Source organism: Onychostruthus taczanowskii, unplaced genomic scaffold (assembly GCF_017590055.1).
Source record: "Onychostruthus taczanowskii isolate IOZ18803 unplaced genomic scaffold, ASM1759005v1 scaffold324, whole genome shotgun sequence".
NCBI lineage: Eukaryota > Metazoa > Chordata > Aves > Passeriformes > Passeridae > Onychostruthus > Onychostruthus taczanowskii.
Window position 1 is genome coordinate 383 of NW_024500617.1, and position 65,551 is coordinate 65,933.

Here is a 65,551-nt window from a genome sequence, read left to right on the forward strand (position 1 = left end):
AGTTCCTGGGGAGATTTGGGGGGTCCACGGGGGAGACCGGGGGTCTCTGTCAGCGGGATCCCAGCTCTCTGCCACTTTACCCACCCCGAGGGCCTCCCAAACCATTTGGGGGCCCCCTGACCCTCCCGGACCGCCAAGTCCCTTCCAGGACGCCCAGAACCACACCAGCCTCCCTCCACCCCAAACCTTTCCCTGGGCATCCCAAATAACCTCTCTGAGACCCTCAAAACCATCCCAGTGACCCCCAGAAATCCTGAGGCATCTCTCAGTGCCCCCTGAGCCCCAAACCCCTCCAGGGACCCCCAATGCTATAAAACAACAAAATAGTCCTTTTTTTTGCCCCAAAACAGGTTAAAAAGAGTGGGTATCTTCTCCTAATACAAAGGGGAAAAAAAAAAAAGAATTCTTGAGATTGTCGGGGGAAAAAGCAGGAAAATGAGATAAAAATGGATTGAAACTCAGTGTGTATATTAAAGACCATCATAAGGGGTTTTTTAAATTTAAAAAATAGGGAATATGCGATGATGGATAAAAAAAATAATTCTGGTGATTTTTTCCTGGAAAAATGGAATTTGAGTGTTGTGGGGGAAAAATAGGGAATAATGAGGTTTGACTGTGAATAAAAAAATAGGATTAAAGGGGGCTGTCTGAAATAATGCATGAAAAAGAGTTGCTTTTTTAAAAAAGTGAGATCTTGAAGAAAAATCAAGAGGGAAATGAGCATTTGGGATTTTACGCATTAGAACAAAGGTTCTTTTCTTTAAAAATACCTGAAACTTAAAACAGAGTTCAAGAGGGCTTTTTTCCTTAATGAATAAATGTTTAAAATAAAATTAAACAACAACAAAAATAAAGAATAAACAAGAAAATATTAAGGGAATAAAAAGGGATTTTTTTATTTAAAACAATACCTGAAAATTGGGTTCATAAAAGTTTTTAATTAAAAATAGAAAAAAGACAGAAAAATAAGGAATAAAAGGTTTGGGGTTTTTTTTCCTTAAGAAGCAACTGCTTTTATTTAAAAAGAGCAAATAAAAGGACTTTTTTTTTCCATTTAAAAAAACCCTTTTAAAAACAGATCTTTTTCCCCTGGAAAAAAAAATACAATTCCAGCATATACATCTTGAGGTTTTGTCCTGGAAAAAACACTAAAACACATCATTAGAATCTTAGCTGAAAAAAAAAAAAACCCAAAAAAAAAAAAACCAAAAAAAAAAACCAGACCCCCAAATGCCGCCCCTGGCCCCTGAGTGTCTGCTAATTCCCTCCCTTGCCCCACTGTTCCCCAGGAGGACCTCGGGGACCCCCAGCTATCCCACCCGATCCCGGCTGGTGACGTCCCGGACCCCCCATTCTGCCCATAAGTGCGTCCCGCAGCCCCTCAAATTCCTCCGAAAACCACCAGCCCCGCGGGGTCAGTGCAGGGTCAGCATTTCGGGGGTCCTCGCCCCTCCCCAACCCTCTCCTTCCCCCACCAGCCAGGCCCTGCTCAGGCCCCGCCCCCGCGCGCCGGAGAGGGCGAAGCCTCTGCTTGGCTCCGCCCCCTGCAGCTCCACCCTCGATGACCCCCTCGTCCAATGGCGCTTGAGGCGGTGCCGAGGGGAGGAGCCAGCGCTGGACACGCCCCCGGTGGGCAGGGCCCTGGGGGGCGCTGCTGCTCCCCGGGGTTCCCTGCAGGGACTGCCATCGGGGAGGTCATGTGATTTCACCGGGGCCCTGCAGGAGGCAGCGCCCTGTGAGTCACGTGACCCGCCTGAGGCCCTATGGCCAATCGGGAGACGCTTCTGCAGGCACCAGGGGGCGCCTTCACCCCAGGCTGTCTCCCAGGAACCCTCGTGGCGGGATCCATGTTGGAGGCCACATGACTCCCACACGACCCTCCGGCCAATGAGGAGCAGCTCTCTGGAAACCCTGCAGGAGGCGCTGTACTCACAGTCACGTGACTCCCGCCACGCCCCTAGGCAAATCAGCAGTAGCTGCTGTGCACCTCTGCACCAGGGAGCACCACCCTGTGGGAAGCAAGAGTCCCATGAGCCTTTGCTGCAGGAGACGTTTTGGGAGTCACATGACTGCCGTGGGGCTCTGTGGTGTGCACCATATTGGAAGTCATGTGACTCAAAGGATGCCCTGCGGCCTGCAAGGGAGGCACTTCCTGAGCCCCTGTGCCAGGGAGGGTCAGGCTTGAGGTCACGTGACCCCCGTGAGGCCCCACAGCCAATCAGGAGCAGCGCACGTGATGCCCATCAGGGGGCGCCATGGCAGCAGCCACTGGGTGAGGCACCGGAGGAGCGCTTGAGGGTCACGGGGGTCACTTGTCGGCCAGGGAGTCACTCGAAGGCTGGGGGCTATTGAGGGTCATGAGGCACCTTTGTGGGTCAGAGGGGTCACTGGTGGGCCTGGACATGCCCTTTTGGGCCAGTGGGTCACTGGTGGGGCTAGAGGTGCCCCTGTGGGCTAAGGTGGTCATTTGTGGGCCAGGGCGGTCACTCGTGGGGTGAGGGAGCGGTTGTGGGTCAGGGGTCACTTGAGGGGCTGAGGGGGCACTTGTGGCTTGGGGAGACACTTTTGGATCAGGAAGTCCCTTGGGGGGCTGGGAGAACACTTGTGGGACTGCCACCCCTGTGACATGCAGCCCTCCCAGGCCCTCTTGGGGATCCCCTCCTCTGGATGCTGCGATGCCACCGCCGGGCCCTAAGGGAACGCCTTCGGTATGACATCCCCGCACCCAAATTTCAGGGGCCTGCCCTTGCGCCTCCCGCAGCTCCCCCTAACTCCCCATTTGCTCTCCCTTCCCCCCCTCAGGGCCATCGAGACCCTCCTGGAACGCCCACCTGGCCACCCCCAACCCTTGGTGGGGCCAATAAAGCAATGACATCCCAAAATGGCACCGGGGAGGTGGGGAGACCCCCCAAAACTCCCTCCCTTACCTCCCCCACCTTTGGGATTGCCTGCAATGCCCTCTCCCCCCACATGTCCCCAAGAGCATTTGGGGGGTTCGGGGGCTCAGAAGAGCATTGGTGAGGTGCTGGGTGTCTGTACGGGCTCCATGAGGGTCAGCGGGGTGTTTGGAGGGGCTCTGAGGCTGAGGAAGGGATTTGGGACGTGTACCCAAAGCGCTGGAAGTCGGGAGTGTTTGGGAGGGCACTGCGTGTCTATAGAGCATCTAGAAGAGATCCATGGGATTTTGGGGGGAGACTCTAGGAGCGTTGGGGAAAGATATTGGGGGTCCAGGAAGGGGTTTGGGGGGACCCTTGGGCTTTGGATGGTCTTTAACGGTCCGGGGATCTGTGGGATGTTTTGGGGGCCCAGGACAGCGTTGGAGGGGGTCTGTGGGGACAAGGAAGTCTGTAGGGGCGCCTGGGGGTTTATTGGGCATATCGGGGCGGGGAGCCCCCAAACCCGTGGGAGCGGGGCTCACCTGTCTTCCTCACCTTCACACGGCCGACGTGGCACCGGCGGGTTCTGGTGTCCCTCCGCCCCTCAGGGCCATGGGGGGCGTCAGAAGCTCCCCCTGAGCCCCCAAAAATCCCTCCTGCCCCGCCTCCCATTGGCCGCTGGTTCCGCGGCACTTTACTCACTTCCTGGACTACAACTCCCGAAAGGCCGCGGGGCGCCGTGGGACGCCGATAGAGCCGGGACTGCGGTTCCCGTCATGCCGCGCGGCCCGTGGGAGTCCCCTCAGAGCCGGGGCTGTCCCCTGAGGATCGTCCCGGCTGCTCCCCAAGTGCTTCCCCGAACCCTAAGTGCCCCCCGGGGTCCCGTAAGTACCCCAGTTTCCCTCTCCTGACCCTCCAGTGCCCCTCGGGGTCCCGCAGTCCGCACGCCCCCCGTCCCCTACTTTCCCCCAAAATGCCCCCTCTGTGTCTCCTCGGACCCCCAGGTGCTCCCCACCTGCCTTCCCGACCCCTAAGTGCCCCTCCAGGCCCTTGAATGATCCCGCAAGCACCCCCACCTGGCCTCCAAGCGCCCCTCGAGTGTCTCCTGGGAATTGGCGCGATGACGACAATGTAGGGAGAGACCCAGACCCTGACGCAGTATCAGCAACAGTTCAGGCTTTAATTAAAATTTGAATCAAAACTGCAATTGCCGATGTGGGGGATGGACAAGCCCCCCCGCTTTTTCGTGCCACTCCCGTGGTCCCTCTTGGGGCCAGGGAAATTGCAGGAAAAACATTCCTGCATGTTGCACACATCCAAATTTCATGGGAATCAGGAACAGAGTAACAGAGTCTGTGTGGTGAACTTCCCTGACAGGTGCAGATAAATCCTCTCAGATAAAGAAGAGGTTGAGAGGACTTTGGGGACCTGGAGAATACACTCCTGTGGCTCCCCCCAAAACCCCAGAGACCCCCTCCATCCCCTACAGAGTCCCCAGTAGATCCCAAGTACCCTTAGAGTCCCCTCAAAATGCTTCATAGATCTCCCCCCCCGAACACCCTGTAAGCCCTCAGGACCCTCCCAAACCTCCTGAGGCTCTCTAAAATAACCCATAGATCTGCCCACTCCCCCGCACCTCCAAAAGGGGCTACTCCAGGTGGCCACAACTAGGCATGGACTGCCTGAGCCACTTTTTGGGCTGATATGTATGTAGGTATAAATCTAATAGAGATATAAAATATTATATAGAAAGGGGCCTCCAGGAGAGCTGGGGAGGGTCTTTGTCAGGGGACAGGATGGAGGCTGAGGGTTTTCACCTGCCAGAGGGCAGGGTTAGATGGGACACTGGGGAGAAATTCCTCCCCGTGAGGGTGGTGAGACCCTGGCACAGGCTGTCCAGAGAAGCTGCAGCTGCTCCATCCCTGGCAGTCTCCAGGGCCAGGTTGGATGGGGCTTGGAGCAACCTGGGAGAGTGGAAGCTGCCCCTGCCCACGGCAGAGGGTGGATCGAGATGACCTTTGAAGTCCCTTCCAACCCAAACCAGCCTAGGATTCCAAAAGTGGGGGAGGGTTGGGATGGGCGACCTTGGCTGACCCCAGGTGCTCCCCCAGGCTGCTCCATCACTCACACTTCAGAGAGAGACAGCAAGAGAAAACCTGATGAGAAAGCTCCTGGGGAAGATGTGTTGGAGGGGTGTGAGTCCCTCAGGAACTGCTCCAGGTCCCTTTCCGTGGGCTGAATCCCTCAGGTGGAGGCATTTGAGACATGGAGGCAACACCTACCTCACTCTGTTCTTCTGCAGGGCTGCAGGGAAGTGTCTGCTCTGGTACCTGCAGCATCTCCTCTCCTCGGGAGCTGCTCAAGGAGGAAGGATAACAGCAGTGAAAGGGCCCTGGGGGCCAAAGGAGACATCAGCAGAGCAAGAAACATTTCCCAAGCTCTAGCTGGTGTCAGGTGAACTCAAACGGGATATTAGGTGGGTTTGGTTGAACCGGAAAGTGAATTTAAGAATAAATTGTTGATTTACACCTGTGTCAGGGAATTCTCTGGAACATGGATTTGCTGCTTTAAAATATTTTACTTTCCATAATTTGTCTGGGCTCTGTTACACAAGAGGTCAGTGTTTCACCCTTTATAAATAAAGAGATTAGGATGATGCTACTTACTAATCTCCCTTGCAGCACATCTGCAAGGCAGATACTTTGCTCTCAAGACTTTAACTTGTGCGGAATTTGCCCTTCCCTTGTTCATAATTTTCCTTTGTTGGGCTATTCCCAGTGAACATCACCAAATCCCACATGACCAGAGTCTTGACTGCACCAAAACTAAATTAAACTGTGAATGTTATTTTTCTCAAGGATTTTAAGGTTTATAAATCCCCTGTTCTGGAATGATATGAGGTGTGGCAGGCAAGACCTAAATGGTTTAGAGATAAAATCAGCATTTTTCATATGTTTTTTATGAAAAATAAAATATTTTCACTCAGACATGGCGGGGTCTCCCTGCTGCTGCAGGGTTTGGGGAGGGAATTTGGGGACATCCAGCAGGTCTTGACATCTAATTTTTCTTTAAGTGAGGATTCTGAAATGGCAAAGGAAAAGGATCAGGAAATTTTAGAAGCTGAGGAAGACTACCCAAAATGTGGTTGCTGAGGCTCTTGCCTGTGTTTTGGGCAGTGAAATAATAGTTGGGGTTGGAAGGGCCTCTGGAGATCAACCAAGAAAATGTCCTGGCACAGTCTCCTCACGTCAGCACTGGGTGAGGCACCGGAGGAGCGCTTGAGGGTCACGGGGGTCACTTGTCGGCCAGGGAGTCACTCGAAGGCTGGGGGCTATTGAGGGTCATGAGGCACCTTTGTGGGTCAGAGGGGTCACTGGTGGGCCTGGACATGCCCTTTTGGGCCAGTGGGTCACTGGTGGGGCTAGAGGTGCCCCTGTGGGCTAAGGTGGTCATTTGTGGGCCAGGGCGGTCACTCGTGGGGTGAGGGAGCGGTTGTGGGTCAGGGGTCACTTGAGGGGCTGAGGGGGCACTTGTGGCTTGGGGAGACACTTTTGGATCAGGAAGTCCCTTGGGGGGCTGGGAGAACACTTGTGGGACTGCCACCCCTGTGACATGCAGCCCTCCCAGGCCCTCTTGGGGATCCCCTCCTCTGGATGCTGCGATGCCACCGCCAGGCCGTAAGGGGATGCCTTTGGTAGGACATCCCCACCTCCAAATTTCAGGGGCCTGCCCTTGCACCTCCCTCAGGTCCCCCTAACTGCCCATTTACTCTCCCTTCGTCCCCCTAGGGCTATCAAGACCCTCTTGGAATGCCCACCTGGGCACCCCCAGCCCATGGTGGGGCCAATGAAGCGATGACACCCTAAAATTGCACCAGGGAGGTGGGGACACCCCCAAAACTCCCTCCCTTACCTCTCCCTCCTTTGGGATTGCCCCCTCTCCCTCCAAATGTCCCCAAGAGCATTTGGGGGCTTCTGGGAGCTCAAAAGTGGCTGTTGGTTTGGCACTGGGTGTCTCTAGGGGTTCCTTGAGGGTCTTTGGGGTGTTTGGAGGGGCTCTGAGGCTGAGGAAGGGATTTGGGACGTGTACCCAAAGCGCTGGAAGTCGGGAGTGTTTGGGAGGGCACTGCGTGTCTATAGAGCATCTAGAAGAGATCCATGGGATTTTGGGGGGAGACTCTAGGAGCGTTGGGGAAAGATATTGGGGGTCCAGGAAGGGGTTTGGGGGGACCCTTGGGCTTTGGATGGTCTTTAACGGTCCGGGGATCTGTGGGATGTTTTGGGGGCCCAGGACAGCGTTGGAGGGGGTCTGTGGGGACAAGGAAGTCTGTAGGGGCGCCTGGGGGTTTATTGGGCATATCGGGGCGGGGAGCCCCCAAACCCGTGGGAGCGGGGCTCACCTGGCTTCCTCACCTTCACACGGCCGACGCGGCACCGGCGGGGTCTGGTGTCCCCCCGCCCCTCAGGGCGATGGGGGGGGGGGTCATGGGGGGCGTCAGAAGCTCCCCCTGAGCCCCCAAAAATCCCTCCTGCCCCGCCTCCCATTGGCCGCTGGTTCCGCGGCACTTTACTCACTTCCTGGACTACAACTCCCGAAAGGCCGCGGGGCGCCGTGGGACGCCGATAGAGCCGGGACTGCGGTTCCCGTCATGCCGCGCGGCCCGTGGGAGTCCCCTCAGAGCCGGGGCTGTCCCCTGAGGATCGTCCCGGCTGCTCCCCAAGTGCTTCCCCGAACCCTAAGTGCCCCCCGGGGTCCCGTAAGTACCCCAGTTTCCCTCTCCTGACCTTCCAGTGCCCCTCAGGGTCCCGCAGTCCGCCCGCCCCGTCCCCTACTTTCCCCCAAAATGCCCCCTCTGTGTCTCCTCGGACCCCCAGGTGCTCCCCACCTGCCTCCCCGACCCCTAAGTGCCCCTCCAGACCCTTGAATGATCCCGCAAGCACCCCCACCTGGCCTCCAAGCGCCCCTCGAGTGTCTCCTGGGAATTGGCGCGATGACGACAATGTAGGGAGAGACCCAGACCCTGACGCAGTATCAGCAACAGTTCAGGCTTTAATTAAAATTTGAATCAAAACTGCAATTGCCGATGTGGGGGATGGACAAGCCCCCCCGCTTTTTCGTGCCACTCCCGTGGTCCCTCTTGGGGCCAGGGAAATTGCAGGAAAAACATTCCTGCATGTTGCACACATCCAAATTTCATGGGAATCAGGAACAGAGTAACAGAGTCTGTGTGGTGAACTTCCCTGACAGGTGCAGATAAATCCTCTCAGATGAAGAAGAGGTTGAGAGGACTTTGGGGACCTGGAGAATACACTCCTGTAGCTCCCCCCAAAACCCCAGAGACCCCCTCCATCCCCTACAGAGTCCCCAGTAGATCCCAAGTACCCTTAGAGTCCCCTCAAAATGCTTCATAGATCTCCCCCCCCGAACACCCTGTAAGCCCTCAGGACCCTCCCAAACCTCCTGAGGCTCTCTAAAATAACCCATAGATCTGCCCACTGCCCCGCACCCCCAAAAGGGGCTACTCCAGGTGGCCACAACTAGGCATGGACTGCCTGAGCCACTTTTTGGGCTGATATGTATGTAGGTATAAATCTAATAGAGATATAAAATATTATATAGAAAGGGGCCTCCAGGAGAGCTGGGGAGGGTCTTTGTCAGGGGACAGGATGGAGGCTGAGGGTTTTCACCTGCCAGAGGGCAGGGTTAGATGGGACACTGGGGAGAAATTCCTCCCCGTGAGGGTGGTGAGACCCTGGCACAGGCTGTCCAGAGAAGCTGCAGCTGCTCCATCCCTGGCAGTCTCCAGGGCCAGGTTGGATGGGGCTTGGAGCAACCTGGGAGAGTGGAAGCTGCCCCTGCCCACGGCAGAGGGTGGATCGAGATGACCTTTGAAGTCCCTTCCAACCCAAACCAGCCTAGGATTCCAAAAGTGGGGGAGGGTTGGGATGGGCGACCTTGGCTGACCCCAGGTGCTCCCCCAGGCTGCTCCATCACTCACACTTCAGAGAGAGACAGCAAGAGAAAACCTGATGAGAAAGCTCCTGGGGAAGATGTGTTGGAGGGGTGTGAGTCCCTCAGGAACTGCTCCAGGTCCCTTTCCGTGGGCTGAATCCCTCAGGTGGAGGCATTTGAGACATGGAGGCAACACCTACCTCACTCTGTTCTTCTGCAGGGCTGCAGGGAAGTGTCTGCTCTGGTACCTGCAGCATCTCCTCTCCTCGGGAGCTGCTCAAGGAGGAAGGATAACAGCAGTGAAAGGGCCCTGGGGGCCAAAGGAGACATCAGCAGAGCAAGAAACATTTCCCAAGCTCTAGCTGGTGTCAGGTGAACTCAAACGGGATATTAGGTGGGTTTGGTTGAACCGGAAAGTGAATTTAAGAATAAATTGTTGATTTACACCTGTGTCAGGGAATTCTCTGGAACATGGATTTGCTGCTTTAAAATATTTTACTTTCCATAATTTGTCTGGGCTCTGTTACACAAGAGGTCAGTGTTTCACCCTTTATAAATAAAGAGATTAGGATGATGCTACTTACTAATCTCCCTTGCAGCACATCTGCAAGGCAGATACTTTGCTCTCAAGACTTTAACTTGTGCGGAATTTGCCCTTCCCTTGTTCATAATTTTCCTTTGTTGGGCTATTCCCAGTGAACATCACCAAATCCCACATGACCAGAGTCTTGACTGCACCAAAACTAAATTAAACTGTGAATGTTATTTTTCTCAAGGATTTTAAGGTTTATAAATCCCCTGTTCTGGAATGATATGAGGTGTGGCAGGCAAGACCTAAATGGTTTAGAGATAAAATCAGCATTTTTCATATGTTTTTTATGAAAAATAAAATATTTTCACTCAGACATGGCGGGGTCTCCCTGCTGCTGCAGGGTTTGGGGAGGGAATTTGGGGACATCCAGCAGGTCTTGACATCTAATTTTTCTTTAAGTGAGGATTCTGAAATGGCAAAGGAAAAGGATCAGGAAATTTTAGAAGCTGAGGAAGACTACCCAAAATGTGGTTGCTGAGGCTCTTGCCTGTGTTTTGGGCAGTGAAATAATAGTTGGGGTTGGAAGGGCCTCTGGAGATCAACCAAGAAAATGTCCTGGCACAGTCTCCTCACGTCAGAATGTTTGGGGTTTGGTAGGTGAACCCTAATTCGTGTCCCTGAAGGGATGGATGGAGTTCTCTCCAGGTTTGAGTTTGAAGGAAACAGAACAGTGAGTGTTGCATTGCTCTCAGCTGGTTTTTTGTCTCTCAGCCCTGTGGGATGTGGCAGGACAGGTGAGGTTCCGCCCTGCCCACCTCTCCCACCTGCTGAGTCCATCTGAAGGGCTGCCAAGGGAGCCTGGACCCACTTCACTCCCTCGTCCATCCAGGAACTGTCCTGTCATGGAAGGCAGGCAGATCGGTTCTGTGACGTAATTTTATGGAGTCCAGTGGAGAACCTTCTCCCTGCCTTCCTCCTGGTTTATCTCATGCACCTCTTCCTGCTTTATTCTCTGATGCTCTGTCCTGCTCCCTGTGCTGTGAGTGTCAGACGGGGGAGGAAATTGGCAGGAGACAAAGACCACAACCCCAATGTTCATGTGGCAACAGAGAGCTTTTATTTCCCAAGGCCTTGCTTATAAAGGGCATTTGCAAAACTCGGTCTGTATACTTTCATAGGTCAGAACTCTATGCCCCTTCAGGTCCTGGCCAGTGAAATGCCTGCAGCCCTAAGAGAGATGTGACTGGGCGAGGCTCCTGTCAGTCACACCAGGGGCTGGTTGGTTTGTCTCACAAACCAGGTAATATAGAGTAACACTGTGCTATCATTCATCCCTGTGCCATCTCCCCTCTCTGTATCCCTCTGTCCTGCTCCCTGTGCTGTCATTCCTCTCTGTAACTGGCAGAACTTTCTTTCCCCCAATTGTCTATATGCCATCATCACTTGTGAGTTGCTCCTGCTTTCACAGAATCACAAAATCAGTTTGGTTGGAAGGGACCAGTGAATCATCTGGTCCAACTCTCCTGCTCAGGCAGGATCATCCTGAGGCACATGGCACAAGATAGTGTCCAGAACTACAGTCCCCTGTAGATCCCGATGAGGTTCAGTGTACACAAACCATGCGGTGCAAGTTCCTACAGAGGTGCCATCACCATACACCAACTTATTGGCAGGCATGTCATGGAAAGGAGAACAAAGAGTGAATAATTTGGTTACCAGACTCTGGCAATATGAAGAAAGTATGTTTTTCACCCTATGGGCCTGTATCTCATCTGTGGAAAAGGCCTCCAGCAACTGAAAGAAATAATCCATGCCTCACTAGTACAGACCAGAGTCTATAGGGAACAAGTGCCCCCTGCTCAAGAGAGAGAGGCACAACACAAAGTAACCTGTGGTTTTACCTGTGTGACCATGGTGAAGACATACGAAAGTGGGATGGAAAACCCACCTCTGCCTTGGCAGCACAGGTATGTGAGTTGATAGGAAAAATTAACCACCACAGAAAACTCTTCAAGGAAAAATGCCACTCAGTTTCCACTGGGCAAGTCCTCAGGCAGAACTGAAGGGCTGATGTTACTTCTGACCCTTTGGAAGGGGAGGGCCTCCAGGTCTTACAAGAAGCGAGCAATGAGTACCATGATCAGAGATAGAGGGGCCCTGGCTCCAGCCGGATGTGGGAAAAGGACAGTGGGGTCTGTTGGACTGTGTGGTTCCATGGCCTGGCACAGCAGAGCCACAGGAGCAGAATGTACCCTGATGCCATCATGCAGGGGCAGAATCCATCTCTGTTTCTGGGATGACAGGGGCATCCCAACAGGGACTATACTGGAAGCTGAAGTGCTCCTGACTGGGCATGAGTGGCAGAAAACTACCATTGTCACTGGCCTAGAGGCTCTGTGTATCCTTGGCCCAGATCACCTCAGGAGAGGTATTTCAAGGACCCAAAAGGACACTATTGAGCTTTGGGAGAGCTGCTGTGGAGACAGAAGAAATTCAGACAACTGAATCCCTTGCTTGGTCTTTCAGAGGACCCTTCTGCTGTGGGACTGCTGAGGTACTTGAAGAACAGCAGGTACTGATGGCCAGTGTCCCGTTGGCAATATGGCACCGACTGGGACTTCAGGACCCTGTCCATGAGCTGATCCGTGAACTGGAGGGCTGGGCATGCTCAGCAAGAGTCGCTCAGCCCTCAGTAGCTCCACGTGGCGCCTGCCTAAGTCCCATGGAGAGTGGACACTGACAGTGGACTGTCATGGCCTGAATGAAGTCACACCATGACTGAGTGCTGCCTGCTGGACATGTTGGAATTCAGTATGTGCTGGAGTCCAAAGCAGCAAAATGGTGCTGCCATAGACATTGCCAATGCATTCTTCTCCATTCCTCTGTCAGCAGATTCCCAGAGCTGGGGTCCCTCTTTGGACCCTGGCCCTGAAGCTGCCCCAAATCGTGCCTTGGCCTCCCTGTGGCCCCCTGCCCACACAGGTGAGCTTCATTACCACCTTGCTTAGTGCCACTGTCAACTCCAGAGGGGCCCTGGGGGTCCCTGGTGAGGGGGGAGCAAGGGCTGATGATGGAGCTCTGTGCCCAGTTACATGGGGGGGATGTCCCACTTACAGGAGTGTCTCAGTCTTATGGGAAGGGGGGTGTCCAGTCCAATGATGTGTCCCTCAATCCCATGGGAGGAGGGGTTGTGTGTCCCAATCACATGGGGAAGGTCTCAGTTCCAGGAAGGCAAATCAGTTACATGTGAAGGTCTCAAGGCCATTAATGGGGATTCCCATATGGAGGGGCCCAGATCCCTGGATGGGGACTCATTTCATGAAGGGGTATAGTGTCCCCTGTATTGTAAAGTCAGGACCCCCGATGCCTGGGAATGATTGGCATCTGATTCCATTGATTCAGAAGGCTGAACACTTGCTTTATTAAAATCATATTATATCACATTATACTATATGAAAGAGATGCATACTATACTATATCATACTTACTTCTAACTAACTACTACCTACTGAAAAACTCGTGACTTTCTGCCAACAGTCCCGACACCCACACATGGATCCAATTGGTCAATGAATCAAAACACCACCAAAATCCAATCAAGCAATCACCTTGGGTAAACAATCTTCCGGCACATTCCACATGTTCAAAAACACAGGAGCAGCAAATGATATAAGAATTGTTTTGATCATTCTTTTCTCTGCTTCTCTCCATTCAGAGGGCATGTGAATACCACATCCCATCCCATTGACAGGGTCCCAAAAATGAAGTGGAGGAAGGATGCTCTTTCCCCATCCTGTTTGCCGCACTTTTGGGGTCCCCCTCTGAATTCAGGGTCTTTCCCCTCTCTATTGTTTGTCTCCCAGAGGAACACAGTGCCACTAGAGTGATGTCCCAGCTGGGCAGGAAGAGTCCAGGCACCTCCTGCCACAGGGCACAGACATTGTGGTATGGGGGAGAGCGTGGGAACATGGGGGACACATGGGGAACATTGGCGACACATGGGAGACACGAGGACATTGTGGGATACATGGGGAGACAGGTGGGATATGAGGGACACATAAGGGACCCTGGGGGCATGGTGTATGTGAGGGGGGGACATGGGGACACAGGGTGGCAATGAGGGCACTGTATCCATGGGGAGGGGCAGTGTTAGAAATGATGCAACTCCTAAAATTTTTAACTAACTTTAGTCAGGGGTTTTATTAGTCTTCCCAGGAGGAAGGGAATGGAAATTTATTTTCAAGAGACTCTGTTCCCTGGGCAAGGCCTGACGTGCTTGACATCTCAAAGAACTGGGAGTTGCCAGAGGATGCTCAAGAGAGAAGTGACCATCAACACCCAAACATCCTTCCTGGTGTGTCAGAGACACTTGGTCTGAGAAAATATCAACAAGAGAATGAAGAATAAGGACCTAATTAGCATTGAAGGCAAAGGGATCAATAACCAATAGGAAACCAGATACAAAGAATTGTGTAACTTTGGCCCATGAACATTGAACCAATTAATTTTTCTGGGTTTTGACTGTGTAAGTGTGTGAAAAATCTAGTAAAGAACCATGTGTGATGGAATTATTTTCTCTGCACAACACAGGCAATGTGTGGATGAAATTATCTCTATTGCACATTCTGGCCAGAACAACATCCTGGCCAGAATAAAGTAATGCCTTAATTCTCTTAAACTAGAAATTATGCTGGAGAGTTTTTGTTTTTCCTGCAGTTTTGGTGACAGCAGGACAATGCCTCCATGTCCCTCCATATTCCCCCACATCACCTGTGTGTCCTTTTCCCCCAGATGGATTTTATGGACAGCTGCAATTCTCAACTGACCCCCACTGGCCAAGGGGAGGTACTTGGAGCTACTGGGACCATGCTGGGAGCAACTGGGATCACAGCTGGGGTAACTAGGATCATCGAGGGAACAACTAGGAACCTGCTGGAAAGTGACAGGGAGAAAGGGGAATCTGGGGGGTGAATGGGAGCAACTGGGAGCGTGCTGGGATCATACCATTATCATAGTGGGAGTGATTAGGATCATACAGGGAATGACTGGAACCATGCTGGAGGTGACTGGGAGCCACTGAGACCAGAGCCAGAAGGATCCAGCAACCTCCAGGCCTTTGTACTGAGACAGTCCTGGAACAGATTCCCTGGGGGGAACCCATGGCACAGACTGGAAAACCAGGGCATTGGGTACAGCCAGGGCTTGGGGAAGGCAGGTACTGCCTGACTCACCTGATCTCTGTGTCCAGGTGGCCTTGATGGCTGTTGGACATGTGTGGGTGTGTCTGAGCTCAGCAAAGCCTTTGGCCCTGCCTCTCTCTCCCTGCCTCTCCTGGAGCACCTGCAGCTCATGGCTGGGACAAGTGCCTTTCGCTGGGAACACCTGGCTGGTGGTCAGACCGAGGAGGGGTGGGAATGGGGCCACAGCCAGCGGGGGCTGGGCACTGCTGGGTTCCCCAGGGCTCAGTGTTGGGGCTGGTCCTGTTCAACATCTGGCCTGGGTGGACAGCTAGGGGCAACTGGGAGGCTTGATGGGTCAAATGAGGAGTGTGGTGGCCCACTGGGAAAACTGGAGGTAAACTGGGAGGTCTGTGAGGCAATGCCCTCAAGAGACCCCAAAGCCCACCTGGGCCACCATGGGTTCACCAACACCCCAATCTGCTTCTGCCAGTGGATTTCAAGGGTCGTTGTAATCCTTGACTGACCCTCACTGGGTACTGGGAGGCACAGGGAGTTACTGGGACCATGTTGGGAGCCAACTGAAGACACACTGGGAGCAAATGGAAGATGCTGTAATCACATTGGGGGTACTGGAACCACAGCTGGGGCAACTAGGATCATACAGGAGGGGACAACTGGAACCATGCTGGGATCGTACTGGGAGTGTCTGGAACCACACAGGGGGGCAACTGGTATCATACTGGGAGTGACTGGGATTATAGTGGGATCATTCTAGCAGGGACAGAAATTGACATGGTCCCACATTGGGGGTGTGACAGGGGTTATACTGGAAGTCGTTGTGATCATACTGCATGTGGTATTACATTTTAGTTAAATGGTGTGCTCTGTCTCACCCCCCGAAAATGTACGGTTTATTCCAAGCTGTGGGATCCTCCCCTGAAGTATCGTGTATCTGTAATCCCATTGCCCCAAATCTTATTCCACACCCGCTTTGAATCTCCCTGTTAAACTGTGCGAGAGAGACCAGGCTCTCTCCTGGCCCCTCTCTCCCCCTCCCTCCCCCTTTCCCCTTCCCCCTCAGTAACCGTGCTGCTCCCGGGGGTGGGACCCCGCATAAACCCCCATTTAATCAGCACCCTCAGAAGCCGTGTGGAGTCTCCTTGCCTGCCTGCTGCTGCCAGCCAGCTCACAGCCTAGGGGGCCCTCCGGGGACATCCACGGGGTGCCCCCACCTCAAAACGAACCGCAACAACTGGACTCACACTGGGAGTGACTGGGAAGCACTAGAATCATATTGCAGGGGACTGGAATCATAGTGGGATCATTCTGGGAGTAACTGGAACCATGCAGACCGGGAGCAATGGGAACCGCACTGGGAGTGACCGGGATCACACTAGGACGATTACAGAGCCCGTACTGGGATCACATTGGGACGATAACTGAGCCTACCCTGGGAGCACCCAGGCACAGGGTGCCCGGGGCGGGGTCATGCAGATTTATGTTAATGAGCCCTCTGCCGCTGCGGCACCATCGAGTGGCGGAGTCCGGCGGCGCAGAGCGGTCGCGCGCCCCGATTGGCGTGCAGAGGGAAGTGACGTCACGAGCAGCGCAGCTGCGGCGGGAGATTTGAACAGCGCGGCGCGGCGGATCCTGGGCTTGACGTCACTGGCGGGGGATGGGGCTTGGGGGAACCCGGAAGTGGCGCGGGGGGCCCATACGCCGGAGTCGGGCCTGACTCCCCTGCCCCGGCGGCCGGGTCCCTCCAGCCGTGCCGGCCGCCTGGACTCGGCCTGACCCTGCGGTGGACTCGGCCACACCATGCCCCTCCCCAAACCCACCCCCCGACGGCGCGGCGGTCCCGCAGCCTCCCCACGGCCCGGCCGCGGGCACGCAGTGAGTGAGGGGCGGGGGACTCCCCTTGTAGACACCTGCCATGGACGCCCCCCATTGTTGTCCTCCGCCCCCAGCCTGTGCCCTATATACCCTATATGCTTCCATCACCTATAGTCGTCCCACACTCCCCTCCCCTATAGCCCCCTATTGCAGGTAAACCAGGTCTCCTGAACAACTAACTAATGTGATCAAACAGAAGCCGTTTATTGTTTATATTACACACACTTTTATAGATTCTACAAACTACTAAGATAACACTTCTTGACTGGTGCCGCTGTCTTATTCTCTCGTTCTCTGCCTCCATTTCTCAGCATCCGTGATCGGTCACCGTGCAGGTGTTCTACGGTCCTGTTATCCAGTTCTTGTCATCCCAGTATGCTCCCATTATCATCCCAGTTTTCTCAGCTTCTTTGTATTTTAGCACAGTTTATGTCTTAGTAACCTTGATGAATTCCACAGTGCTCTGAGAAAACTCTGATAAGAACAGTTACAGGCGGCATGGCTGGAGCACACTGAGGCCTAGGTTGTTCAGATACAACTGAACAGCTACAGCCCCCTACACCCTGTTCCTCATAAGCCCCCATACTCCCTGTCCCCTATAACTCCCCTATATTGGCCATCACTGTAGTTCCCTATAGATCCCTCATACCCACAATGTCCCCCCAGACCTTACAGATCCCTTATAACCCCCACAGCTTCCCCCTGTCACCCCAGCCCCTATAGGCCCCCATAGATCCCCTGTAGCCCCCTGTATTCTGCCAGGCCCTATAGATCTCCTACACCCCACATGTTCCTTCAGAGCCCCCTGTTTGTGCCCCCCCCAAGGCCAAAGAGATCCCCTAAAGCCCCCACAGACCCCTATCCAGTGCCCCGCAGGGCACCGCCCAGGTCAGCAGGCATTGCAGGAGATCCGCAGGTAGCAGAGCAGCACCAATATTGTCTAGAATCTTCCAAACCACTCCCCTTTCCTGGGATCCCCAAATCCATCCCAGGACACCCCAGATCAACCCTCTTGGACCCTGCAACCTCCCCCAGAGCCTTCAAATCCACCCTGGGACCCTTCAGCTCCCCATAGGACTCTCCCAAATACCCACTGAGACCCTTCAAACAATCCCTAGGACCCCTTAAAATCCAACCCCAAATCCACTCTGGGCCCCATGAAGTCCCGCCTGGAACCCTCCAACCTCCCCTTAGACCCCATCCCAAAAACCCATTGGGACGCTCCATCCCCTTACAGACCCACCAAGTTACCACCCAGAACCCCAGATCACCCCCTGGGACTACTCAGGACCCCCCCCCCTTCCCCCAGGGCCCCCCTCAACCCTGTTCAAGCCCTCCTCATGTCCTTGTCCTCCCCATCCTTGTGACATGGTGGGCCCATCCTCCCCCAACAACGTTGCATATCCCCCAAAGTCCTTCTGCGGCTCCAGACATCCTTGTGTCCTTCAGAGGCTGCATGGATTGGGTGTTCCCTGTGCCCCTCCTGCCATGCTGGCACAGTCCCTCCTGTCTCATCGAGGTGTCCCCAGGAGAGCATCCCCATGTTCCCATGGCCGAGGGGTGTTCCCAAAATGTTCCTAGAGTGGTGCTTCCCCCCTGCCTCCCACCTGGGAGATCCCAGGGTGTCCCCATCATCATGTTCCTACATCGCCACTCCCCAGTGTATCCCCAGGTGTTCCTGTCCCTGGGGTGTCCTCAAAGTGTCTCCAGGGTGACAACAAGGGTGTCCCCAGCTCCCTGGGATGTCCCCAGGGCAGTGTCCCCACATCTCCAGGGTGTCACCATGGTAGTGGCCCCAGCCTGTGATGTCCCCAGTGCCCCCACATCCCCTCCATGTTGTCCCGCTGTCCCCGCACTCCCTGTGACCCCGCTGCCCCATGTGCCCCCTTCCCCGTGCCCTCCCTGCCGCAGGTGCCGGAGCTCTGCCTGCGCTTCAGCCGCGGGGCCGGTTGCCGCATGGCCCTGCCGGCGCTGCAGGAGGCAGGGCTCGGGGGGCCCGAGCGTGGTGGAGGGGCTCACAGAGGGGCTGGAGGGGTTTATGGGTGCTGCGGGGGTATCCAGGGGACTTAGGGGGGTGGGCAGGGGGCTGAGGGGGATCTCATGGGTGCTGAGAAGGTTTCCATGGGCATTGGAGGAGGGGATTCTCTGGGTGCTACATGGGGGTCTGTGGGTGCTGGGCTTGTCTCGGGGGACTGGGGAGGTCCAGGAAGGTCTTTGGGTGCCTGCATGAGGCTGAGTGGTTTGTTGGGTGTGTGTGATGGGAGCTGAGGGGGAGTCTAGGAGGGTGTGCCTTGGCTGGGGTGGGTCTGTGTGTTCTGGGACAGGATTCCATGGATGTTGAGAGGGTCTCTGGGAGATCTCTGGGTGGTGGCAGGGGGGTCCTTTATTCCTGGGGTCTGTCAGGGATTGGGGATGTGTCCCTGGCTCTTGGTCCCTCCTCACACATTTACAGGCACAGGGTGTTTTGGTCCCCTCCAGTCACCCATTGGGTAGGTTTGGAGGAACCCTGCGCCCTGGCTGTGTGTTTTGGGGGGGTTTTCTGCCCTCGGGGGGAGCTGTGTGGGTTGGGGCATGCTGGGAGGCTTTGGAGACCTCCCCTCAGGTTTTGGGACACAGGCAGCAGAGGCCTTCATCATGCAGCTGCTGGAAGATGCATACCTGTGCTCGCTGCACGCCCGCCGAGTCACCCTGATCCCGAAGGATCTGCAGCTGGCCCAGTGCCTGCGGGGTCCTGCAGGGGGGACATCTCAGTGAGGAGCCCCCAGAGCCCCTGCATAGACTCAACCCCTCGGGCTCCTGTACCAGGACCCCCACCCTGTGGCTCTCTCCTGACAATCTCACACCCCTAATCTTACTGGGCCCTCCTATGAGACCATCATGCTGAGACCCTCACCATGGGGTCCCCCAAGCTGGGACCATATCCTGACATGCCCAATCTGATTTGGGATCCACCACCCCATAGACTCCCCCGTATTGGACCCCCACCTCAGGATACCAAACAACCCCTTCAGTAACTCATCCCAGGCTGGAGGTTCCCTTCCCTAGTCCAGCACCCTCAGATTATTGAGGACCCCTGCCCATGATTCCCCTGGAACCCCCCCTCACCAGAGTGCCAGTCCCAGGGAAACCTACCCAGGACCACCACCTTACTGGAGACCCTCCCAGTTCTCCTGCACCCCACTAAATTAATACATGTTTGTGACCCCCTAGGGGCTGTTGCTGGGGTGGATGGAGGGGATCTGAGGGTGAGGCACCCTAGGGGGGAACTCTGGAGGGGAGGAGAACCCACAGAGGGGGGCTCTGAGAGTATTTTGGGTGAGGGCCCCGGGGATGGGAGCCAGGAAGATCTTAGGGCCTGAGGGGTTCCATGTATAATGGTGGCGGGGGGTCGCTTAGGGGGCGGCACTTTTGGGGTTTGCTTTTTGAGCAGGGGTCAGGGCTTCGGGGGCAGTGCTTAGAGGTAGTTTGAACGTGGGTAGGGCTTGGTACCCCTGCAAGGGCGGGGCTCTGGAAGTCCCCACCCATAGGCGGAGCTCTGGGGGTGGAGCTTCAACGGGGTCCCGGCTATGGGGCGGGGCTTGGGGGGGCACACCGGGGGGGTCCCGGGCTGCTGTTCCCGCTGCCGCCGCTCGGGGCGCTGCTGAGTGGGGAGGGGCGAGGGGCGCTGCACCGGCAGCAGCTGCGCCTGCGCCTGAGCGCGCGGGGGGACCCCAGGATGGAGCCGCCCAATCCCCACCCCCGGCACCCCAACCCACCCCCCCCTCTTTTTTCCCCAGACAGGCTGGTGCTGAGCTTGGTGGGGAATATTTTTGTTACTGAACTTTCAAAGAAAGTTAACAAACTGTGAACAGGACAGAACATTGCTTTTACTAAAGCCCGCTCTCTAGTGACCCTATAAGCAGCAATACATCTGATGATGAGGAAATCACATTACAACCCCAAATTAAAGATGAAACTGTTCTGTGATAGGATCTGCACACTGTTATTAAAACTGTGTAGTACACAGCAACCAAGATACCAAAGTTCGAGGAAAAGTATAGGAGACTTACATGGTAATCAGAAACTGGATATGTTTGGAGAGTGCCTCTGGCAGGGGGTGATTGAATCATTTGTCTGAGGCAGAGGCCTAGTATTTTTAATGGTGGGTGACCTAAAGAAAGGTCTTTAACTCAGAGTACCGCCTATTGAGCCGGAGGTTGAATCCATTAGAGAGGAGTGATTTGCTGAGGACTGAGACCCCAACCATAGATCATGGGACACAGAGTGTATAGAAGGCAGCGTTTTTGCATCTGATGAATGGCAGGTGTTCCAGGACAGCCCTCACCTACACCACTGGTTATTCGAGTATGTGCCTGCCATGGTTAGAGTTCTGCTGGATGTGGTAAAACACTGCGGCAGAATGTCAGGATCACTTGAGGCAAGTATTAACCGCACAGAGAGGAAGACAAGGGAAAAGACCCTTAACATGGGGAGAGAGATCTTCAGGGCTAATTAGCTATGGCAGAAGGATGGGTTTCACTTAACAATTAGTAAACAGAACAACAATCAGGAGATTGGAATTGCACCAAGGAAGCAGATTGCCCAAAAGGGAGCAGCAGGGTCCCAGTGCACGATGAAATGCAGTGTGAGCAAAGGCCTGCAGAAAGGAATTTCTCAGGAAGTGATAAATTATCCACTGCTGTTCTGGAGAATGTAGTGCCTGGGGAAAAGGAAACTTGCACTCCCTTGGCACAAGCAGGATAAAGATGTTGATGTAGGTTGATGTGGGAGTTGGAGCTCCTGGGAGACCATTCATTACTATGGCCCCACAGGCTAATGTAGTTAATTGGAGTCTTACAAACAACTTTCACCATCCTCAGTGAGTTGGGTGCTGGCGGGTGCAAACATTTAAGGAGGCTCACCAAAAATAAGACTTACACAAAAAATGAGGTATCAAAGTCACTACTGTCTTCTGAGATGGAGACAAGAGAAAAACTAAGAATACAAGTGGATAAACTTATGACTGAGAAAGATCATCTTAGGACTCTACTTGCTTCGGCAGAGTGTAAGGAAAGACAATTATTTGAGAATTTGAATAGGGAAAATTATAGAACAGAGAAAGAAGACCTGAGAGAGGAAACCTGATTTATCCCTGTTACTGAGAATTGAACAGTTGCAGAAACAGTTCCAGGAAGAAAATGAGAAAAAATGAAAACTGAAAGAAACAGCAAAGGTGATGCTTAAGCAAGCTACCAATTCACCCTGTATTGTGCAGAGTCCATTCAGGTGGAATTTCCGAAAGCATTCCAGGCACAAGCCAAGTGAGACTGAAATGCAAAAAGTGGAACCCTGTAAATACATACGTACTAATGACCCATACATCCAGATTCCAGTTGGTTCTTGTCAACAATTAATTACATTTCTAATAGATAAAGGGGCACAACATTCAGTACTAACGAAGCAGGATGCCAAGAAGCTGGGTGTATGACCCAGACACCAAGAATTAAAATCACTTTAGTAAATGGAGCAAATGTTATCTGCCAAGCTGCTAAGGTTAATTTATGGTCCTGGATGAGAAGTGGATATTGGCTAGTTGCTTTGCAATCAAATATCACAATGACAATATTTAGGGTTTTGATGTTCTGAGTGATCAAATCTGTTGTCTGCCTGATTGTGGCTGCATTTCTTTTCACAGAGAAAAGCAAGGCACAACTTCCCAAGGATATTTTCTGGGAATCACAGCGAGGAACCTCAGAGAAAGAAGAAACAATTCTTATCTCATTTGCTGTGCCTGTGTTTGTGCAAAAGTAGAATGCAATATGGAGGTTGTTTACCCAAAGTGATGGTGTTTTGTTTGTTTGGCTACCAGAGCCAAGCGCCTGTCCTGACCATCAGTCGGGAGACAGTCACAACATTCTGTTCAGTGGAGTAGAGTGCTTATGCAGTTTCAGTTTAGATGTAATGTAATATAGTATAATAAAGTAATTGATTAGCCTTCTGATATCAGTGGAGTCCTCCTCGTCATTCTTCCCTCTGTCGGGGTTGCCCTGCTTTTACAATACCTGATGGCAGTGAGTCAATGTTAACGTTTGAACATTAGCCCAAACTCTAAACGGAGTCCAGAGACTGTGCTGACTCCATGTGGCACCTGCACTCCCTGATCCAAGGACTGCTGGTGTGTCCCCATGCTGGATTTTTGCTGCAGGGAGAAGTGGAATTTCTGAAGTTCTGGCCAATTTGGCCCCACTAACAGTTGAAGTACCCAATACTGCAAACCCAACAGCCAGAATATAAGCACCCGTGTGCTTGGGCATTGATGGGGTGGTGACAGATTAAGAGAAAAAAGGTATTATCACTCAGTCACACTCCTATCTCTCCTGTCTGAGATAATGGCCAGTGATCATTTTAACACCCTCCAGTCTCATAGAACTTGCCAGTGTTTAGCCAATGTTTGCCGTTGGCATTGCCATTATGTCACAGATCACAGAATATTCTGAGTTGAGAGGGACCCACAAAGATCATCAAGTCCAGCTGTTATGTGAAAGGGCCATACACAGATTGAACCAACAACTGTGGTGTTATGAGCACCATGCTCAGTCCAGCTGAGCCAGTCGTAGGGTCTGAAAGAGCCGAACAGACACTTGTGGCTTACGGTTTATTACGGGCAGTTGAACACTAGTACCACATCTACAGTCACTGCTGTACTAAAGTTTGCAGAACTCATAGCTCAGATTAGGAGAGCACCTTACCCATGGAGGACAATACAAATTGCAGGAGACCTCCCCTGAAAACACGGGAAGCAGCAACAGAAGAGGGCAAGCACTTCATAAAGTAGAAGTTGAGATTCCTCCTGAAGAATGTCAAAGCCTAACCCCATGAAAGACCAAAGAAATATTCACTATTCAACTCAACTGCATTTAAAGAGATGGAACAGAGAGATTCTGAGTGGGAAAAAGGAATTTCATTGTTAGTCCGAGTGGTTAAACAACTTGAGCCACTAAGGGATAACCTGTTTATTAAGTTTCTTTTTCTTGGGCCAGGTCTCCTAAGCCCTCAAAAAGAAACATAGTACACCCAAGGATAGCTCAGCTATTACTTTGGGGGCATAAAATAAGCAGGATGACTTCTGCTGCAGTGTTAGAAACAAAGAAGGTTTAATAAACGGCAAAATAACAAACAGAAAAACTCGAGCCAGGTGCAGAGGTCTGATCCTGGTAAAAACACTTCACAAAAGTCTTTTGCTCTTTTGTTCTCTTCTTTTTCTAGCTGATGGGTCAGGCAGGACTTTTTTGGCTTCTATCCAGTTAGATGTCATCTAATGTTTGGTGAAGTCCCTGAGGTCCTATGAGGTGACTTTTCAATTAATCGTTGAGAGAAACTTCTGGGCTTCTTTCCTTTTTTGGGGGACAAGGGTTAGTTTTGCCACTCTGTCACTGGGGGCTCACTCCTACACCTGTTCAGGCTAATGAGTTGCACAATCTACCAAGGGACAAGGTGGATTGAGTCAGGTTGCAGCGCTTAAAGCTGTCCAGCTGGATTTGGATAGTACCGAACAAGAGAAGTGGCTGAGGCTCTATCTCTACACCGACTCACAGATGGTAGCTGATGCTCTGTGGGGATGGCTGGAATGCTGGAGAAAGGCCAGCTGGCAGTGCAGAGGGAAACCCATCTGGGCCGCTGAGATTTGGCAGGACATTGCCACTTGAGTAGAGAAGGCGGCTGTGAAGATTCGACACATGGATGCACATGTACCCGAGAGTCGGGCCAATGAAGAGCATCACAACAACAAGCAGCTGGACGGAGCTGCCGAGGTGAAAGTATCACAGGTGGATCTCGACGGGCAGCACAAGGGAGAATCATTCCTAGCTCCTTGGGCCCATGGTGCCTCTGGTCATCAGGGGAGAGATGCAACATACCGATGGGCCCATCACCGAGGGGTGGATCTTACTGTGGACAACATCTCACAGGTCATCCACAACTGCGAGACCTGCACTGCAATCAAACAGGCCAAGCGGGTGAAGCCTCTGTGGTGCGGTGGGTGATGGTTGAAGTACAGGTATGGGGAAGCTTGGCAAATTGACTACATCATGGTTCCTCAAACCCACCAAGGCAAACACTACGTACTGATCATGGTGGAAGCCACCACTGGATGGTTGGAAACCTACTCTGTGCCTCATGCCACTGCCCACAACACCATCCTGGGCCTGGAAAAGCAAATTCTGTGGAGATATGGCACCCCTGAGAGAACTGAGTCAGACAACAGAACCCATTTCAAGAACAGCCTTTTCAACACCTGGGCCAGAGAACATGGTATTGCATGGATATATCATATCCCCTATCATGCACCAGCTGCCAGGAACATTGAACAGTGTAATGGACTGCTTAAGACTACCCCGAAGGCAAGTGGTGGGGGAACCTTCAGAAACTGGGAAATGAACTTAGCAAAAGCCACTTGGATGGTCAATACCAGAGGGTCCATCAATCCAGCTGGTCCTGCCCAGTCTGAATACCTGCACACAATGGATGGAGACAAAGTTCCTGTGGTACACATGAAAGGTATTTTAGGAAAGACTCTTTGGATTAATCCCACTGCAGGGGCAAATCCATCTGTGGGATTGTTTTTGCTCAAGGACCTGGTTACACTTGGTGGGTAATGCAGAAGGAAGGGGAAACCCATTGTGTACAACAAGGAGATCTAATTTTAAGTGAGAACTGTGTGAAAAGTTTCATTCTGTATTATATATATGTAAGAGGATATTGGTTTGGGTATAGATGGTAAATGAATAAGGGGTGGATTATGTCCTGGGTTACAATATAAAGATGTATTCTAGTCCCATCCTCAAGAGCTGTTGAAACCAAGAGGGGCATTGTTTTTTCCTTATCTCCTGTTAATGGGCCCACCAATACCTTTTCAAATGACTCAGAGATAACTCCCTCCAGGAGCCGTTTCTGTTTAATGGACCCAGGACATGACTCAGAAAATAACAGTCCATTGTGAGATGCTCCCCAGGGGGGAGGAGCTAAGCATCCCCACCTGGATATAATCTGGGCTTTGGCACACAACAAGCAGTCTTTCCACTGGATTCCCAGAGGAACAGACACCCTTACCCACTGGATTTCCAGAGGACAAGAGCTACCAGATTGTTTCTACAGGATCACCACTTCAACAAGACCATTTCATCCGGACTGCTGCTACCACCCTAACCAGCATGGTGTCAGTTGCATTCTGACTGTCAGTGGTTTTTCTTTTGTATAATTCCATATATTTTTTTTCCCTTTTCTTAATAAATTGTATTTCTGACTTGGAGTCTCTCACTGGTTTTGCTTTCAAACCAAACACCCATACCCCTCCAAATGCCTCCCATATTCCCCAAATACAGATGGACACATGGGTCTCACCTGAACCTCACAACTATAAAGAACCTCATGGTAGTCAAAGAACTGACCCCCCCAAAAAAGTACCTCCTTGTGGTCAAAAACTGCCCCTGCATCCCAAAATACCCCCTCCCCCACATACCCACAAACCCTTTCTAAACTTCACAAATACAAGTGGGTGTAGGGGTCTCACCTGGGCTTTGTAGGTGAGCAGGGTGATGTGGGTGATGCTGTACAGGGTCATTTACATGGAGAACTTGATGGAGTTCCCCAGACAGTCTGATGTGGCCCCTGAAAGCATCAACCCTGTGAGTGCCCCACAGAGACCCCCAAAACTACCCCACAGACCCTCCCCAAATGCTCTTCAGGCACCCCTGGCTGGCCCTGTGCCCCCCAGCCACCTCCCCACACCCTCCGTAGTACCTGTGATGGAAAAGCGCTTGCCCAGCAGGATGAGCATGAGGAGGAAAATCAGGAAACTGATGGGGTGGGGGGAGCTGCTGGCATGGGGGTCTGGGGAGGGCTGGATACTCCCCTTCATCACACCCCCCACATGAGGGTCTCTGCACCCCCACACCTCCTGTACTCCCCCAAGCCCCTCACTACCTCCCATGAACTCAAAGTGCCCCTGGTGCTCCCCCATATCCCCTGTACTTTGCTGTGTAAGCCCTGCAAATGCACCCAAAGCCCCAAGCCCCATCAAATCTCAATGTGCCCCTTGGACCTTGTGTCACGATCTGTCCTCGAGGACAAGATTCGTGGAGGTTCTTTTCACTGATCTCAGGGTGCAAAAACTGACAGGACAAGGGGGTTTTGCAGTGAAAATCAAAAACAAATGTACCTTTATTGAATGACCACAGCAAAATGCTATAGGGAGAAGGGGAATGAAGAAAAGGGAAAGAATAAGGAAAAAAGAGGGGAGGAAAAGAAAGGAGGGGTATAGCTAGCAGATGTGGGATGACCGGGTCCTTCGAAGTCCAGTTGACGAAGCCTGTCACATGGATGCCAGGGGAGGTCCCAAAAGCCCCTAGCTAACTCAGGGGTTTTTATTACTGAAAATTGCAAAGGGGGGGAGATCAGATACAATAGTCCATGATCTCAGCAGTGGGCGAGAGCCGTTGTCTTCTCCGTCCAGTGGTCACTTGCAAACTTCCTTTGGTCACTTGGCCTCCCCACACACCTTCCCCCCCACCCGTGGTAGAGATTTCAGTCTCGGTCCTTGTGGAGGAAAGGGGAGCTTTTTCATATAGGAGTCTTATGTCTCAGTCCTTGGGGGAGAAAGACTTCTCTTACCTCAGTCCATCTGTCATGGTAGTTGATGTACGGTAAAAGGAAAGGTCTTTCTCATGGTGACCACTCAAAAGGTCATTCCAGAGAGAAAGTCTAGCCAAGTTAGGAGGTCGGGGAAATTCCAGAATCAATGTTGCTAAGTGATGCAGGTGAAGGAGGGCACAGTGACCCTTTCCTTATTCATTGAGTGCAGCGTCCCTGAGGTGGACAAACACACCTGTGGAAACATTGGCTTGGCTTGGTGGGTGACAATTCAAGCAGGATCAGGATCCTAGAGCAGGATCTTTTTCCCCGGTGGTCTCGGCTTTCATGATGATCGAGAGATGGAAGGGAAATTTCAGAGAGACACTCACACCTTGACACCTCCCAATCTCTGAAGATCCCCCAAATCCCAGTATAACTTCCCCAGACCCCAATGCTCTCCAGTCGCCACAGCTGCTGCTGGCTCCCACAAACCTGCCCATAGCCCCCCAGGCTCCCCCTTCATGCTCCACGCTGGCAGCTACCATGAGCATCCTGCAGGTGGTATGGAGCAGCTGCCATCCCTAGACCAGGTCTGGGGGGACTGGGCAGAGAGCACAGGATCTCTGAAAGCACTGCCTCCCCCCAGGCCCCCTTGAAGCTCAGATTTCCCTCCAGCCGCTCCTTGATGAATAACGTAAGGATGACGATGAAGATGAGGAGGAAGGTGATGTCTGTCTCCAGAATGTCTGGGGAAGGTGGGGGGTGGGGCGAGAAGGGGTTCACCCCATGAAGCCCCCCAGTACCCACCAGGCTATCCACAGATGCCCCCTGCGTTGCAGCCCCACCATCATTCCCCTTGTTCCCCTTCTACTCCAACCCCTTCAGCTTCCTCAGATGTCAATAACCTCCAATATATTCCCCATAGTGATGCACTCCAATCCTTGAACCCCCCAAACAGTCCTCCAGACCCTCATATACGTCCCCATCTCAATGCACCCCAATCCCTGCAGACCCCCAGACCATAACTCCCTAGAGAGCCGCAGACACTGATGTACACCATCCCTTCAGCCCCTCCAGACCTTCTAGACCCCGATAAGCCTCCTCAGACCCCCTTAACCCCCATTGTAGCCCCTGATCTCGGTGCACGCCAGTCCCCCTCCCAATGTCTGTCCCCCGGCCGCGGCGGCACCAATCTCATCAGCCGAGAGGGGCTCCGTCCGGAGGGAATCCCCGCTGCTCAGCACCATCTCGTACTCCAGCTCCAGCCCATCGCCCGGGGGGCAGATGGGGGAGCCCTGCCTTTGCTGAGGGCTACGCGCCACCAGCGCTAGCGCACGGAGCAAAAGCTGCGGCAGCTGCACAGCACAGTCCTCCCCCCCACAACCCCATAATTCCTCCATGCACCCCAGTCCCTGCAGCCCCCAAATCTCCTGAGCCCGCTTATAATCCCCCAGACCCAAATATGCCTCCCCATCCCGATGGACGCCCCCCGCCTCCCGACAGGGCCCGCCCTGTGCGCTAGCCACGCCCCCTCCAGCAGGGCCACGCCCCTCACCCTGATGCTTGGCGGACCGTGCCCCCACGGACCACGCCCCCGGCATGGATGACGTCTTTGTCTAGGCCACGCCCGCAAGTCAGGCCACGCCCCGTGCCCGGCGCCGCGCCTCTGTCCCGGGATGGACCGGGCCGTGCAGCCCCGGGGCGCTCCGTGCCGCCCGCTGGCACCGCGTACACCCGATACAGCCCAGTGCAGCCCAGTGCAGCCCAGTATAGACCAATGCAGTCCAGTATAGCCCGGTATAAGAGAGAATAAGCCAGTACAGCCCAGTATTTCCCCCAAAGGAACTAAAACCAGGTGCTTCAGTCTGAGAAAGGAGAAGAGGAACAAAGAGCAGCACGTGGCAGCAGGGGGACGGTGCGGGGCGGGGGGAAGGGAAGAGGCTTGGGTGTCCCAGGGACCCCCCCAGACCCCAGGAGTCTGCGCTGGGGGGGTGACCCAGCTGTGTGGCCGCGTACCCCTGCCAGCCCCTCGGGGCCCCTTAAATCTGTCCAGGCGGGGGCGTCCCCCACCCATGTCACAGGGAGGTGGGTGGGGCAGTAGTGACTAAAAGTGATACCCTAAACTTCCCGTTTCTAACCCCAAAATCACCCAAAGCAGAGGCAGTGGCACGGTGGGAACTTTATGGGGAGCAGGGGGTCCCCAAAATCCCTGGGGACTGGGGGGCAAGGGGTCCTTGGGGTGTGTGGAGGTTCTTTGGCCCTGGGGGAGGTCCCTGGGCTGTGATGGGGGTCCCTGGGGTGTGTCTGCCTGGGCTATGAATGGAGGAGGTCTCTGGGCCCTGAAGGGAATCCCTGGAGTGTATGTGTGTGAGTCCGTAGGGTGTGGACAAGGAGTCCTTGGACGCACAGTGGGGATCGTGGTGTTCTGGTGGGGGTCCCTGGAGTGTGGATGAGGGGTCCCTGGGCCCTGAGTAGGGTCTTTGGGATGTTGATGGGGTCCCTGGGTTGTGAGGGGATTCCCTAGGGTGGTGGGGATTCCCTAGGGTAGTGGGGATCCCTGAGCCCCAAGTGTAGTCCCTGGGCATTGAGGGGACTCTCTATGATACCAAGGACATGCCTCATCCTACTCTCTCCCACTGCATCCAGGATGTCCCCAGGGTGAGGCAGGATGTGCACCCCACTGCTGGTGACGCTGGTGACACTGGTGATGGTGCCTGCAGAGGTCTCTCCCTATGGCTTCCACAACTGCATCCAGGCGCCATGGGATCCTGGCCTGTTCCGCTGCATCCAGCGCTTCCTGAGCACTGTGGGGGCTGCAGTGGGCGACCTTCCCTCCACTGCCACATCCCTCAACCTCTCTGTCAACATCTTGCGCCAGGTGCCCCCCGGTGCCTTTGCCCACCTGCCGCGGCTCTACACCCTTGATCTGACCCACAACCTGCTGGAACTCTTGGCCCCAGGGGCTTTCTGGGGGCTGTCAGCACTGGCCCACCTAGACCTGGCCCACAACAATATGTCAGTGCTGGCCACAGGTGTGTTCACTGGGCTGGGCAACCTGAGCACACTGCGGCTGGACCACAATCCACTACAGAAGGTGGCCCCCGGCGCTTTCTGGCCGCTGGCTGCACTCAGCACACTCCGGCTGCGGGGAGGCCGGCTCAGCGCACTGGAGCCTGTGGCCATGGCTGTGGGGAATCTGACACACCTAGACCTGCTCGACCTGTGTGGCAACATGCTGTCAACGCTGGGCCCGGGACTGCCGCCCATGCTGAGGGTCCTGAACCTCTGCAACAACTCCCTGGGAGCTCTTTCAGGGGCCACCCCTGGGGTGATGCCCCCAGGGCTGCGTGTGCTCGACCTCTCCTACAACAACATCTCAGACCCTGCACCACTCTCTCACCTGTGCCTGAACAACCTGACATACCTACACCTGGCTGGGAACCCGCTGGATGTGGTGCAGCTGCTGCGCGTGCCTGGAGTCTCCCCATACCAGGTGGATTTGTCAGGGCTGCGGGTGGGTGCAGGCGGCCTGGAATACCTGTGCCAGCAGCTGACAGGACAGCAGCTGCAGAGCCTGCAGCTACAGCGTATGGGGCTTGCATCAATGCCTGATGGGGCTCTGGCCAAGTGTCCGGTCCTGGATGCCCTGGATGTGTCTGGCAACCGGCTGCGGAAATTGGGCTGCGTAGGGCGGCTGCTGAACCGGGAGCAGCATGCAGCACTGCGTGAGCTGGTGGCTGAGCACAACTTGCTGCAGCGGCTGCCATCGTGCAGCAGAACCCCGGTTCTGCAGCAGCTGCACAACGTGTCCCTGCGCTTCAATCGCATCCTAGTGGCTGCTGCGGGTGCTTTTGACAATGCACCAGCACTGCGGCAGCTGCGGCTGGATGTGAATGAGCTGGCACGGCTGGACCGCGCAGCGCTGCGTGGACTCCGCCACCTGCGGCACCTGCGCCTTGACAACAACCTGCTCACTGACCTCCTGCCTGGCTCCTTTGCTGACCTGCACCAGCTGGAAGACCTCAACCTGCGCAACAACCGTGTGGCCGTGCTCTTCCCTGGTGCCTTCAAGGGGCTTGACCACCTGCAGACCCTTGACCTGGGTGGGAACAACCTGCGGCACTTGGCAGCCAAGGCATTCCAGGGCCTCCCGCGGCTTTGCCGGCTTTACCTGGACCGTAACCGGCTGCTGGAGGTGAGGGTGGCCACATTCCAGCCGGTGCAGGTGACACTGGGTGTGCTGGACCTGCGTGCCAATGCGCTGCGCTACCTGAGCCGACACCTGCGGCAGCTGCCGCCTTTCCGCTACCTGCATAACCTCTATGACCTGAAGCTGCAGGCGCAGCAGCCATATGGGATGCGTGTGGTCCCACAACGCTTCTTCCAGGGCCTCAGTGCCTTGCGCTCGCTCTACCTGTCACAGAACTCGCTCTCAGCCATCCCTGCCGATGCCTTTGATGACCTGGCACAGCTGCAGTACCTGACGCTGGCTGACAGCAACGGTGGGATGGGCTACCTGCCTGCTGGCATCTTCAAGAACCTGAGCCAACTGCGCAGCCTGAACCTGGAGAGTGCAGGACTGCGCAGCCTTGGCCCTGAGGTCTTTGGCAACCTGACACAACTGAAGGAGCTGCGCCTGGCCAAGAATGAGCTGCGTACATTGGATGTGACTCTGACCACCCGCCTCCCTGCCCTGCGCTATCTGGACCTGCGCAAGTGCCCACTGAGCTGCAGCTGTGCCAATGCCTGGCTGCCTGCCTGGCTGGCGCACGGGCCCGTGCAGGTGGTCTACCTGTATAACTACACGTGTGGTGAGATGGGTGGGGCCTCCAGATACCTGCACTGCTTTGACACACGTGTGTGCTACCTGGACATGGGGCGGTACCTGTTTGCAGGGACAGCACCGGCTGTGCTGCTGTTGCTGGTGCTGCCACTGCTGCACCACCGTGGGTACTGGCGACTGCGCTACCAGCTGTTCCTGCTGCGTGCGTGGGCACGTGGGCACTGGCGGCGGGAGCAGCGGCGCTACACCTATGACACCTTTGTGTCCTACAACTCCGGGGATGAGCAGTGGGTGCTGGAGGAGTTGGTGCCTGAGCTGGAGCGCGGAGCCCTGCGGCTCTGCCTGCACCACCGTGACTTTCGGCCCGGCCGCGCCATAGTGGACAACATCGTGGATGCTGTGTACAACAGCCGGCACACGGTGTGTGTGGTGAGCCGCGGGTACCTGCGCAGCGAGTGGTGCTCGCTGGAGATCCAGATGGCCAGCTATCGCCTCTTCGATGAGCTGCGCGATGTCCTTGTCCTCATCTTTCTCGAGGACATCCCTGAGGCCGAGCTCTCGGCCTTCCACCGCATGCGCCGTGTGCTGCTGCGGCGCACGCACCTGCGCTGGCCGTCTGAGCCCCCTGCACAGCCCCTCTTCTGGGCAAAGCTCAGGTGTGCCCTGAGCAGGGGGGAGGAGGAGGAAGAGGAGGACAGGGAGAGGGGGGGCAGGGAGGAAGGGTGCCCTGGCACATCTGGGACCCCCGGGGAAGTTCTCCCTCGGGAAGGAAACCTTCTGCCCCAGAATCACTGTTTTTTATCTGGGGAAGGTGTCCTGGGGAGTAGGGGTGATGGCAGCAAGGAGGAAGAGGAGAATGAGGAGAGGAAGATGGGGCAGGGAGGGAGGCTGCCCTGACAGGACTGGGATCACTGTGGAGGTTCCCCCCCAGAAAAGCAGTTTTCTGCCCCAAAATCACAGGCTTTTCTCTTGGAAATATGCTCTGCACAGTGGAGATGAAGATAACAAGAAGGAGGAGGAGGAAGAGGAGGAGAAGGTGGGGGAGGAGGAAAAAGGTTGCTGAAAGAGAGAGCACCTGCTGTAGAGTGACCTCACCCTGGTGTAATGGGGATCCCCAGCGACATTCCAATCAAAAAAATGTGGTTTTGTCCCAAAATCCCTGGTTATCCTCTGAGAAATTTGCAGTTGGAACAATGGTAATGAGGAAAAGGGGAAGGAGGAGGAGGAAAAGAGGGAAGCAAGATGGACCTCAATGTTTAGATGCAGCAAATGCTTCATAACTCAGTTCCTTTTCCCGGCACGTGGGAGCTGCAGCTCTTGCACATCTGGGTCATCCTGGTGTTATAAATGCGAAGCTTGACTAGGCCAGTATTCAAGCAGTAATCAATTTATTAATTAATATGGTAAAGTATGAGCAATACAGAACTGGGTACAGCGGGGGAAGTTTTCCCTCGAGGAGAAGGTGGGGGAGGAGGAAAAAGGTTGCTGAAAGAGAGAGCACCTGCTGTAGAGTGACCTCACCCTGGTGTAATGGGGATCCCCAGCGACATTCCAATCAAAAAAATGTGGGTTTTTTTTGTGTCCCAAAATCCCTGGTTATCCTCTGAGAAATTTGCAGTTGGAACAATGGTAATGAGGAAAAGGGGAAGGAGGAGGAGGAAAAGAGGGAAGCAAGATGGACCTCAATGTTTAGATGCAGCAAATGCTTCATAACTCAGTTCCTTTTCCCGGCACGTGGGAGCTGCAGCTCTTGCACATCTGGGTCATCCTGGTGTTATAAATGCGAAGCTTGACTAGGCCAGTATTCAAGCAGTAATCAATTTATTAATTAATATGGTAAAGTATGAGCAATACAGAACTGGGTACAGCGGGGGAAGTTTTCCCTCCAACTGTATGCCAATAGTTGGAGCTTACAGGTATTTATACAGGTACTCATAAGCTTTCTCAGCAGTTTCTATTCCAAATTTTTATGTCACAATTCTATACACTATTGTGATTTAGTTTTTCTCAGGATGTATCCCAGAAAGGAGTATCCTCAGATGGTGGGGTCTGGCTTCCGAAAGAACAAAGAAGTCTCCCAGCTGGTGAGGTCCAGATTCCAGATGCAGGTTCACCTTTTAATTGCAAGGACTATAAATCTCATAGCAGTGATGTCCAGCTTCCCTTGGTTGAAACTATTAGTCCTTGAGTTGATGTTCATCTTCCTTTCTCAAGCTGCTTTTCAATGTTTTGTTAAAGCGTCAAGATAAGCATGTTTCCTCTTTATATGTTCTAAAGCTATAGTTTCAAAGATCCTTACTACAAGTAATATTCTAAAATTATACTTCAAAAGGTTATTATTGCAAAACTCTTTAAGGCTTAGCTATAAGCAGAAAGTTCCTGTCAAACAGCAACATCCTCAAAGCTTTAATTCAAATGCTCTTAAATCAACTTAAGACTTATAAAGGTTAATTGTGAACAAAGGACAGGTTCAAAGGCCTTCTTCCATGCTTTACTTCTTCTGTTAGAATTCGTCTTTATAACTGTCCCATGGTCAGTTTCCACACATATCACAATCACAGATACACACGTTGCCTGTACGTACCTGACACGAAACACAGCTTTGTATTCACACTAGGCACACGCTGCCACAGCTCAATCGCCTGCTTCTGCCCATAGCGGCGCCCCCAGGGCTGGGAAATTCCGGCGGCCTGCGGGAGGCACCCACCAATCCATCGCGCCACACAACGTCCTGACTCAGCCGCTCCCGAGCCCCGGGCAGGTCCCTGCGTCGCTCCCGCTTGATCCTCACCAGCAGCGGGATGGACCTGGCTTGGCTGCCGAACCACGGCGTGCCGCAGGTGTCCGGGCCGGCCGCGATCACGGGGTTGTGCCGCCCAGGGAAGGCATTCCGCAAGCGCGGAATGATTCCGCAGCTGCTGATCCAGGGCAGGATGTGGCTCTGCCTGCTCCGTCCCCAGAGACCGAAGCTCCGCTCAGGTCTCGGCCCTGGGGCAATCGGAGATGTCCCTTCCCGAGTCCAATGGACAGCCCACCCCTGGACAACCAGAGGCCAGCAGTGACAGGCCAGGAACAGCCTTCCCTTACCTCCGGCCAGCAGGCGCATGATGCTGTCGAGGGCCAGCAGTGAGCGATTGATGCTGGTCCCTCCCACAGCCCCTGTCCCCAGCCCTTGGTGACCCAGGCTCACTCGCAGCCTGCCGTGTCAGTCAGGCTCACCTTGGCCACACGCAGATTCTCAGCAAAGCCAACAGCGGCGTTGGTCCCACTGCTTCACCTGGATCTGCAAGGACAGAGATGGCTGAAGCTATGGCTCCACACGCCCCTAGGGAGGTTGGTTGGAGCAAGTTGCACTAGAAGGACCAGGGCTCTGTGTTTCCCATGGAATGGGTCAGTGGATCACACTGGAAGATGGGGCAGGAGTAGGAGAGGAACCTGGCATGCTGTGAGGATGAACAAACACCTGGAAATGACACATGGAGCAAAGCCAGGGAAAGGATCTGGCAGGAAGGGACAGAGTTATGGAAAACAATCAGCATCTCCCATGTTTAGTGGTGGAGGATAGTACAGCTGGTTGGGTTTCCAGGGCTCTGGAAAAGCATCCAGACACCTGTTTTACTCCCCTACAAGTAGCAATGGATGAGGCACTAGATACAGGCTGAAGCGATAGCCAGAGCCTCCATCTGCCCAGGCAAGTGTGACAGCCCTGCAAATTCAGGGAAGTACATGGCTGGAATTTAAATCCATTGGCAAGTTTGCACCAAGAAACTGGGGAGCACTTTGACCGTCAGAGTCCTGGGGTGCATAACTCCCAATTCAGTGCTGAGTGGGCCAGCCCTGGGATGTTATCTCAGCAGCTTCCTAGCTTCATTTCCAGCACTGATTGGAGCAATACCACAGCCAGCAGCACTCACCTGGAGGATGGCATGGGAGTGGGAGGAGGTGGCATTGGACTTGGTGTGGTGCTGCACTGGTTTCTATTGCCCTTGGCCACCATCTCTAAGATCTGCTCTGGTGATGTAGGCTGGGAGAGAACGGGCACAGAGATCAGCAATGCCGATGCAGCATCCAGACACCCCAAAGTAAGCAGCCCCAGGCACTCAGGCTGAGGCATCCTGCAGCTCTGCAGGCTCTGTGACAACTTGGGGTCACATCTGCTGCCAGCCAGGAGCTGTGCAGGTGTCACCCTGAGATCTTCACACGCCCTGTGTCCCCAGGACCAGAGAGAGAGGAGTGGAGGGGGAGAGGAGGGAAGGGGAGCTTCTTGCAGCAGCCCCTGTGCCAAGGGTCACTCCCAGGCTGGGCTGGGATGAGGCAAAGCTTATCACCCTCCCTGCTCCCCTTTAGGGCAATTTTTGTCCCTGTTTCAGCCTCTTCAATGCAGCAGAGACAAAAGGAGTTGCCAAACCAGCACTGCTATGATGTGGAGTTCACCCTTGAACCTTCCCCTGAACAAGGTGATAGCCCCATTCTCATGTCACTCCCCATGAGGTGTTTCTGCTTTCAGACCTTCTCATTCTTCTTGTTTGCATCCATCTTCCCACACCCCTTTGAAGCCTCCCCACCAGCATGGCCATCCTAATTTCAGCCAGGACAGAGTCACTAAAATAGAGGGGTTTTTTTTGTTTGTTTTTTTGTTTTTTTTTTTTTTTTTTTTTTTTTCCCAGTAGCTGAGGGGTGTTGCTGTGGGTATTTCTAGGAGGTTATTCAATACCATATTATTTGCCAGGGGTAAGGGAAAAGGACTGTCTCCCTTGCTTCTGAGAGGAGGGGGTTCCTTCTTTGAGGAGAAACCATCGGTATTGTCACAGACTTTCTGTGTAGATTTTTTGTCTTATTATGGTCTGTTAATGAGCTGTTGTCATTAATATTGTTTCTATCGCTGTTTTCTTATTTCATTGCTGTTTCCAGTAAATTGTTCTTGTGTTAAACTGTGATCTTTGCCTTTTGTGCTTCCAGCTGGAGGGGTCAGGGAAGCAAGAGCCACTGCAGTTTCAGTATATGTATTGAAGTATGGAATACTGTTCTTAAAACATGACAGCCTTAATTGCTGTCCAATGTGAGGCACAAAGGGTTGAGATAACAACAGACCTGTCTAGAGCTGGTTGAAAACAAATGTGATGTAAGCTTTTGTATTATGTGCAGAGCCAGTGGTCACAATGTTGCTTGGTCTGTTCACGTGGGTGTGGTACCTAACCCAGTATGTATTCCCGTATGTCCTTTTTTCAGAGCAGGGAGAGGGATTAGGATTGCTTTGTTGCTGTACTCTCGGATATCAGTTTATGACATGGTAACATCAAGGGCAGTGAGAGTCATTTGGGATGTGTATTCAGTGCTGCTCTCCTGCCCTTGCCTAGAGTGCTACCTCTGGGAATCCATTAATAATAATACCATTAATACCCCCAGTCTGTGGGGGTAACAGGGGAGGATGATTTTCCCCAGCCTTTCACCCAACTTTTCCTCCTTCAGGCCTGGTACAACAACTTTTGAGAATTTTGAATTCCCTTTGGGTGTTAAGGATAGTATGTTCTTGTTGCTGTGTCTGCCAGGCCTCCTCAGTGTGCATAACATGTTTAAAATTACAAAAGAAATTTTCGTAAAGACCATTCAGAGATCTTCCCTGAGGGAGGATAGTCAGGAGAAATGTAGGAGGACAAGAGCCAGTGTTTGGAGGATTTCTCTGCTCCAGTGGTTTGGAAGTTCACCCCTGGTAACTACAGGACCCTAGTAAAGTGATAAAATATACGAAAAAAAAAATGGTGTAGTGACTCCAGAGAGGCACAAAGTTATGCAATGTCCTGGGCCCTGGCTACTATTTACCAGCCACTGTTCATCACTAGACAGCACCCTCAGGGGAAGGAGGAGGAAGGCAGAGCAACAGGCACTGTGGGCACTCCAATTGCAGCTGAACCACAAGCACAACATGCTGGGAGCAGTTGTCCCTATACAGAAGAAATCCAAGACCAAACCAGTTTGCTCAGTGAGGGATGAAGTGGAAGCAGGGACCTCACAACAGGAGGGAGATACAGGTGGGGTCCAGGGCACACGATCCATGTGGCAGAAGTTTGTATGAAGCCCACCATCATTGTATACCGTCATTGGCAGTGATGTTGATGAAAGAAGGAAAGCAAACGGTGCTTCAGGTGACTACCCAGTGTGGGAATTGGGAAGATAGAAATCTTCACAGACTCAAGAGGGTTTGATTTACAGCCCAAGAGGAAGTCTAGATTGATGTGAAAGCAAGGTACACAGACATTGAATAGAAAAATCATAAACTTATTCTTCTATAGTTATAAGCAAGAGTATGCTTTAAGTAAGAAACTGTATTAGATAAGATGATGAAGGGTTTTAGAGTGCAGTAATGTAGTAATGTGATTGTATAGAATAACCTGAAAGTTTAGATGTTATAATAGTGATGTATGTGTGTATATGTAATAAGACCTTATTGGACAAAAGTATCTGCATTGCAGTAGAAAGAAGTAAAGGGGATAGATTAGAAAAGCAAAACATACTCTGTGTCAACTGTCCATTGGATTAGAAAGTTATATACTGTCTTGCAACAAAGAACTTGTGACCATCTTAGACTTTGGCCGACTGCTTGCTGTCTTATAAATCTTATGGCCTTTGAGACTGATGTTATCTAAGCAATAAATCATTCTTAGTCTGATCGTGGTCCCATCCCTTTGGCTAATGCGACAACAGCTACAACCCAGCTTTGGCAATATGAAGATCTTTTCTTCTCCCTACCGACCTACGCATTGGCTGTGGAAAGAATGTCCAACACTGAAGACAGATTTGAAAGACTTGAGCAAACTAGAGAGGAAATGTCCCATGCCCTGCCAGTATGGACCAGAGTCTCTGCTATTGGGAGCAGGCAAAATCCCGGTCAGGAGAGGGGAGACACACTACAAAGTAACCTGTGGTTTTAACTGTGTGACCATGAAGAGGACACGAGGAAGTGGGATTGAAAACCCATCTCTGCCCCAGCAGCATGGGTGAGTTGAGAGGAAGAACACCACCACAGAAAACTCATCAAGGATAAATCTTCTCCAGTTTCCACTGGGCAAGTCCTCAGACAGACTAGAAGGGTTGATGTTACTTCTGATCCTCTTGAAAGAACCTCCAGGTCATATTTACAAGAAGTGAGCAACAAGTACCATGATCAGAGCTAGAGGGGCCCTGGCTCCATCCAGGTGGAAGAAAGGGACCATTAGATCTATTGGAGAATGTGGATCCGATGGCTGGTACAGCAGGACCACAAGAGTACAAGGCTTTATTTGACATCAGCACCTGATGTACCCAGATGCCATCAATATCTGTAGGGATAGAATCCATCTCTATTTCTGGGATGACGGGGGAATCCTAACAGCTGACTGTATTGGAAGCTGAAGTGATCCTGACTGGGAATGAAGGGCAAAAACATGTTGTGAGGTGCACAGTGGCCCCATGTATCCTTTGCAGAGGTTACCTCAGGAGAGAATATTGTAGGGATACATCAGAAAAGAGAAGGCAGCCCTGTGAAGTCCTATGTGATGAGTTGCAGAAGTTACCGAGGGACAAGGTTGATCAAGTCAGGTTGCAGAGCTGAAAGCTGTCCAGCTGATTTTGGCTGTTGCTGGATATCACTGAATGAGAGAAATGGCCACTGACTCATGCATAACAGCAAATGCTCTGTGGGGGTGGCTGGACAATGGAAAAAGATCAATTGGCAGCACAGAGGGAAACCCATCTGGGTTATTGAATTGTGGCAAGACATTGCTGTTGCAGCAGCTCTTTGGCCACAGAGAGCAACAGACAACTTTCCCAGGCCTTTGTGGGAAAAGTCTGTGAGAAGATCAGAGAAAAGAATGAGAAAAAATTAATTTCTTAACTTGCTGCACCTGTTGTTGTGAACATGTGGAATGTGTTATGGAGAATTGTTTACCAAAGCGTGGTTTCTTAATTAGCCAATGGTGATGGCGTTTGGAGGGCCAGTTAGGTCCAGGTGCATCATAACTGTCTATAGAAGCAATGGGTTTCTTAATGATAATAATGGAATGAAGAGGTTGATCAGCCTTCTGTGAATGACGGAGTCAATGCTAATATTAGCCGGTGGGGGCCCGTTGCTGTGACACATTGCTGCCTGGGTAGAGAAGCTGGCTGTGAAAGTCCATCCTGTGGATGATCACATGCCCAAGAGTCAGCTAGTGAAGAGCATCACAACAATGGGTGGGGGATGGGGTTTCCAGGATTAAAGTGTCTCAGGTGGTTCTGGACTAGCTACACAATGGTGAATTATTTCTGGCTCAGTGGGCCCCTTAGGCATCTAAGGTCATCATGGAAGAGATGTATCAGACAGATGCATCATGACTGAGAAGTGGACTTAATAATGGACACTACATCCTGGGTATCCTGACTGTGAAATGTGTGCTGAGATCAAGCAGGGCCAGGTGGGTAAAGCCCCTGTGGTGTGGGGGACAATGGTTGAAACATAAATCTGGGGAGGCCTGGCAGATCAATTGCATCACACTGCTACAAGCTCTGCAAGGCAAGAGCTACATGCTGACAGCGGTAGAAGGCATGATTGGGTGGCTGGAGACCCATCCCCATGCATTACGCCACTTCCTGGAACATCATGTTGACCCTTGAAAAACCCTTGAAAAACAAGCCCTGTGGCAGAGTAGCACCACTGAAAGAATTGACTCAAATAATGGGACTTATTTAAAAAGCAGCCTCATGAACACCTGGGCCCCGGGACAGCTGAATGCTACAATGAACTGTTAAAAACCACCTTGAAAGCAATGGGTGGTGGGACCTTCAAATATTAGGATCTTCATTTAGCAAAGGCCACCTGGTCAGTGAACACCTACCAGGCTCTACCCAACTGAGCTGGCCCTGCCCAAACAAAACATCCACATACATAAAGGGGATAAAATACCTGTGGTGCATATGAGAAGTGGGTTAGGGAAAACTGTTCGGATCAGTCCTGCCTTAAGCAGAAGCAAACCCATCCGTGGCATTGTCTTTGCTCAAGGACCTTGGTGCATTTTGTGGGTGATGCAGGAGGATTTGACTTTGGGTAAGAATAGTCTGTGATGTTGAATTGTATAACATTGGGTGCTGAATGACGCTGCCACTGTGTGCCGTAAGTCCCATACCAGTGAGGATGGATGGCTCCAGATACACCAGTCATGAGCTCCTAATGCTGCAACCAGCCAACAGCACCACAGCCCTCCTGCCCTGGGAGACATCTAGAATGGACAGAATCACAGCCATGGACTAAATGAACTCAGCAGACATCTTAGAGGCCCAGCCATTCACAATGGAAATGATACCTGTGCTTGTGTATATTTATATATATATGACATGTGTGTATGTATTTAGTGGGAAGGTATGGGCATGAATAGATGGTATAGAAAGAGGAGTAGATACTGTCCTGGCTTTGGATAGGGTTTTAATGTATTTTGTATCACCTCACCTTTTTGTCAGGGGTGGGGTAAAGGGACTCAGTCTGGCCTCTAAGAAGGACATGGCTTCTGGATGAAAAACATGATGGAATCTGCCATTGTTCATTGTCTTGGGGTCCACATTGAGCACTTTTGCATGTGAGTTACCTTTTTTGGTATACTTTTCTTATTAATATTGTTGCTGTTACTGTTTGTTTTCTGATCTCATTGCTGTATACATTAAATGTTTCCTATCTCAACCTGTGATTTTCACATTTTGTGCCTCCAATTCTCAACTCCATCCTGCCCAAGCAGGAAGGGGGAGGGAAAGGGGGAGCAAGCAAGAAGTATCTGGTTGTGCGAGTCTTAATGAGGGCACTGAATTGGGGAGTACCATTCCTAAACCATGACAGTTGCAAAGCAATCTGGAATTCCATGGTCCAAGCCAATAGCAACAGATCCTAGTGCAGGTTTTCACCATGTTACGATCCGGTTTAAACACAGAACAGCAGAGGAAACTAAGTTTCTGCAAATAAAGAGGATCAAACCCAGAAAGCCTCAAAATATACCCAAAAACATGATTGAAACCAAACGAGGTTAGATGTTGGTGCCAAAAATTGATGGATGGAAGTGGCAGAAGTGTCGGAAGGAAGTGTCAGAAGGAAGGAAGTGTCAGAAGGAAATGTCGGAAGGAAGGAAGGAAGGAAGGAAGGAAGGAAGGAAGGAAGGAAGGAAGGAAGTGTCAGAAGGAATTGTCGAAAGGAAGTGTCAGAAGGAATTGTCAAGAAAGAAAGAAAGAAAGAAAGAAAGAAGTGTGCTGGGGGAGGAATGGACAGTAGTTAGGTAGAAACCTGTCACCCTTCTGGGGGTCCCAATGAGTCTCACTGCTCCCCTCCATCTGACCCTCTGGGTGCAGAGGGGCCACGTTGCCATGCCGCACCACACCACCACGCCACACCAAGAAATATAAAGTCCAATGAATAAATATATGTTTTGGGCAGGTGGAAATGCTCATGTGCCCCTTACAGGGGGCCCATTTGACACTCTCCATAGCAACTCTGTGGATCTGTTGCATTATGCTGCACTGCTCTGGCGCAGGGTCGGGGCGGGGCAGTGTTTGGGGTGTGGAGACAGACAGGCATACGGGACCTCTCCCCTGCAGAGGTATCCTGTTGTGGTGGGATGTCATGGTAAAAACCAATAGTATCCCTTGAATGGGGTATAATAAGATCTTCTCAAACTCTCCTGAATTGAGAAATCCTCCTTGATCATGGTGAGTTCTCAGCATGTTTTGGAATCCCATGTAGATTCATTGGGACCGATTGGTTTTTCCCCACTTTGTACCACCCCCACTTTTCCCCACAAACCCCCCAGTTTCTGCACTGTTCATGAGGGAGCTGTCATCTCTAGCCTCCTTTGCAGGGTGCTGGAATAAAGGCTACCTCTGTGGAACTGCTATACAGTGCTTCTGTCTCTTTGTCCCTGTGTTGGCCAGGGTACACCTCGCAAGGCAGAGCTGAAATCACTGCCAAGAGCTGCACTGCCTGCCCATTGCTGAGGTTACCCTGCGTCTGAAGGACTGCCTGTGATCCGTAGAAAGGTGTCGCTTGCGGGACCTCTGTCTGGGAAGGCTGGGCATCTGGGTCAAACCATCAGACCCCTGACTGGCTGCCCAAGACTGGGGGGCCTTTGATAGGACATGACACCCCTCTGTCCTTCAGGTAGATGCAGCTTCTCCCGGGGTGAAGGGGCCCCACAACTTAGCTCCTCTGCACAGCAGAGCATGGGTGTTAACTGCCTCTCACCAGAGGCTTTTTCATCACACACCCAAAACCTCTCTCCCCCCCACCCTTTGGTTTGAGGGTCTGTTGGAGTCTGGCAACTGATAGCCCTGGGGCTGCGCTCTCCACTCAGAAGGTTTTAGGCTTGTGCTCTGTGAACGTCCTCAGCCTTGAGTTGTTACTTTCTCTTGTCTTGAGTGTAGGCCCTCAGTCAGTGCCCCATTCAGGGTGTGGTAGTCTTCTCTGCAGCTTTTGTAAAACAGTTTTACGGTAATAGGCAAAAGTTCCTCAAGAAGATGTTTAAGTCATAAACGATAATATTTAAGTCTCCAACAGCAGTCCAGGATTACAACTGGGCCAAGACTTGGTCCAGATTTTTTCTTGGGCCAATGCTGTGGAAACTGACCCTCAGAATGAGACAGCAAGTGGTTGCCATGGCAAGAGGATCTACTACAGGCTTCAGCTCATGCCCACAGCAACCACTTGTAGCAATGGATCTCCATGGAGCTGCTCCAGGACTGCTGTCAGCCATGGGTCTTGGTGATGGGCCTGGAGTGACAGGATGCGGGAGAATGGGTCTCCCATGATAAAGAGCAGGTTTAGATCAGCTTCAAGAAAAAAGCCTTCCCTGTGAGGGTAGTCAGGTGCTGGCACAGGCTGCTCAGAGAAGCTGTGGCTGCCCCATCACTGGAAGTGTCCAAGGCCAGTTTGGACAGCGCTTGCAGCAACTTTGTCTAGTGGAATGTGTCCCTGGCCACGGCAGGAGGGTTGGAAGTAGAGGCTTTTTAAGGTGCCTTCCAACCCAGACCATTCTCCGATTCTATGATTCCATCAGTGCTGTGTGATGTGGTAGTTAAGAGTGTCTTGGGCATAGCAACCACAAAATGAGTTTTCCACTGTGGGGGTAGAAAGGAGGGAGCAGCAGAACTGCTCCCTTGGACTTCTGGAGAGCATATTTTGTCCTTTTTAGGAGATCCATTAAAAGAGTCCCTTGGGAGGCAGTCCTGAAGGGAAAAGAAATCCAGGAAAGGTGGAGACCTGATCTGCCACTCTTGCGAGACACAGTGGTTTAGGTGCAGGCCACCTAATTCAAGCTGTACCCAAAAATTGATGTGTATTGGGTATGAATCATGCCCCAGGTGCCTCCACCTGAGGGATTCAGCCCATGGAAAGGGACCTGGAGCAGTTCCTGAGGGACTCACACCCCCCCAACACAGGCCAGGTGGGGGTGCTTGCGGGATCATTCAAGGGCCTGGAGGGGCACTTAGGGGTCGGGAAGGCAGGTGGGGAGCACCTGGGGGTCCGAGGAGACACAGAGGGGGCATTTTGGGGGAAAGTAGGGGACGGGGGGCGTGCGGACTGCGGGACCCCGAGGGGCACTGGAGGGTCAGGAGAGGGAAACTGGGGTACTTACGGGACCCCGGGGGGCACTTAGGGTTCGGGGAAGCACTTGGGGAGCAGCCGGGACGATCCTCAGGGGACAGCCCCGGCTCTGAGGGGACTCCCACGGGCCGCGCGGCATGACGGGAACCGCAGTCCCGGCTCTATCGGCGTCCCACGGCGCCCCGCGGCCTTTCGGGAGTTGTAGTCCAGGAAGTGAGTAAAGTGCCGCGGAACCAGCGGCCAATGGGAGGCGGGGCAGGAGGGATTTTTGGGGGCTCAGGGGGAGCTTCTGACGCCCCCCATGGCCCTGAGGGGCGGAGGGACACCAGAACCCGCCGGTGCCACGTCGGCCGTGTGAAGGTGAGGAAGACAGGTGAGCCCCGCTCCCACGGGTTTGGGGGCTCCCCGCCCCGATATGCCCAATAAACCCCCAGGCGCCCCTACAGACTTCCTTGTCCCCACAGACCCCCTCCAACGCTGTCCTGGGCCCCCAAAACATCCCACAGATCCCCGGACCGTTAAAGACCATCCAAAGCCCAAGGGTCCCCCCAAACCCCTTCCTGGACCCCCAATATCTTTCCCCAATACTTTGGGGGTGGTGTCTCTGTTTCTGGACAGTTTTGAGGATCTCTGTGGGGTTCAGGGTTTCTCCATTTTTATGTCTTCATTTTAAGGCAAAAGCCCTTTAATTGCCTGTTTGCTGTCATCTCTCCTGGGTCTAGCTGTTTTTCTTCATCTTTTTCAGTCATTTGGTCCAGAATTTCCCATTTTCTGGAATTTCCTGCTGCGACTTGGGTCATTAGTTTTGGGTAAAACCACCTGGATTTGGTCTGTCCTTTCACTGGTGTCATGGGGCCAGAGGCTACCACGGGTGATACTCCCAGCGATTCTGGGAGTTCGGGGAATTTGGGATGATTGCTGTGGGTCCCACAGTTGTCACAACATCCCTGTCACTCACATCTGTCGAGATGTCCTGTGGGTTCCATTCCCATCATTTCCCATCCGTGACAGGATCCAGCTGCCAGCTCCCAAATTCCCTGGAAGTGTGGGTCATGCCTCCCTGTCCCCATTCCCCCGCCCCCATCGTGAAATTCTGCTGAATCTGCCCAAATCTGCATGGTTTGCTGTGGCTTGGATGTTTTTAATTTGGGTATAAAAGGAGTGACTTTGGGACAAACACTTTGTGTCTGCAGGGGCCCAGGAATTCAAGAGCCAAGGGACCAGTGAGTGGGGAAGAGTGGGGAGGCTTCATTCCCTATTTATTCCTGGTTTTCCTTATTGTTTGGTGATGGGCAGAAATTGAGGGTTTTGTCTGCCCAAATTTCATATTTTTTTACCCTTTCCCTTCCCCAGTTTTATGACTTTTTCCCCCTTTTCCCCTCAAGTTTCATAATTTTAACCTTTTTTCTTCCAAAATAATTGGGTTTCAACACTCCCCCCCCCCCCCGCATTTTAAAATTTTTTTTGCCCATTTCCCCCCAAATCTCAGGGATTTGCCCTTTTTGTGCACGTTTCTCCCAAATTTCAGAATTTTTTTGCCCTCATCATGCCCAAAGTTTGGTGGGTTTTTTCTTCCCCCCTCTGAGGCCAAATTTAGTATTTGGGAGGGTTTGTGTGGGACAAGGTGAGTGAAGGGTTTTCCTGGATGTTGAGCCCCATTTTGATCTGAGTCTGGGAGCAAAAACAGGGCAAAAAACAGGGCAAAAAATACCAATTTTGACTGAAACTGGTGGGGGTGTGGGGAAAAATTCATCCTTTCCATGAAGTTTTAGTTTGGATTTGGTGGAAATGGGGTACTGAGGTGGCATCAAGGGCAGGGGTTGGTGGGAGGGCTGTGTCAGCATTTTAACCCCATTTTGACATGAATCTAGGTGATTTTAGTTAAAATTAATCTGGTTTTGGAGTGAATCTGATAGAGATAGAGACTGGTGTGGCCTCAAGGTGGGGGGAAAGATGGGGGGAGGGATGTTTAAGGGAGGGATGTTTAATCCCTGTTTAATTCCATTTTGACCAAAAGGGATTGGGGGAAAAATATTTTGGCCCAAAGGGGGAGAATTTCAGAAGAAAAACCATTTTGATGCAAACTTGGGGAATTTTGGACAAAATGTTTAGAGTTTGGAATGTTTGGGGTGGATTTGGGGGTCAAAATAAGCCCCAAGAGGTTTCTGTGGGGAGAAAAAAGGCATTTTGGGGTATTAAAAGGCATTTTGCGGTAATTTTGGGGTTATTTGAGGCTTCTGGAGACAACCCAGGGCTCACAAGGATTTTTCCCATAAAATAACAGTTTTTAGTGATTTTTGGTTTTTTTCTCAGGGGTGGCACAAGATGGGATCTGGTGGCTCCTCCTTCCCTTCTGTGGTGTGTAAAACCCCTATTTTCCACGAAAAATCCCCAGATTTCCCGGATTTTGTACCTATTTCCAGGCTTTTTAGCACAGAAGATGAAATCCTGAATCCCTGGGCTTGGTTTTGCCCAAAAATTTCCTTCTTCCCTCATTTTGCATTTTTTTCCAACAAGCTCTCATCTGCAGATTTATTATTTTTAACCAAAAAAACCCATTTTGAAATATTTTTTAATCCAAAAGCTTTATAATGTTATTTTTTCATTAATGCCTCATTAATTTTCATGGAAAAATTCCCTTTTTCCTCACTTTCTACAGAAAAAAAAAAAAGTGCACTTTGTCCTGGTTATTTTAGTTTACTTTTTGGTTTGGTTTTTTTTTTTTCAGCTAAGATTCTAATGATGTGTTTTAGTGTTTTTTCCAGGGCAAAACCTCAACATGTATATGCTGGAATTGTATTTTTTTTTCCAGGGAAAAAGATCTATTTTTAAAAGGGTTTTTTAAAATGAAAAAAAAAAAAAGGCCTTTTATTTGGTCTTTTTAAAAAAAAGTAGTTGCTTCTTAAGGAAAAAAAACCCAAACCTTTTATTCCTTATTTTTCTGTCTTTTTTCTAATTTTCATTAAAAACTTTGATGAACCCAATTTTTAGGTAGTGTTTTAAATGAAAAAAAAACCTTTTTATTCCCTTAATATTTTCTTGTTTATTCTTTTTTTTTTGTTGTTGTTTAATTTTATTTTAAACACTTATTCATTAAGGAAAAAAGCCCTCTTGAACTCTGTTTTAAGTTTCAGGTATTTTTAAAGAAAAAAACCTTTGTTCTAATGCGTAAAATCCCAAATGCTCATTTCCCTCTTGATTTTTCTTCAAGATCTCGCTTTTTTAAAAAAGCAACTCTTTTTCGTGTATTATTTCAGACAGCCCCCTTTAATCCTATTTTTTATTCACAGTCAAACCTCATTATTCCCTGTTTTTCCCCCAAAGCACTCAAATTCCATTTTTTTTCCAGGAAAAAATCACCAGAATTGTTTTTTTTTTAATCCATCATCGCATATTCCCTATTTTTTAAATAAAAAAAAAACCCCTTATTATGGGCTTTAATATATACCCTGAGTTTCAATCCATTTTTACCTCATTTTCCTGTTTTTTTTCCCCTGACAATCTCAAGAATTCTTTTTTTTCCCCTTTGTATTAGGAGAAGACACCCACTCTTTTTAACCTGTTCTGGGGCAAAGAAGGACTATTTTGTTGTTTTATAGCATTAAAAAAATCTCTGAAAATATTTTTGGTCCTTTTAAAATATTTTTGTTTGCTTTTCCTTTTACATATTTCTAGATATTTTATATATATATTTTTATATGTGCGTTTTATTTTATACAAAATAAAAATTTTAATTGGCTAATAATAATATTAAATAGTGTAATTGAATAGCATAATATTGATTAATATGACAATTAATTGCTTATTAATACTTATTTATATGTTTATATGTTGTGGATAAAGTAATAATGTAATAGTACTATAGGAATGTATAGTAGCTCCACTGTAGTTACATAAAAAATACAACGTATGATCTACTCTGCTGTAATTATGTTGTTATTGTCGTTATTCTTGATTTGCATGTTTTAGTAAAACTTTCTGTGAAAATTCAGTATAAAATGATTTAGAAGTTTATATGGATATACAAAAGATGTGAACTATAAAAACGTAATATATTTTCTATTCATATATTAGTGCGTTTATTAATATAGCACACGATATATTGTTATTATATATTACTACAGTTATTAAGAGATAATTGTAAACTATAATAGATATAAATTGCTATAAATATAATTATATAATGCAATTAAAGAATATTTTACAGTGTAATATGACAGTGTTGCATAATATATGTATGACATTATGTTATTGTATTATAATTTATTATAACTATGCCATTTATGGACATTATATTTAATAACATAATTATATATATAATTCTATTTTGTGTTACAATGTAATATCCACTCTCATAACTGTTATATTACATATAACATTATATAATTACATATAATGATAGATTCTACTGCAATATAGTATAATATAACGGTATATTAATTCTATTCTGGTCTCTAATATTCTCTCTGCCTTTGTAATTTTGCTCCTTACTGCTTATTTTTGCTTGATTTTTCCCATTTTTTCCCAAACAGTTTCTATGAAAACAAGAAATAAAATTATTTAAAATCATTATCTGTATAATTTTTCATCTACTGTTGTATATAATTATAAAGATAACATGTAAATTTATTTTCTGCTATGATTAATACTGAAATAAGTTCAATAGCCACAGCATTTATTATTATATTACTTTAATTATTTTTAATATTTATGGATTTGGATTAAATCTTTGCTGATATTTCTATCACAATTAAGTGCAAAATAATAGAAAAAATACTACTTTGTATTTAAATGTAAGTATTGTATATCACAATGTTATAATTAATAATCTCTATAATAATAACAGAAAACGATATTGCTAAGTTATCTAATATAATTATAATAATGCTTGTTATCCATTATATAACTTAGTTATATAACAGCCTAAAATAGTAACAGGCTAAAATGTAATTGACAAATTTTTACTGATATATGAGCGCTATGTTATTAATATTTTATCAATGTGCTAATAAGTAGTAATATACTAAAGTATATTCGAGAATGCCATTAATATATCATGAACACAGGGTATAATAATATTAATATCTAGTAATATTGTCATCTTAAGGAACAGTATTTTATATAAATAATATTAGTTAATAATACAACCTTACTTCATGTTATTAACACATTGATATATTTTAATAATTTGTTAATAGAATAGAAATGTTGTTTATTAACAAAACAAACTGTAAATACTATTTCTATTATGATTATATATAAAAATGGACTCTATAAATTGGATACTGCAGTCATATCTTTAATGTCATTTCAGTACAATTCCTACTGCAGAATAGGAAAATTGATATATAAACACGTATCGAATTGATATAAAAATATAAAAGCCCCTTTTGTATAACCCCCTTGGTTAATATAAAAATTAACCAAGGCCCCCTTTCTCCCCTGTTTTTCCAGCGCTCTCCAGTGCCAGCCTCCGGGACCGGGAGTTCCTGGCCGTGTTCCCACAGAAGGACAAAGAGTCCTGCAGCGCGTACCTGCAGCTGCTGCTCGCCTCCTGTGGCCCTGCTGACACCCAGGTGTCAGCGGCGCTCTGCGGCGGCTCTGTCACCCAGAGCATCACCCCGAGGCCAGACGTCACTGTGCCCTTGCCCTCCCTGCTAACCTGGAACTCCCTGGAAGCCACAATTCCCATAAAACGTTGGTGCTCCAGGCCAGTGCTGACATCGCTGTGACGTCTGCCAGCACCAAGGGCTACACTGTGGGTACCGCTGCCCTCCTGCCTATGGAGAGCGTGGGCACCAGATACTGTGTGGTGACACTGCTTGGGAACTACACTTAGGGCCTGACTGAGCTTCTGGGGCCACTGGCACCACCACAGCTATCAGCATCACCACCACCACCACTTTCCACTGTGCAGGGGCCACCTACATCCCTGGTGCCGTGCTCCGCCTGTTCCTGCAGCCCTGCCACAGCCCGCAGCTCCAGAGCAGCCGGGACTTCACTGGCACGGCTGTGGTGGCTGACACCCCTGTGGCTGTCCTCAGTGGCCACACCTGTGTCACGGCATCTGCTGGCTTTGACTTCGTGGAGGAGCAGCTCCTCCCAATGGCAGTGTGGGGGAGGAGCTACGTGATGCCACCCAACCACTGCAAGCAGATGTTGACTTTGTTTATGTTTGAAGACAGCACCATCACCTACAACACTGGGAGTGGGAATGCCACTGTGGCCATGGCGGCAGGGGAGGTGCAGACATTCGTGGTGAACCACAACTCCCACCTGTACATCAGCGCAGAGGTGGCAGTGCAGGTGGTGTTTTTCTGCAGTGGGTCATTTTGTCAGATGCCTTCCTCCTTGTTGTCCCACCTGTCACTGCCCAATGCACTGCGTTCTGCTTCAGCAATGTGCCCAGCTATCCCGGTAGGTTCCAGCCGGGCTGTGCACTGCCGAGGCCAGGATAGTCTCAGCGGAGGCTCAGACTTGGTCCGATCTCCCAAGCTGTTCCTAGCTGCAGGCAGCCAAGCAAGCTCAAGTGATTTCAGCTCTTAGTGATTATCAGGTCTTTTGGCTTGCTTGTGGCCGTGGCAGCAGACACAGGGAGAGAGAGGAGAAGCGCTGTATAAGGTTCCGCAGGATTCTTTATTAGGGTGTCCCACGAAGGTTCTCTGTGACAGCTCTTCTGGCAAACCAGGCAGAATTAGGGGTTTTTATACCCTATAGGGGTTTTGGAAACTGTCCAATAGCAAGGGTCAGGGAAAAGTGACCAATAGGCTTACAGAGAGATAAGCAGGGGTCCGAAAGGCGGAAGAGAGGGGTTCCTAAGGCCCGAGTCATCGTGACTTGGCATTTCCTAGCTCAGGCTTCTGACCCCCAAGGAGGTCTTGCAGGCCCTGTGCCTGCTACACCCAGCCAATACAACCATGCCATTCTTGTTGCACCCACCACCGCCACTGCTACCACCACCCTCAACCATCAGTCAGACAACACCGGGGCGTGGCAGGCCATTGCTGGCACAGATTTCTCCTGGGCCAGCATCACTGTGAGTGCAGCAATGCAGAGCACTGAGAACTTGTGGGTGCCCACGGGGCTCCTGGTGTTTGGGTTCCAGAGTCACACTGGATATGGCTTCCTGGGGCTCTGTGCCACCAGTGTGTACAGTCAGTCCATTATTGTGTCACCCCAGTGGCTGGGTGTTGTGCAGTTGACCATTCATGGGTTTTTCCCTTTTTTTCAGTCCCCACACCAGTCTCCTGTGAGGATTTGGTGTGCGAGGAGAGGTGTGAGATGGTGGATGGACAACAGGAGTGCATCCAGGAGACTTTCTCCATCTGTTGGCTCGCTGGCGGGCCACACTACCACAGTTTTGATAGAAAAACATTTGATTTCATGGGAACATGTGCCTACACCTTGACCACCATCTGCAATCCTGATCCTACCCTTCCTGCCTTCTCTGTTGAGGTCCAAAAGGAGGAAAAGGAGAACTCCAAAGTTTTCTCCACCGGCTCCATCACCAGTCCCATAGACAACATCACTGTCACCACAGTCCTGTCAGAGAATGGGATAGTGAGGTGTCCTGGTTTAGGGCAAATTTGGGAGAAAACCTCCAAAGGGGGCCCCTAACAAAGCAAACCCACACGGCCCCTCCCCCCAACTTGTTCAGGAAGGATTCCTCAGAGAGAAGTGGGAAGAAACTGTTTATTTAACAGGCAAAGCACTCCCCAGCACAGAAAATGAACAATACCGGATGACAGAACTCATTCGCTGCTCTGAAGAGATGACAAATTCAGAACGTCTCTCCAGTGGGTGGTCGCTCTGTTATCAGTTCCTTTGGCGCTGGGAAAGGCTGCAGAGTGGGCCCTGGCAGGCTGCAAAATGTTCTCGGTGTTTCCCTGGGTGCCAGTCTGGAGCAGGTTCAAATGGTTCCAAGAAGAGGGAAAGAAAAACAGTCCATGGAAGGCTCGGATTGCCTCAGCTAGCTAAACTAACTAACTAAAAAGCAAAAGGAGCAAAAGGAGCATGATGTTCTGCCCCATCCATGCCCAGACATCAACAGTCCAGCCAAATGTGGAGGAGTGAGTGAGGCTATTAACAAAAACTCTGTGCTTCTTCTCCCCGCCTTTGCTCTGAGAGCCAGTTTTGAAGGCACAGATTAGAATATCCATAAACAGAACACATGATTGGGGATACAAGCATCATAAAGTCACCCTAGGACATAAGGGTAAGCAAGAATCAAGTAATTTTTAAAAAATTTTGCTGCAATTACATATTTAGCAATGATCTAGAGGGTCTTTTCCTAAATAATTCCAGGATTTGCTGATGTGTAGGCAACCCTTGTATGAAGACACCTCAAATCTTCTTACACCCCATGTGCGGCCCGATTTTGGTGGATTTTGGTCGTTTTGATGATTGTTGTCCTCCAGGTGAGCAGCCACCACTCGTGCCTCCCCATGTCCCTCTCCCATGGGAAGATCCACGTCTACCAATCCATGTTGATCCAATCAAATTTCAAGCTGAAGGTACTCTACAACTGAGGTGATCATGTAGTGATCAAACTTCTGGCTGCTCTTTCTGGAAAAGTCTGTGGAACGTGCACGAACAACAGGGACCTCTGGGATGATGCTCTCCCTTCTGATGGTAAACAGGCGTGGGATATTGTGGAGTTTGGGCGGAGCTGGAAGGTGACCAGTGAGAGTGGCCGCTGCCAGGATACCCGCGATGGGGAGTGTGAGCTGTGCGGATGGAACCAGGCGGTGACATACAAGGCAGAGACCTGGCGTGGGAAGTTGTCTCGACATTCTGGGCCATTCTGGTCATGCCATGACACTATCTCCCAATATGTACATGAAGAACTGTATCTACGACCTGTGTGCCAATGAGGGGCATCGTGACGCACTGTGCCGTGCCTTTGAGATCTATGCTGATGACTGCCAGGAGGAGGGGATCGATCAATGTTTCTGATTGGAGGAAGCAGTGGGATGTTGTGAGTAGAGGATGGTTGGGTGAAAATACTCCTTGGGGTGGGCGGAGCCTAATTAATGTGGGACTAAAGATCCATGGGATCATGGGCTGGGAATGGCTATGGCAGCAGATCAAGCAGGAAATCCATGGAAGTTCAAGGAGATTCCAGGAAGTCCATATAGAAAGTCCACAAAGTCCATGGAGTCTCTCGAAAGTCTGAGCAGGAAGTCCAGGAAATCTGCAGTGACTCCAGAAAGTCCAGGTAGAGAGTCTAGGAAGTCTATGGAGACTTCAGAAAATCAATGGAGGCTCCATAAAATCCATGGAGACTCCAGGGTATCTGTACAGACAGTCAAAGAAGTCTGTCCCACTGGGATCATGGGCTGGGAAGGGCTATGGCAGCAGATCCAAGCAGGAAATCCATGGAAGTTCAAGGAGATTCCAGGAAGTCCATATAGAAAGTCCACAAAGTCCATGGAGTCTCTCGAAAGTCTGAGCAGGAAGTCCAGGAAATCTGCAGTGACTCCAGAAAGTCCAGGTAGAGAGTCTAGGAAGTCTATGGAGACTTCAGAAAATCAATGGAGGCTCCATAAAATCCATGGAGACTCCAGGGTATCTGTACAGACAGTCAAAGAAGTCTGTCCCACTATGTGCCACCCCACCCTGACTGCTGTCTCCCTCCCTGTCCAGCGCTCACTTGCCCGCCCAACAGCACCTGCAGCCTCGCCTGCCTCCCTACCTGCAACATTCCCGCTGTGCCATCCAGCTGTGCCGCTGTCACCACCTGTGTGGGCAACTGTGTGTGCCACGAGGGCCTTGTCCTTGATGCCAACACCTGAACTGCCCCCTCTGAATGTAGCTGTGTCTTTTGGGGTCTCGTCTATGGCCTTGGCGAGGAATTTTGAGGTGACCTCACTTGTACCCAAGGCTGTGTGTGTGACGCGGAGCAGTGGCAGGCAGTGTGCCGGAATTCTGGTTGCGGCACTGAGGAGGGATGCCAGGTGGAGAAGGGGATCCAGGACTGTTATCCCAAAATTTTTGGGGTCTGGACTGCTGTTGGAGCCACCCCCTATGAGATCTTTGATGAAAGAAGGTTCATCTTCCAGGGGATGTGTGTCTTACCTGTTGGTAGGGTTGTGTGTGGACACCCAAAATTTGGTGGGATTCCAGGTGTTGGTGCAGAATGGCCACCGGAGTCACAACCTCATGTCGTCCATCACTGTGGTGACAGTCAAGGTCTACAACAAAACCATCAGCATCAGCAAAGAACACCCTGGAAAAATCATGATGAGTTTGGGAAGTGGTCCTTTATCTTTTCACTGCATTCTCCACCTCATCCCAAACTAAACCCAAACCTCATTGCATTAACTAATGGTTGAATCTGAAATGTAATTAAATGAGCATAATTGGGGTGCTCTGGCTGCTGAAAACAGAATTGGAATTTCCCATCAGACCCAAATGTTACCAATTTTTATGGTTTTCTTCCCAGATTGATGAGTGGTTGGTCAGCTTCCTCACGGGAATTGGACCTTCTCATACTCTTAAATCCCAAATATAATTAAATCCAAAATTTAATTAAATTGAAGCAGTTTGGTTGCTCTGGCAGTTGAAAATAGTTTGAATTTAGCATCAGACTACAAATTTGTTCACTCTGTATGGTTTTCTCTCCAGACTGATGAGCAGTAGGTTGCGGCAGTGCAGCAGAAGCTGCTGAAGCCACAGCCGTCCCAAGACCATCTCCTCTAGGAAGGGATAGCCCAGCCAGCACCAGATGCTCACATCACCAGGTGGTATCTTGCAGGTCAGTGGAAAAAGCAGGCAGGAGGGGTTCTTTGTGTAGAGTTCCAGTGGTAGCTTATTGCACCTACATACTGAAGAGTCCAGGAACAAAGAACAAAGGCAGAGCCAGGGTTTTATATGGGATAAGGGAGGAGGAGCATCAGGTCTGAGGGCCAATAGATAGAGGGACCAGGGATGCTGCAAAGGCAGGGTTACAGGGGACAACCAACTGGGAATCAGGGGAGGAGTAGTAAGGAATGGGGATGAATGGGATAAATGTGAGTGAGAAACATTCTGGAACTGGGGAGGAGAACAGGAGTGATGTAAGTGGGATCATTAACATAACAAGGCAAGGAACTGGGGGAGCGTATATCCCTGGGTCACCCTGTCTTAAAGATGAGTGTCTTCCCAGAGCATCCCAGTCTCAGCATCCTCTTCATTTCCTGGGACGCAACAGTTGGTCAGCCTCCCTTATTACCACAGTGAAAGGAAGATTGTTGTCTATCGAAATGGGCAGGTGTAGAGACCAATTTTGGCCTTATTGTCACCTACAACTGGCACAGCCACGTCACTGCCAAATGGCTTTGCCAACCCCTGTGCAGGCTTTGTAGGAACTACATTGGTGCTGCCAGCAAACAACATGATGATGAGGAACAACCATGTGACATCAGACCCAGATGCCTTTGGGAGCAGCTGGAAGGTCATGGATGTCCCAGGATGTGGTGAGAGGTAAACAGTGGAATGTTCCAGCACTCTTGCACCTTCCTGGCTGCAGCAGGAAGTCTCTGGGATGGGGTGTGAAATTATTTTGGAAGTGGATGGACCCTTTAGAGCCTGTCATGGTCGTGTTGATGGCCACCAGTACTTCCAGAGCTGCATTCATGACTCCTGCCTGTTCCCTGATCAGGAAGAAGGGATGTGTCCAGTCATTGCCCTCTACACCACCACATGCCAGGCTGCTGGTGTGTCCATCGGGAGGTGGAGGACAGATAATTTCTGCTGTAAGTTGGGACAATGGGAGGGTTTTTCCTTCAGCAGTATCCAAAGGATCCTCAAGTCTGCTCCAAATATGTGTATGAACAACCCAGAGGTGCATGGGAATCCCAGCCAAAGTCGTGGTTGATCCCATAATCCACCCAACATAAACCCTTCCTAAGGAAGAAGTTGTCTCATCTGGAATAATTTAGCCCCTCAAAATCTCCGATTTCCTGGTGTTGGCTACAAAGTGGATGATTTAGAGGGAGAACCACCAAAAAATGCACCAAAAATAGTGGGACTGGGTTAAAGGGATCCAGCCTGGAGGTCAGTTGAGGTCCACAGGACCCAGTGTGGAGCGATCCCATTCTTTGAGGGAGTGCTACATTTTTCTCCATAAAAATGAGAGAAATTGGGTGGTTTAGTGGCAAAAATTCCCACTATAATGGGCTGGGATATTCCTTATGGATGATCATTGGATCATCATCAGATAATCATTGGATCGTTGTTTGACAATGTCCCTTACCACATGCACAGGGATGAAAACTGAGAGTTTGCCATGGGCTAAAAAGCTCTGTATTTGGTGAAGTTTGCACTTGAATTCCAGGAAACTTCCAGTATTTAGCTTGGAATTTCCTGGTTCCTCATGAATCCCTTTGTCTCCTGGCAGATATTCCCTGTCCTTCCAACAGCTGTTATGAGCTCTACTCCCACACCTGCCAGCACACCTGAGGCGCTGCCACATGCCAAGGGCAGTGCTGCGAGGGCTGCACGTGTCAGGATGGCTTCATGCTCAGCAGCAACAAGTACGTCCCATGTCCCATTGTGGCTGCAGCCACCACAGAGTCTACCACAAAGAGGGGGAGACATTCTACCCCACAGAGCAGGAAATGTGCCAGTGCCTCTGGTGGCATGTTGGTATGGAATTGTGTCCTGCCAGGATGAATAGTAGTTTTGCCACAGTAGCATATACAGAAGGCATTAACCTGAGGCCATGGGAAAGAGCATACTGGGGAGGGGAACACCCAGCCAGGTCATGGTGAGAAGAGTGGGGTCATGGGAGTCAGTATGCTAATAGAACTATGCTGTATTTGGTCAGATTTGTGGTTCTTGTTCTCAGTTGGTTCAGTGCCTGGTACATATAAAGTCATGTTCTGAGTTCGCATTCGTGATTGGACCCTTGCCCTCAAAAGACCCCTATAGCTGCTTGTGTTTGCCATGCCACCCCTGGGTCTTTGGAATCTTGTCCCCGTACTCTGCGGTTTCCATGTTTGTTTTTATTGTTATTAAAACTTCTATTTTCTGGGCAAGGTCATCTTTCCTGTCCCTTATTTTGCCAGCTCCCTCCGGCCAAGTTGAACAAGGGGTCACAGCGAGCCCAAGACTGTGATGCTTTGGAGAGCCAAAATACTTCCTGTCCTGATGGTGGCCATGGCAGGGTCATCAGTGGTGTCTTCGTGTCCTTCGCAGGTGTCCAGTACCTGTGTGGCCATGGGTGACAGCACCTGTGACCTTTGATGGGATGGCCTTCACCATCACTGGTACTTGCTCCTGTGTCCTCACCCAGACTTGCACAGGTGACAACATGACATCATTTACTGTCACAATCTAGAAGGAGGCACAGCAGAAGGGGAAGGTCCCCAGGATCCAAGCATTGTCTGTGGAAATCTGTGGGGTCACCTTGACCTAGAAACAATGAAAGGGGACAGGTGGCATGGTAAGGTGGTACTTTATGTTCCAAATCTCATGGGATCCCTCCCAGATTTGGTTTCCTTGATGGAAGGGACACCTCAGCCCATCTCCAATCTCCAGTGCATACTCCTCCTAACTTTTCTTTCTAAGCAAGATCTGTAAATGCATTAAAACTGGTCAGAAGGTGTTTTCCCTAAATTTTTCATTCTACCTCAATCAACCCCAAAACTGTGTTTCCTTGGTGAGGGGAGCCCTCACCCCATCTCCAAGACTAATCCATTCTCATCCAACTTTTCCTTCCAAGTCGGATCCATAAATCAGTCAGAATATTGTTTGGAATGTGTTTTCCTCAAATTTTTGGTCCCAGCTCCTCCCTGGAGGACTCTTCCTTCTCTGTCCCAGGTGGATTCCATCTGTCACCATCCCTGCACCCTCCGGAGCGAGGGACAGGTCCAGGTCTACCCACATGGAACAGGTGTCCTGCTCCACACTGACTTTGGCCTCATTGTCCACTGTGACCTCGTCCAGCACGTGATGGTCACGGTCCCCCAGACCTACATGGGGCACCTCTGCGGCAATGACAATGGCCAAAAAAAATTGTAATGATGATTTCCAGCTTTCCAGTGGCCAGCTAGCTCCAGATGCAACAGGCTTTGATTTGTACAGTTCCATTTCCTTTATTGCATTTCCCCTATTTGTCCTGCATTTATGCTTTCCCCCCTGTATTTTTCTCTGCTTTTATTAATTTATGTTTTTTCTTCCTGTGTTTTCCCCCCTTTCCCTATTTTTAAGCATTTACATCCTTTTTCCTTGTATTTCATTCATTATTTTCCCTATTTTTCTGCACTTATGTCCTTTTTTCCTGACTATTTCTTTTTATCTCCTATTTTCATTGATTTCCCTTTCTCCCTTCTCCCTCCCCACAGCCCCATGAGATGCTTTTCTGGGATCACTGCCAGTACCGTTGCACCTGTGTCCTTGGCCAGGGCCTTACCTGCCATGACCACACTTGCAATGAGGATAAATCCTGTGAAATCTGGGAAGGGGTCTTGGGATACATCAGTAAAAGTGAGGGAAAATGGGGGAAAAGGGGGTTTTAGAGGGAGATCAGATCCAGGGATGACTGGGGGGTTGATTTAGTATGGAAACAGTGAAGGGGAGATGGAGGGAACAGAATCCTATCTCTGGCACTAATGGTCAGGCATGGGATGATTCTTCCCATGGTCGCTCCCATCTGGTGGCTTCTCCCATGGTTTCTTGCATGTTTTTTTCCTTATCCTATGATTTTTCCCATGGTGCTCCCATGGCTCTTCCCATTTCATGGCTTCTTCCATCTCATGATTTTTCCAATCCCATGATTCTTGCCATGGTTTCTCCCATTCCATGGCTTCTTCTATGGCTTTTTCTATGTTCTTTTCCCATCCCATGGTTTTTCTCATTGTTTTTCCCAGTGTTTTTTTCCCATACTCTTTCCTATGGTTTTCCATCCAATGATTTCTCCCATAGTTCATTCCATCGTTGGTCCCATAGTTTCTTCCATCCTGTGATTTTTCCTATTCCGTGGTCTTTCCCATGTCGTAGTTTCCTCTATCCCATGACGTCCCCCACTTTTTTCCCATCCTTTTGCCCAACCCATGGCTTCCCCCAGTGTTTATCTCCTGTTTCACCCAGCCCGTGGCTCATCCTGCTTTCCCCTCCCAGACCCCTCCAAGTCCCTGCGCTGCTGCCCCAAGGAGCGCTGCCGGCCCTGTGGTGCCCAATCCCGCTGTGTCCCAGCCCTGGCTGCCACATGCTGGGCATGGGGTGACCCACACTTCCGCACCTTCGACAGCCCTGGCGTTGACTTCCAAGGAACCTGCACCATGACCAAATCCCATGGGCATGACCCTGGGCTGGTGCCCTTCAGGGTCAAGGGTGAGAACGCCATCTGTGGTGGGATCCAGTCTGTGTCCTATGTTGTGGGCGTTCTCAGAGAGAAACAGGTAGTTTCCCAGGCATCGTCCTGGGGAAATTGTGAGAAGCTCAGAGAAAAGAATTAAAACAATTCTTATCTTGGTCTCTGCAGCTGGTGTTTGTGAAAATGTGGAACGTGTTATTCATGATATTATGGAAAGATGGTGTTGTTCCTAATTAACCAGTGGGGTGACAGGTGTTATTAAGAACCAGTCATGTTCTGGGTGAACGATGTTGCCTATAAAAACGTGAAGCTTTGTAATAAGTGAGCTTTTATGACTTCTGAAAATGCAAGTTGTGTTGCTGTCACTCCCGTTCCTGGCTCAACGGTGACATCTGGTGACCGACCCTCATGGAATTGCAGGACAGACGGCATGCTTCAAACCCCCTCACCGGCAGACACCGTGGCAGCCCGGCAGTCCCCTCACAACTGGACACCCTCTGTCCTCCTAGAGAGGTAACAGTGACTTCTCCCCGCGTCTTCCTGGAGAAGATCTGTCCCTCTGTGACCACGGGTAGTGGCCCGAATAGCCTAAGAGCTGGGTGAGGAACGGCTTTTCCCAACATAGCAACTGCCTGCATCCCAGGGTAGGCTTGCAGGCTGATGGGAAGAGTTTCCTTTATCAGGGGCAATCATCTTTCTACAGAAGAAAATGTATTTCTTTCTGTGTGGAGAGATACGATACCTCATATGGGAATTTCTGTGTTGGATGTCTCCCTCCACACCTTACTAGCCTGGGCTAAGTCTCCTGACTTCCCAGTAGGTGTGAAAACTGCATTTAATCCACAGACTCCAGACACACTAGGTGATTGTCTGTGGGATGAGGCCATCAAGGTAGATACGACTGCACCCCGTAGTAGCTACCCAGATTAGTAGCTACCCTGATTAATAGCTGCCCAGACCCTAAAGCTCTGGGTCCGGCCTCCAGAGCTTTACGAGGCCAGACGCCAAGGGAAAGTGAAGTGCAAATGGGGACCTCAGAAAGCGAAGATGCTGTCTCTGAGGGCACCGACACCCAGGGGGCCAGAGAGGCGGGCTGGGCAGCTGCTGGCTCTTCCCTGGCTCAATGCGGACCCGTGGGAGACATGGGGGTCTCCCGTGCAATCTGTCTCTCACCTAGAGATTGTGTTCCGCCGAAATAGCCTCATCTTTATGGTTATATAAAGTCAAGATATTCTTTGCCGGCAACACAGCCACGGACAAGTCCAGGAGCCGTGTTCCGATCCGACCTGATAGAATGCCTTCCCCTAATTCGCTCCGGCTCCTGCTCCCCCAGAGCTGCACGAGGTCGCAGGAATGTCCCTGCCACAGCTAGGTGCCCCTTGGGCTCCTGCATTGCCAGATACGGAGCCTGCATAAATGCACTGGCCAGAGCCCGGCATCGCCAGCGCCCGCCGGTGCTCCTTTGCTCCAGCTGACATGGCATCCCGTGCTGGCTGTCCCCCCTTCTTCTGCGGCGCAGGCAGAGATGACAGCGGCAGAGCCTTTTCTATCGGCAAATGATGCAGCAGGAGCCGTGATCTTTTCCGTCCCCCCGCCTTCATCTGCGGAACTGGTGCAGCTGCCTTCTCCTCCCCGCTGTGCGGCGTGTGAATGGGCTGACTTGGTGTCTTTTGCAGTTCTACCAGCACAGCCTGCGCTGCAGCCATGGCCGGGGCCCCGCCGCAGCTCGCTGCTGGCACTGCTGCTGTGCCGCAGCTTGTGGCTGCACCCTCCACCGCGCCACCGCCGGCGCCTGGCTTCTCCGCCCTAGGGCTTGCAACCAGCCGCTCTGCTCCGCAGCTTGCAGCCGCTTCCTCCGCTCTGGTGCCTCCGGCCACCCCGCCGTCCTCTGCTGCCCGCAGGCTGTCCCGCCCGCTGCCGTCCGGGATGCCGACAGTGACAGCAGCGAGCAGCAACAGCCTGCCCCACAACGGGGCCGTGCCCTGGCAGTGGAACACCGGCACCGATAAGCCGCAGCGCTGGCCCAGAGCCATGTGTGGACGTTGCACCGTTTTTGGGAATTAGTTAAGTTGCGGCCTTTAGAGAATGGAGATTGGGACCTGAGAGAGAAGGTGCGGATGCCCAGGGGTGGACTTACCAGCTCAGCAAATCTGGAGGAAGGAGCCGTAAATGACAGTCAAGAAGTTCTCAGGAGGAGACACAGACGGATCAGGTGGCAGCGCTCCGCCACAAAGGGGAGTCCAAGCCTTTCCCGTGTATAAAGCTGTCCCAAACACAGGACAAGCTGACAGGCACGATATCATTGCCTGGAGGGTGGTCCAAGATTTGCGAGATAAGGTAGTAAAATGTGGCCTTGGTTCTACACAAGTTATGCAAATTATCAGAGTGCTAAACACTGACCTGCTTGCTCCATTTGATATTAAACATGTAGCTCAAATATTGTTCCAACCTGTGCAATTTAAAGTTTTCCAGGACAATTGGAGATCACTCAAAGGGTACCAGCAGAGAACATGTGATTGCCTCAGACTGATCCTAAATACTACATGGGGATGGATGCTCTCCTGGGGGAAAATGCCTTTTCTACTCCTGATCTTCAGGCTACCTGGGACCCTGCCATTCTTGAACAGAGTCAAAAGGTAGGCTTTGTAGCATTGTTATAAACTGTAGAAATGGCCGCTCCCTAGCCGTGATATATGAAAATAACTGAAGGAATGAAAGAACCGTTTCTAGCATTTGTTGAGAAAATTGCAGCAGCCCTGCAGGAGAAGCAGGTTGAGGATGATAATTTGAGGCAGATTTTATGTAAACAGTTAGCAAGGGACAACGCAAACGACGACTGCAGGAAGATCACAGATGCTCTTCCAGGTAACCCAGTGCTAACAGACATGGTCCAAGCATGTTCTAAAGTAGGTTCTGTAGAGCACAAAATGTCTGTTCTGGCTGCTGCCTTACATCCAGGCCAGATATCCTCAGGGGATGGACAACAGAAACAGAGGAAAAGGGCAAGCAAAACCAGGGAACGCAGAAAGCAGAAGTAGAAGGGAACGAATACTAATTTCTTGAGCTCTAAGTGTGCAAAGGCAGGTCATTTTGCAAACCAATGTAAGTAAATACCATGCCAGTTCAGCTGTTGGTATGTCTGGGGAACGGGAAGATGAGTGCACAGGGGAACTGTGTTCTGACACAAGTGATTCTTCAGGGCATGGTACCGGCACAGGCTTATTCAGCCAGCTCAGGGGCAGCAACCAGAGTTCAGCCGGGCTGGATGCACACACTGCAGCAACAGTCATCTTAGAATCTTGTCGTGTACATAAGGTTCCTCTGGAAGCATTTGGACCTTTGGGTCTAGGACTGAGTGCACTGCTTCTGGGAAGATCTAGTGCCACCCTTCAAGGAATCATTGTGCACCCAGAGTCATTGACTCTGACTTTACAGGTCAAATTTGTGCCATGGTTTCCACGCCCACCCCCCCGTCACTATTCTGGCAGGGACTTGTATTGCTCAACTTGTTAGTTTTCACTCATGTGTCCCCAGGGCTACCCAGCAGGCTCGAGGAAATGGCAGCTTCAGATCCACAGGACTGCCACAAGTCATCTGGACTGCAGATGTTTCTGCTCAGCGGCCGCAGATGACACGTACCGTGATTCTACTGGATGCCACCCCGCCTCAGATCCAACTTTGAGGTTTGATTGACACAGGAGCTGATGTAACAGTCATCCCCTTCTCTGTGTGGCCTCCTCCATGGCCTTTGGATTCCATGGGTCCAGCCATCAAAGGGCTGGGGGTTGCAATGCAGAGCTTTATAAGTCTGTGTTAATCAAAAACATAGACAGGCAGGTGGCTACAGTTCAGCCTTATGTCACTGCAGCTCAAATCAGTCTCTGGGGGTGGGATGCATTGGCAGCCTGGGGGATATGAACTGGGATGCATTTTTAATTGAGGTCACTGTGCTGAAGGGTGAAAAGTATCCTATGCTGCCTTTAGGGTGGCTAGTGAGCAGACCCATCTGGGAGAACCAGTGGCCCCTGACAAAGGAAAAATTGGTCGCTATTCTTCATTAATTGGTTCAGGAACAACTTCAGCAGGGACACATTCAGCCTTCTACTAATCCCTGGAATATTCCTGTCTTTGTGGTAAAGAAAAAATCTGGGAAATGGAGGCTGTTACAGAACGTCCAGAAAATTAATACAGTGATGGAAAGTATGGGGCCATTGCAGCCCTCACCCACCATGCTCCTCACTGCATGGGAAGTTTTGATAATTGATTTAAAGGACTGGTTTTTCACAATTCCTTTGCATCCTGACGACAAACCAAACTTTGCCTTTACTGCACCTGCAACTAACAATGCTGAACCTGTGCAGCGATATCAATGGTAAGTTGTGCCACAAGGCTGTAGAAACATCCCAACTATTTGTCAGTGGTATGTGGCTCAGGGCTTGTCTGGAGTCTGCAAGTAGTTTCCTGAAGCATATTGCTATCACCACATGGACGACATCCTGGTGGCAGCATCCACCCGGGATAAGTTGCTGAGGATACAGCCTCAGCTGTTTGCTGCTCTGTGTTCTTATGGGCTACAAGGGACTCCAGAAAAGGTTCAACAGCATCCTCCCTGGAAATATTTAGGAGTCAAAATTCTGGATCAAACCACTCAGTATCAAGAGGTGCAGTTCGTGGATTCTATTATTAAGACTCTGAATGATGCCCAGAAATTGCTGGGTGTCATCAGTTAGTTGCATCCTGATTTGGGGCTAACCACGAAACAATTGTCCCTGCTATATAATATTCTAAGGGGAAACCCTGACCTGAGATCACCTCAAAAATTTACTCCCGAGGTGCAACGAGCAGTGGAGGAAGTCCAACAAGCTGTTTCTGCTGGTCAGGTTTATGGAGTAGATCCTTCCATTGATATCACTGTTTTCATTACCAAACCAGATTTTCATCCTACAGGTGACATTGGCCAATGGAGTGACAAATGGTCTGATCCCTTGCACATTTTGGAAGGGGTCTTCTTGCCCCATCAACCAGAAAAGACAGCACCCATGTTGTTTGAATTAATGGCTCATTTGATAATCAAATGCCGTCAACAGTGTTTACAATTAATGGCAACTGATCACAGAAAAATTATTGTCCTGGTAGAGCAGGAAGACTTTGAATGGAGCTTCATTAAGAGTGCTCCTTTGCAAAGTGCACTGCAAAACTTTTCAGGGCAGATTGCCTGTCATCTGCCCAGTCATAAGTTATTGCAGATGGCAAAATCAACCAGTCTGTCTTTGCAGCTAAAAAATAGTCAGGTGCTCGTGCAAGGCCCCGCCACCTTCACTGACAGCTCCGGAAAAATGGGGAAAGCCATTGTTACTTGGAAAGATGAATCTATGTCTAGGGAATAAAATATTAGGATATTTCAGGAATAAAATGTTGGGAGGCAACAGGAATAAAATACTGTGGAGTGTTTGGATATTTTGGGAATAAAATATTTAGTCATTCTGTGAAATTCTGTGAAATTTATCATTGTGTCCCAAACTTCATCTTGTGCATTCCAGACCCCATCCAGCATGGCCCAGACCCTTGCCACATGGCTCAGACCTCATCCCACTTGTCCCAGTCTCTTCCCACATTTCCCAGGCCTTCCTCCTTGCAATCCAGACCCTTCTTGTTTTCCAGACCCTTCCCCATGTTCAAGACCATTTCCCAATCCCCACCTACTCTGCTGAATGCTGTCCACTCCTCTAATCCCGCCCTCATCCCAGTTTTCAGCCTTACCTTGCCCTGAAAACAGCCGCTATGAGCCCTGTGGCAATGCCTTCTCACCCTGTAGCCTTACCTTGCCCTGAAAACAGCCG

At 50.7% G+C, this 65,551-nt stretch overlaps 2 protein-coding genes and 3 long non-coding RNA genes across 18 annotated transcripts; 4 read left to right on the forward strand and 1 right to left on the reverse strand.

Annotated features, from left to right (window-relative positions):
• Positions 1–1,225: 1,225 nt before the first annotated feature.
• Positions 1,226–6,535, forward strand: LOC121339051. 11 transcript variants are annotated; one of them, XM_041410520.1, is made up of 5 exons: positions 1,226–1,364; positions 1,479–2,272; positions 3,603–3,760; positions 4,988–5,096; positions 5,179–5,842. In XM_041410520.1, exons 1-5 carry the CDS (start codon positions 1,231–1,233, stop codon positions 5,250–5,252), a joined length of 1,269 nt encoding a protein of 422 aa, XP_041266454.1. In that variant the 5' UTR covers positions 1,226–1,230; the 3' UTR covers positions 5,253–5,842. The 11 variants fall into 11 exon arrangements, 7 of the variants coding, with proteins under 7 accessions (XP_041266454.1, XP_041266452.1, XP_041266453.1 ...); XR_005953121.1 differs by lacking the exon at positions 4,988–5,096 and adding exons at positions 2,633–2,708; positions 2,803–2,895 and having other exon boundaries at positions 1,231–2,272; XR_005953122.1 differs by lacking the exon at positions 4,988–5,096 and adding exons at positions 2,642–2,708; positions 2,803–2,895 and having other exon boundaries at positions 1,231–2,272.
• Positions 6,536–6,933: 398 nt separating this feature from the next.
• LOC121339053 lies at positions 6,934–14,000 on the forward strand. The gene is made up of 4 exons (XR_005953125.1): positions 6,934–7,632; positions 9,049–9,222; positions 11,887–12,342; positions 13,567–14,000. It is a non-coding gene; the product is annotated as an uncharacterized LOC121339053 (long non-coding RNA).
• A 15,709-nt stretch (positions 14,001–29,709) lies between these two features.
• Positions 29,710–32,517, forward strand: LOC121339050 (toll-like receptor 13; the record flags this gene model as incomplete). Its single annotated transcript, XM_041410517.1, has 1 exon — positions 29,710–32,517. A coding segment is annotated over exon 1 (2,808 nt), but the record flags the coding sequence as incomplete, so codon positions are not given.
• A 1,179-nt stretch (positions 32,518–33,696) lies between these two features.
• LOC121339055 lies at positions 33,697–44,713 on the reverse strand. Of its 2 annotated transcripts, XR_005953129.1 has the most exons (5): positions 44,445–44,713; positions 35,739–35,848; positions 35,044–35,107; positions 34,409–34,769; positions 33,697–34,038 (listed from the first exon to the last, which is right to left on the reverse strand). It is a non-coding gene; the product is annotated as an uncharacterized LOC121339055 (long non-coding RNA). The 2 variants fall into 2 exon arrangements; XR_005953130.1 differs by lacking the exon at positions 35,739–35,848 and having other exon boundaries at positions 34,409–34,514.
• On the forward strand, positions 44,713–57,419 carry LOC121339054. 3 transcript variants are annotated; one of them, XR_005953128.1, is made up of 5 exons: positions 44,713–44,773; positions 46,727–46,771; positions 49,868–53,390; positions 55,040–55,169; positions 55,759–57,419. It is a non-coding gene; the product is annotated as an uncharacterized LOC121339054 (long non-coding RNA). The 3 variants fall into 3 exon arrangements; XR_005953126.1 differs by having other exon boundaries at positions 55,040–57,419; XR_005953127.1 differs by lacking the exon at positions 46,727–46,771 and having other exon boundaries at positions 44,719–44,786; positions 55,040–57,419.
• The last annotated feature ends 8,132 nt before the right edge of the window (positions 57,420–65,551 follow it).

What these genes read in the sequence shown, in the direction of transcription:
- LOC121339051 (XM_041410518.1), top strand. Translation starts at nt 1,231, where the DNA reads ATGCCGCCCCTGGCCCCTGAGTGTCTGCTAATTCCCTCCCTTGCCCCA. An exon ending in GCCATGGCAGCAGCCACTGG is followed by an intron (nt 2,273 to 3,602) that starts GTGAGGCACCGG and finishes AACTCCCGAAAG; the next exon opens with GCCGCGGGGCGCCGTGGGAC. An exon ending in TCCCTCAGGAACTGCTCCAG is followed by an intron (nt 5,097 to 5,178) that starts GTCCCTTTCCGT and finishes GTTCTTCTGCAG; the next exon opens with GGCTGCAGGGAAGTGTCTGC.